Source organism: Labeo rohita, unplaced genomic scaffold (genome assembly GCF_022985175.1).
Source record: "Labeo rohita strain BAU-BD-2019 unplaced genomic scaffold, IGBB_LRoh.1.0 scaffold_559, whole genome shotgun sequence".
NCBI lineage: Eukaryota > Metazoa > Chordata > Actinopteri > Cypriniformes > Cyprinidae > Labeo > Labeo rohita.
This window is the reverse complement of record NW_026129482.1, coordinates 1-51,796: the sequence shown is the minus strand read 5'-3', so window position 1 is coordinate 51,796 and position 51,796 is coordinate 1. Positions and strand designations below refer to the sequence as shown.

At 36.3% G+C, this 51,796-nt stretch overlaps 2 protein-coding genes and 1 long non-coding RNA gene across 10 annotated transcripts; 2 read left to right on the top strand and 1 right to left on the bottom strand.

Moving 5' to 3' along the window:
• The first annotated feature begins 2,781 nt into the window (after window positions 1-2,781).
• Window positions 2,782-8,134, top strand: LOC127161143 (uncharacterized). The gene is made up of 3 exons (XR_007826957.1): window positions 2,782-3,275; window positions 3,446-3,481; window positions 3,587-8,134. It is a non-coding gene; the product is annotated as an uncharacterized LOC127161143 (long non-coding RNA).
• A 6,258-nt stretch (window positions 8,135-14,392) lies between these two features.
• Window positions 14,393-31,758, bottom strand: LOC127161141 (uncharacterized). 8 transcript variants are annotated; one of them, XR_007826951.1, is made up of 11 exons: window positions 29,176-31,758; window positions 29,011-29,089; window positions 28,799-28,875; window positions 28,583-28,659; window positions 25,477-27,012; window positions 24,201-24,260; window positions 23,130-24,105; window positions 19,337-19,898; window positions 17,141-17,195; window positions 16,663-16,755; window positions 14,393-15,811 (listed from the first exon to the last, which is right to left on the bottom strand). XR_007826951.1 is itself a non-coding variant. In XM_051103789.1 (8 exons), exons 4-8 carry the CDS (start codon window positions 23,229-23,231, stop codon window positions 15,371-15,373), a joined length of 747 nt encoding a protein of 248 aa, XP_050959746.1. In that variant the 5' UTR covers window positions 23,232-24,105; window positions 24,201-24,260; window positions 25,477-25,613; window positions 26,985-27,000; the 3' UTR covers window positions 14,393-15,370. The 8 variants fall into 8 exon arrangements, 1 of the variants encoding a protein (XP_050959746.1); XR_007826955.1 differs by having other exon boundaries at window positions 19,833-19,898; XR_007826954.1 differs by having other exon boundaries at window positions 19,843-19,898.
• A 126-nt stretch (window positions 31,759-31,884) lies between these two features.
• On the top strand, window positions 31,885-42,599 carry panx1a (pannexin 1a). The gene is made up of 6 exons (XM_051103790.1): window positions 31,885-32,430; window positions 36,692-36,816; window positions 39,921-40,117; window positions 40,371-40,869; window positions 41,464-41,620; window positions 41,856-42,599. The coding sequence occupies exons 1-6, from the start codon at window positions 32,247-32,249 to the stop codon at window positions 41,927-41,929; spliced, it is 1,236 nt and encodes a 411-aa protein (XP_050959747.1). The 5' UTR covers window positions 31,885-32,246; the 3' UTR covers window positions 41,930-42,599.
• The last annotated feature ends 9,197 nt before the right edge of the window (window positions 42,600-51,796 follow it).

Here is a 51,796-nt window from a genome sequence, read left to right as displayed (position 1 = left end):
AGTCTGCTACTGCTCCATGGCCCTGGTCCTCCAGTGTTTCACGGTCTACTACTGCTCCACGGCCCAGGCCCTCCAGTACTTCACAGTCTGCTACTGCTCCACGGCCCTGGTCCTCCAAAGTTCCACTGTCTGTCATTGCTCCACGGCCCGGGCCCTTCAGTGTTTCACGGTCTGCTATTGCTCCACAGCCCAGGACCTCCAGTGTTCCACTGTCTGCCACAGCTCCGCGGCCCAGGTCCTCCAGGGTTCCACTGCCTGCCACAGCTCCACGGCCCTGGTCCTCCGAGGTTCCACTGTCTGCCTCAGCTCCACAGTCCAGGTCCTCCAGTGCTTCACTGTCTGCCACTGCTCCATGGTCCAGGTCCTCCAGTGCTTCACTGTCTGTCCCTGCTCCACGATCCAGGTCCTCCAGTGCTTCACTGTCTGTCCCTGCTCCACGATCTAGGCCCACCTGCTCTACATGGACCTGGCCCTCCATCCCACCCCCTGTTTTGCCTCTGTTCCCCCACCCACCTGGACTGTTGTTTGAGCGCCAGGAGTCGCTCCTAGGGGGATTCTGTAACGCCAAGCCAGCAGAGGGAGCCCTCACCCCAGTACTGCCTGCATGCTCCCTCTGCTGCTTCTACTGTCACTTCCTGTTTGGCAGTATATAAGGACTCACCATGTGCTCTCACCTTTGCGAAGTATTGCCAGTTTAACCTGCCTTACCGAGCGTTTTCTATTACTCTGTTTGATTACCTGTTGCCGTCTTGCTCTGTCTCTGGATTATTGTATTTACGGATTTCCCCTATTGGATTGTTTGCCTGTTTGGACTGATTTCAAGGTTTGACCATTATCTGCCTTTTTTACTATCGCTCTCTGGATTACCCCTGTTGTTACGGTAGCTTTATTGGACTGTCTGCTCGGTATTTGACCCACTGCCTGCCTAACCTCTCTGCTGCTGGGATTACGTTTCATTGTGTATGTTTGCTGTTGTTTTAATAAACATCCGCTTTTGGATTCCACCTCTGCGTCTTCGTTACAGCAACAGGTAAAATTGCACAAGATACAACAAAACTGTCATGGTATGTTGTCAGGAACAACACGCAGAAGCGAGAATAAACATCAAATGTTTTTTTAATAAAAACACAAACACAAGGGATAATCCACAATTTAGGCTTGAGTTGACACACAAATATCATGAGTAGACCCACAAATGAACAAACAGGAACTTAAATACACAGGGTAATCAGGTAAACACAGGTGCATTGGATTAATCAATTAAACTAAACAAGAACAGTAGCAAGACCAAATTAGGTAAAACAGGAAATGAAACAGTGGCAACACATGTGATGTGATGTAGTTGTGTATTATTCAGAAATTGTGGAGAGCCTATACATCGGTCAAATTTCTTTAAAAATTATCTGGAGCTCAAGATGTGCTCGGGAGGTGCTTGTAAGGCACTCGGCTCGGCAAGTAATTCCACTCGTGAGCCACAAACAAAAAAGCGCACAATTTCTCTTAGTATGATACAATGCTTTGAAAGTGCATTGGTCTAAGAGTGTACATGGTGGTTAAGCACTTGCCAAAGAGGTATGTCTTCAGCTGCTTTTTTAAAGATGTGATGGTCTTAGGAGTTCAGGTGGAGGCTTGGAGCTCGTTCCACCAAAAAGAAACAAATCAAGTTCTGTGAAATAAATGTGTCACAGGTAGACTCCAATTAAAGTGCAGAAATATCTCAAAGATGATCTAAAGAAGTTGGTTGCACCAAAAGTACATTTCAAAAGTAAATGTCAAAATTCAGCACAACATGAGAAGAATCATTGTCCAGAACTGGAAATTCTGCTTTCCTTTATGGTCCATTTTATTATTTGCTTAAGTGTTAAAAAAAGGCAGCTATCTTACTGGCGAGAGTTGTTCCACTTTCTGTTGTAATGATAGTGTCCTTATTTGGAATGACAAAAATTACTTTTCAAATGCAAATATTCAAATTTACAAATATATACAACATACAATACTGTGCAAAAGTCTTAGGCCACTAGTATTTTCACCAGCTCATAAATGTTTTAAAGTAAGTTATTTTTATCTTTTGCTGTAGTGTGTCAGTAAAAAATATCGGTTTACATTTCCAAACATTCTGTTTGCCATTAATTGTAATAATCTAGTGAGATTTTTGTTTGCACAAGGAGTCTGACAACAGCCAGTGCTCCACACAGAGATCTGATCTCACCATCATCCAGTCTTCCTGGAATGACATGAAGAAACAGAAAAACTGAGACAGACTAAATCCAGAAGAACTGTGGCAACGTCTCCAAGATTCAAGTAACCTACCTGCAAAGCTACCTGAAAAACTCTGCACAAGTGCACATAGGGCAAAAGCTGCGTTAAACACAAAAGATGGTCACATCAAATGCTTATTTATTTTAATTAATAGAAGTTCGTTGATAAAGAAAATCTATTTATGACATTGTTTTTGACAGCATCCTCATATTATGTGCCTAACTGTCTAAAAATTTTAACAGTACTGTAGCTTTGTAGGTATAGGTCTCTTAAAGCATCTTGGAGATGTTGCCACAGTTCTTCTGGATTTAGTCTGTCTCCGTTTTTTCTGTTTCTTAAGACAGACTGGATTGAATGATGGAGAGATCACATCTCTGTTTGCACAAGGAGTGTGACAACAGCCTGTGCTCCACACAAAAATCTCACTGGATTATTATAATTAATGGCTAAATGAATGTTTAGAAATGTAAACTGATATTTCCTACTGACACACTACAGCAAAAGACCGACTTTAACTGACTTTGAACCATTTTTAGCTGATGAAAATACTAGTGGCCTAAGACTTTTGCACAGTACTGTACATTAAAGGCATAGGTCACGAAGAAATAAACCTGAATTCATTATTTGCTCATCCTGGTCTTTCACATGCATGACCTTCTTTCTTTTACATAACACAGAAGGAGAGCTTTTTAAAATAAATATCCTAGTTGTGCTTGATCATTTGAAAAAAAAATTGCAAAAAGGATGCAGATATAGATATATAAAATGTCCATCTTGCTAAATTAAGATGAATAAACAACACAAAACATTACACCTATAAACCTTCAAAAGTATGCATGTACTTTCTTTTCTGAGCTCTCTGTTGTGTTAAGAATAATTGGTCTCTCACTTAGGGATATTATTATGATTTTACTTTTTTAATATGATGAATGGCTGGCCTGGATAAACTGTTTTTTTTTTCTTTTTTGTATTTTATTCAGAGTCATCAAAGAGTGATGTCAATAATTCAGCCAGTGGTAAATAAACATTTATATTCACTATTGTGTTAAGAATAATTGTTGTGTTAAGAATAATTGGTCTCTTATTTAAGGATTTTATTATGCTTTTACTTTTTTTAAAATGATGAATGGCTGGCCTGGATAAACTGTTTTTTTTTTTTTTTTTTTTTTTGTATTTTATTCATCAGAGTCATCGAAGAGTGATGTCAAAAATTCAGCCAGTGGTAAACAAACATTTATGTTCACTACATTGTTTATGTTCTTTATAAAATCATGCGATGTTCATATACAATGTGTTTAAAATGATATCCTGTTGTTGTTTTTTTCAGCCTTCAGCCTTCTATCCACTGTGATGTTGTGTCCCCTTGGATTGGTCTTGTCACACTTTGTATCACACTGAAAAAAGATCAAGAAGTGACCATGAAAGTGCTGTGACGCTGATGCTCACTACTTAGTTACCTCATCTAGCATTCTCACTGTATAGCTGTTAGGGAAATGTTTTGAGGGAAACAGCTGTTGAACAAGTAAGACATAAAGATTAGTCTTTTGATTTTAGTAATGATCCATATAATTATTTCAGTTAGTGAAATCAAAGCTTAAAGAGGAATGTACTTTACTCCCCAACACTGCACGTTTATTATTTCTCTCCAGTCAGAAGTGAGCGTCTATATGTCCTAGAGCAGAACCCTTGAAGTGGGGACTTTGGAGGGAGCAGTGCTCTTATGTAAGGTTTGCCATTTGGAATGCACCTGATGAAGGGAACAATATAAAATGACATATTTTCTTCATCTTCACCTGGAATGTTACCATGATAACCATTAATCACCCCATTAGCTGGATACAATGGGAATCTCTTATTATTGCTGTAATTGTTGTAAATAAGTAACACAAAAACACTTTTTGGAATTTGCCTCAGATCTTGCCGTATGCACTAATGAGCTAATAGTTAAATCAGGTGTGTTAGATGAAGCAGACATACAAAATGTGAAGTGTTGAGGGTCTCTGGTACAGGTTTGGGCACCAGTGAAATAGTTGACAGAAATAATTGCTACAAGATGTTAAAAAAAAAAAAAAAAAAAAAAAAAAAAAAAAAAAAAACTGCTGAGGTGGGGTTATAAACACAATGTATCAGCTGTACCTATTGTAGATCTGTACTTTGTCAGATGCTGTCAATTCCCATGAATGCACTAATGGTGGCCACAACTGCATCTACCACTTTAGTTAGTATCTGAGTAAGAGTAAGTTGAGTAATTAGTGTGTGGATGAATTGTTCAATATTTTTTTTGTAATTTAAGATTGCTGTGTGATATTTCCAATTTTGATTTAAACTGTTTGCAATCTAAATTGTACACTCTTTTTCTAAAGAAATGCTACTGATTTGCACATTTTCAGCTGGATATAATAATAAAAAATAAATTAAAATAAAATAAAAAGCTGAGTTATGAATATTAGTAGTAGCATTCCCAGATAACAAAATACTATACTAAAAAATAGTTGATTCATCAGTGTTAATGGCATTGAATTAATATCGCTTTTGCACCCGCAATTAATGTTGAAAAAATGTTGAAATTTCAACAAACCGCCATTACTGTGATAAGTTCGTTATGCTCTTGATTCTTGCTTTCCAGACAATTCTCTTTTCTTGCTTACAGTGTAAACACCCAAGCTTTAAAAAAGAAAGCAATATTTTAAAATTAAGTTGGAGTAGATAACTCTTTGTGATGGGTGTCAAGCTGCAAAAAAGTTGAAAAACAATACTTAACAATATTGGTGGTTTCTCATTACATATGCAAATGTTCTATTTCACAAGTACAAAGATACTGTGGAAAAATAAAAATATTTAGACATCAACACTCATCATACAAACCTCAACAGTGGTGACAATCATCAAACTAATTCAGATAAACGGACCAATTGCAGTGTATGCTGGGAGTCATGAATTAGTTTTGTACTATGTTGATGCCCAGCATGCACTTCAGCATAACATTTTCTTTTGTTGATTGTCCCCCATGTTGAGTTGCATACACTGATTCTTGATGTTTAATTGATTCAGCAATTTAATGTTTTTGTTGGTAATTCATAGAAGTATGGTAGCAGTACCACTACTGTAATCTCACACTGTAGCATCACACATAAAAAAAACACAACAATGTATTTTAGCACTTTGTTACAAGTGACAAAGAGTCAAGAGCCCAAATAAAGCAATCACTGATCACAATAATGGTATTTTGTTGAAATGTCAACATTTTGTTAACATTAATTGCGAATGCAAATATGATTTTGATTCAATGCAATTAACATTGATTTTGTATGTACTGTACATGTCATATTGGTGTCACAACATGCATTTCACATGGGTGTGTACAAACATTTCCTATGCATTTGTTTGAGCATTTAGCACATGTGTGTGGTTACTTCACATTTGTGTACGAAAGTGTATCATGTACTGCAAGTGAAATTTGTTCAGGTGTGTTTGATTAGGGTTGGAGCTGAAATCTGCAGGAAAATGGATCTCACGGGCCAAAGTTGAGAATCCCTGCCTTTAGCTCGCCATTAGTAGGAAGAAAGCATTTACTATAATGGGTAGTGAGCGTTGGTCCTGGAGAGCCGCAGCCCTGCAGAGTTTTGCTTTAACCCTAATCAAACACACCTGAACAAGCTAATCAAGGTCTGAAGGGTTACTAGGAAGCTGCAGGCAGGTGCGTTTTTATTAGGGTTGGAGCTGAACTCTGCAGGGCTGCGGCTCTCAGGACTGGAGTTCACCACACCTGTACTATAACTTCAAAATATTTCTGAGGTGGAAGAATGTTGTTCCACAAACCATGGAAATGACTTTCCAAAAGCTGAATGCTATCCAACAATCCATGGGCCTACAATTTCTCAACTGTGAAAGATGAAAAAACAATATTGGCATCAAATAATAGCCCATATTCTGGCATTTTAGGAGGTTTTTGGTTTGGTAATTAAGATTTATGTGTTCAAAGTTATGTTATTTTTTTACATAGCCACATAAATAGAGCTTCAGAGACGGGCATATCCCACACTGTAAAAAAAAAAAAAAAAATGTAATTTTACGGAAAATAACTGATTTTTTCAGGTTGTTTTCTTTTATTTTGAATTGCAGTCAAAACTATGTAAAACTATCTTTAAATTAAAAACCTGGCTGTTATTTTAAGTATTATGACATTAATTACAAATCACAGTAATTCACATTTTTTATACTGAAAAACTACTGTATTTTTATACAGTATGTTTTCTGTTTTCTTAATTTACAAACAAATATTGTAAAATTACAAAAAAAAAATCTGTAATTAATACAATAACAAATCCGTTAGATGATAAAACGGTCAAATGACTGGCAGTAAAGTAAAATCTCCTTATTTAAATAAGCTGACAAACACTGTTATTTTACAGCTATTTCCTGAATTTAATGATCAAACACCTCGACTGTAAAACAAAAGACAAAAAACGGTCAAATGACTGGCAGCACAGGGTGCCAAACAAAAACCTTCAAATTAAAGTCAAATCTCTTTATATAAATAATTTAACAACACTCTTAATTTACAGGCATTTCCTAAATTATTACAAACAAACACCTTGACTGTAAAATTAACTCATTAACTAATTAATTAAGTACTTAAACATCACATGACTGACAGCAACAGAACATGAAACACTAACAGATCTCTCTAGATCTCAGCATCTAGTCTGACTTTATTTCTTTCATACAAAACTTCTTATTGAGAATTAACAGATGTTTATATGTTAATGTTTTTAGTGAAAATAAAAAGTTTGAAGTCACCATTGCGGAGATAAGCATTTGCTTTAGTTGTGTTCTTGATCCTTGACTGTATAAATTAAGGTTTTTTTCTGTTTTTAGGCACATGTGTTATAGCAAAAACTAGTATAGAAAAGCTGTTCAGATACAGTTGGTTGTTAACAGTCAGCAGTTTATTGATCATAGTAGCCTGACTCACTGAGCGTATCAAGAATGTCATTGTTGAGTATGTTGGCTTTAAGTTCTGCAGTTTTACAGTAGTTCTACAATATTACAACAACAATTTTTTTTTCTGTCTTATATATTTTTGAACAGCTAGGTTTTTTGACACACACAAACATCAAGGATCAGCACATGAATCTCAACAATGGTGACAATCAATAAAAAGCTTGTTTTGTGATTTTGTCAGTTGTCACCATTGTTGAGATTCATATCCAGATTCTTGATGTCTGTGACTCTACACTATCTTGTGTATATAGCTTTCTCATAAAGTGACTGACATGTGATTAACATGTTCTGATATGAGATTTCTGCTGATGACAAGGTCATGCATAGAACATAACCAATTTTGTTTGATTAGACACTTTCTTGCTGGTTTTCAATAACAAATGTGCTTTAGAAACGCACAGCTACAGCAACTAAGAGAAAAAAAAAACAGTTAAGAAAATCAAAAGCACAACTAAAGCAAATGTTTATCTTCACAATGATAAAATCAAGCTTCATTCCTTTCAATTAAACACCAACATCTAAACCTCAGTAAATTCTCAATAAGTTTTGTATGAAAGAAACAAAGTCAGACTAGTTTGTATTAAGCGAAGATGCAGCAATCTAGAGAGATCTGTTAGTGTTTAATATTCTTTTGGGATTTAAAGGGTTTCTGTTGTCCGATTTTAGTGGGTTACCATTGTGCTGAAGAGTAGAGCGTGTGCTTTAGTCCAGGAGAAGACAAGAAAGTGTTGCTGTTATGCTGCATGTCATTTTGTTTAAAGGCTGTAACTGTGTAGTTGTTGATGCAATGATAGTTAGTTTTTGTATGTGTGCTGTTGTTAGTTAGTGATTAACTGCAAAAAAAGCTTTGTTTCCCAAAGAATACCTATAAAATAACAGTTAAAAAGAAAAAATAAATATTTTAAAAATTTTGTATATTTGTCCTTAATTTTACAGTTTTTCTTTGGAAGCTGCTTCTGCTAGTCATTGACCGTTTTTTAAAAAAACGGTCTTTAACCATTATTTCCATTAATGGTAAACGTTTGGCACCCTGTGCTGCCATGCATTTCACTGTTTTTTTACGTTTAAATTTTTTACAGTGCAAATAAACAAAACCAAGATCTAACTACTTGGTTTAACACTACAATAACTAGCTAACTAACTAAATAATGCTTGCCTTCTTTCCTTCCCTTCCCATCCAGTCACCTTTTTATAGTGCTTTATACAATACAGAAAAACTGTAGAAGAACTTGTTCAGCTGACTGTGCAAAGATCAACTATGAAATTAGTTCAATTCAGCTATAAAGCAGCCCTGTAGAAAACAGTGATGTCATCATCCAGCTCAGTTCACTTCTTATACGATAGTGACTGTAGAGTCAATTCAGTTACAAAGCTGAATATAAGTCTTTCCAACTAAGCAAGCCAGACGTGACAAAGGCAAGGAACCCATCAGTGACAGAAATGGAGACTTCTTGGATAGTCTCCCTATCTATGTAAACACATGAGAAAAGTAAAACAGACACCCATTCCTTACAAACAGTGGTATGTACTCGGTTTACACTGATCAGCCACAACATTAAATCTACCGACAAGTGAAGTGAATACGATTTGTTGTATTATATAGACCACTTTTGAGTAGACGTCACAGTGATGTCACTTGCAGCTGCACACGCATAGTGGTTGCAGAAAAACACTGCTGACAAGTGAAGGTAAATAGGTAAAATCCATGGAGGAGAACAAAAAAATATTTTTCTGCCTTTTGATGTCAAAATCGGAATGCAAATAATTTAGAATAGAATACTGTAGTCAAAGACGCCATTTGAAACTAAACGCAGATGTTTAAATGGACATACTATGGATGAAAACTGATATAATTTCTCTACTTTTAAAGCATACATTTGATTTAAACAATTAGGTCTACATAATATTCACATATGCTGTTCATAGTTATATAACATGTTACATAACATTTTATTTTATTTTTTATCTCACAATTCAGACTTTTTTTTTCTCACAAATGCAAGTTTATATCTCCTAATTCGGACTTTATAACTCGATTTAACAAAACTAGTGAGTTTGTTAATTCTGAGGGGGGGGGAGCCAGAAGTGTGGGATAGAAACTCAGAGCCGAAGAAAAAGAGAGAATGACGAGTTGTTTTTCCTCTGTGGGATATAATCTCGGAATTGCGAAAATAAAGTCAGTATTTTGAAATGTAAAATGTCCATGGCTCCATAGACTGCTACTTGAACCGCCCTGTTGCGGAAATGTAAGACTATCCCACTATTGGTCACAATTAAACAAAGCTTATCGGCAATAAAGCATGTGATTGCGGTTCAAAGAATGTAAACCAATATTTACATAGTCTAATAGTACATTTATCTCTCTCTCACGTGTCCTGCAAAATCACATCTGTGCAGTAATAACCAGGTGATCACTCTATTCAAAGTATACTGAGGTAGAACTGATTGAATCTTACTCAAGTCAGGACATTCTAACAGAAACACTCCAGACTCTGTACAGAATTCAACACCTAGGAATTAAAGTCTTCTTTTTGTGTATTCCTGTGCATGTTGGGATTGTGGCAAATGAAATAGCGGATGAGCTTGCAAAAAAAAAAAAAAAAAAAAAACATTCTGCAATGAAGGGGTTAATATAAAAAGATAGTTAAGAAAAGACGGCAAGAATTATGGGCACAGGAACAAAAGGGAAGACATCTATATGAAATAATTAAAGAGGTAGAATGTGTGAGACAGGTTTGTGGCAAAAGAAGGGATGACACAATAATATTATGACTCTGTGTTGGGTACACTGCACTGAATCAGTAACACTTTACAATACGTGTGCACAAATATGCATTAATTCATGCTTAATTAATGCACAGATAATCACGAGTTAATGTATGATTCATGAAGAGCTTAACCATTTATTAATGATTACTACATCAGCAACTAAACATTCTATATGATTCATAGATTAAGTAATCGATACACTGTAAAATCGAATTAGTTGGGCTTACTTAAAAAAAGCATGCAAACCGATTGCCTTAAAAAAACTAAGTAAAGTGAAATAAGAATAGTATGTTGTAGTGACAAATGCTTAGTTAGTATAGTTTACTTACACGGGAGCTCTAGTAACTAAAAAAGAACTGTAGGGGGTACTTGATCATTTACTTTAGGCTTACACTTGACTTAGTATAGCTACTCACTGACTCCCAGAGTGCATTGCGGCATGAATAAATTATGCAATTGGTTTGTTTTACTGTTGTTGTTTTTATTTGCTAATTTTATTTACTGACTTGTGTCAGCAGTAACACAACAAAAAGAGAAAATAAAATAATATAATGGTTATTGTCACAATTAATAAAAATAAATAAAATTGAATTGTTACCATCGTTGTGATTCACGTGCTGAATGTTGAAGTTTGTGACTTGAGCACATTATCACAAATATTAAAGTACTGTCTCAACCCAATAAAGTTTCTCAAGGTGTTTATGAAGAACAATAAAATTGTAAAAGATCATCAATAAATATAAAAAAATACATTAGCTAAAGAATTGGAAAGATTTAGCTAATTGAAATAACAGAACTTGAAGGTTACCTTCTAAAAGCAACCTCCTTATTACTTTTCTTCCCTTGAAATCAAAAATTATGACTTCATGTTGCATTACTGCATCAATAGGAAGAAAATTATAATAAGAAAAACAAAGTTCCAAGTGCCCAACCAAACAGAACATTAATCACTATAATGGTAAGTAAAAAAAAAAATATATAATAATAATAATAATAATAATAATAAATAAAATAAGACACACCAACAACATTTTACGAAAATCAACATCAATTTATGAAGTCAGTTTATGTGATGTTCTCTCAAATATATAGTTGTACTGAAACAACATTCAAGATGACTTTGGGAAATGAGTGAATGTAACTAGTGAAAAATAACTGCAGATTAACAATTGCCACCTCAAAAAAAAAATTGCTTTTCTTCTTCTTCTGTTGTTATTTTGCAAATTAGCAACATATTAGTGCACTGCTGCCTCTCACTGGTTTATTAATGTCATTGGTTTCTTTGTGGCTACTTGAATATTTTAAGTAAGCGTCACTCAAAGTAGTAAGTAAACTGTTTTACTCGCTTGAAAGTAGCTGTAAATAAAACCTAGTAAGTATAGCAACTAAGTAAAGATAACTAATTATATCTAAGTAAGGTAAACTATTGGATTTTACAGTGTAAATTGTTATTAGTTAAATGTGTCATAATGTATTAATTCCCTAATAACTTATTTTATTAACTAATGATGTAAATTCATATGCTAATTACCAGTGGTCAAAGCTATGTACTTCAACTTCCAGTTGTCTGCTTTAAATACTCATTAGCTAATGATTTGCAAATGTATCATTATATTGTGACTTTACATGTTGAGGCACATGACTAACTAATTCTAAATCCATAACCACAATCACATATTACTTAACAGTTAGTTAACAGTTCTGTGCCTCAACAAGTAAAGTCATAACATAATGATATCTTTGCAAATCATTAGCTAATGATTAATTAAAGCAGACAACTGGAAGATGAAATGCGTGGCTTCAACCCATTGTGGTAATTAACACATGAATTTACACAGTTAATAGAATAAGTTACTGGGGAATTAATACATTATAACACATTTAACTAATAACAATTTATTGATTACTTAATATGAATCATATAGAATGTTCATTTGTTGCTGATGAAGTATTTATTAAGTTGGCTTGAGAAAGCCCACTTACTGATATGCTATTTTCTTCTGAGACTAAATCTGTCGACACTAACTCGTCCTAGAGTTCAGAGCCCAGATCTTCAGACTGATCTGAAGTTAGTTGCTGTATCTTTTCTAACTGATCGGACTTACGGTTTTCCTAAAAATGATGATTAAAATTGGGAAAAATCCCACAGACTTACATTGACGGAATGTTTGAATGAGCCAACACTATTCAAATTTCAACTGTCAAAACTCCCAGAATCCTTTGAGACTCAATCAAACTTCCCTTCTATGTACTGTATTTCTAATCCATTTAAACTCATTCAAACTCATTCAAACTCATCTATCTATGCCTAGCAACCAGAATCATGCTAGTAACTTGCTAATCATGCTAGCAAAATGCTTGTAACTTGCTAATCATGCTAGTAACATACTAGTAACTTGCTAATCATGCAAGCAACATGCTAACGACATGCTAATCATTCTACAATCATGCTAGCAACATGCTACTAACTTGCTAATCTTGCTAGAAACATGCTAGCAACTTGCTAATCATGCTAGAAACATGCTAGCAACTTGCTAGTCATGCTAGTAACTTGCTAATCATGGTAACAACATGCTAGTAGCTTGCTACTTATTTTAGCACCACGCTAGTAAAATGCTAGTAACTTGTTAATCATGCTAACAACATGCTAGTAACTTGCTAGTCATGCTAGAAGCATGCTAGTAACTTGCTAATCATGTTAGCAAAATGCTAGTAACTTGCTAATCATGCTAGCAAAATGCTTGTAACTTGCTAATCATGCTAGTAACATACTAGTAACTTGCCAATCATGCAAGCAACATGCTAGTAACTTGCTAATCATGCTAGTAACATGCTAACGACATGCTAATCATTCTACAATCATGCTAGCAACATGCTACTAACTTGCTAATCTTGCTAGAAACATGCTAGCAACTTGCTAATCATGCTAGAAACATGCTAGCAACTTGCTAGTCATGCTAGTAACTTGCTAATCATGGTAACAACATGCTAGTAGCTTGCTACTTATTTTAGCACCACGCTAGTAAAATGCTAGTAACTTGTTAATCATGCTAGAAACATGCTAGTAACTTGCTAATCATGCTAGTAACATACTAGTAACTTGCTAACCATGCAAGCAACATGCTAGTAACTTGCTAATCATGCTAGTAACATGCTAATCAATCATCTAGTAACATACTAGTAATCACGCTGCAAGCAAGATGGTACTAACTTGCTAATCATGCTAACATGCTAACGAAACATCACGCTAGCAAGATGGTACTAACTTGTTAATCTTGCTAGAAACATGCTAGCAACTTGTTAATCATGCTAGAAACATGCTAGCAACTTGCTAGTCATGCTAGTAACTTGTTAATCATGCTAACAACATGCTAGTAACTTGCTAGTCATGCTAGAAACATGCTAGTAACATGCTAGTAACATGCTGTTAACTTGCTAATCATGCTAACGGCATGCTAATCATGCTACAATCATGCTAGCAACATGCTACTAACTTGCTAGAAACATGCTAGCAACTTGCTAATCATGCTAGTAACTTGCTAATCATGTTAATAACATGCTAACAACATTCTATCTATCTATCTATCTATCTATCTATCTATCTATCTCTGACAGACTGTATTGCCTTCAAAACATCCAAACGTTAACCTTTTAAAACTACTTTAGAATTCAAACTATTTCAGGCTGAAAACCATCAAACTTAAAACTTTTTAAAACTTCTTAAACTTTATAAGCTTTTCAAACTTTTTAAAACTTTCTGTTCCGGCTTTCTCAAGCCAACTTAAAGTTTGTCTTGACAAACTTTTTTATCTAGTTAATAAATGGTTTAGTTCTGCATGAGTTATATATTAACTCCTGATTATCCCTGCATTAGTTAAGCATGAATTAATGCATGTTTGTGTAAAGTGTTACCCATATATACAGTGGGTACGGAAAGTATTCAGACCCCCTTAAATTTTACACTCTTTGTTATATTGCAGCCATTTGCTAAAATCATTTAAGTTCATTTTTTTTCCTCATTAATGTACACACAGCACCCCATATTGACAGAAAAACACAGAATTGTTGACATTTTTGCAGATTTATTAAAAAAGAAAAACTGAAATATCACATGGTCCTAAGTATTCAGACCCTTTGCTGCGACACTCATATATTTAACTCAGGTGCTGTCCATTTCTTCTGATCATCCTTGAGATGGTTCTACACCTTCATTTGAGTCCAGCTGTGTTTGATTATACTGATTGGACTTGATTAGGAAAGCCACACACCTGTCTATATAAGACCTTACAGTGCATGTCAGAGCAAATGAGAATCATGAGGTCAAAGGAACTGCACTGTAAACCCTAATAAGTTGAGAGTACTCAAATGATTTGAGGAAAGTGATTCCCTCAGTTCGTTTGAGTAATGGAAAATTGACAACTCGATTTATTGAGTTAACCAAATGTGGTCTCTTCATTGAATTAACTTAAATGTTTAAGTACAAATAACTTAAAAGGGCTAATAGACAAAACTTCCCAAATTTTCAGCTTATATATTCTTTACTTGTATTAAATAATTTATAAATCATTAAAACAAGTTGTTTTTTTCCCAAATCAACCACTTTATTAGGATTATACTGCATTTACATTTCATTGCTTATAACAGTAAGCCCACATTTTTAAAAGACATGAACAACAAAATCATGAGCTCATTTTAACAGCAAACTCCTATTTTCATCTGTAAGATCACATTCAGTAATTTTTAAGACATGAACAAAATCATAAGCTCACATTTTTAGAAAACCTGAACTCATTTTTAACAGAAAAGGTATTTTTAAATGCAAGCTCACATTTTTAAAAGATGCACAAACAACGAAATAGCAAATTTTTAACAGTAAACTCACATTTTTAAAAGACATGAACATAAGCTATTGTTTTAACGGTAAACTGTTTTTAGATGTAAACCTATTATTTATTATAACATTTTAAAAGACACATTAACAACCAAATGGTAAGCTTATTTTTATCTAGACATTTTGTCACATTTTTAGAAGAGACAAAACTGTAAACTCATATTTTTGGTTTGAGATTTTCCAGTTCCTTGTGTGTTATAAATACCATGGTATTAATCTGGACCTACCACAGTGTTTTGTATGGTAGGTTTGTTGTCATTCCACAGAATCATGCAACAAATTTGAGTGTCCTGTCATTAAATGTGAACAAACTACATTCTCTGCAAGTAAAAGGTTAGAGAAAAAGGAAAAAAGACAAGTTTCCACTTTGCTGGTAAAAGTCTTACTGACTGTTAACATTAAAATGTTTTTAATTTCCAATGTAAAGGTCTTTTTTTTTTTTAAATCTCAGCTGACAAGAAAAGCACAAAACAGAAAGAGACCCCCCCCATGCTGTATCTTAAGTGGGTTTTTTTCTTTTCTTTTTTTATGAAAATGCATGTGCTGATCTTGTTTATCCATTTTAATGGAACAGCTGGTTAGCCAAGGATTGTATCTTGTAGGCTGCAGGTCTTTCTGCCCCATGGAAAGGAGAATGCGTTGAATAAATTCAAATGTGTACTTCAGTGACTTTGGGTAATTTAAGTGTAACGCATAAATTAGTCCAAACAGAAGGCACATTGATTCAGGAAGGTCACGTAGATTGTCCATCACCACTTTTCCCTCAATTACTATCCCAAATGAGGAGAGAGGCAAATGCAGAGAGTTGAGAGGCTGAAGAGTAGTCCCATCTTCAACTATTACAATCCCCACTGGAACGTCAAGATTCGAGCTGCGATCATCGGACATCTAGTGAAGATAAATAAACATTATCAAATTAAAGTTAATTCACATGGTTGCAAGCTCATGTACATTTCAAACAGTGCAACTTAAAGTTAGGGACAGATCACCCAAAAATGAAAATTCTGTCATTACTCACCCTCATGTCGTTCCACACCCCTAACACCTTTGTTCATATTTCAAACTAGGGCTGCACGATTAATCGCTCGATGTTGTGAGGCGCGCTTAGTCAATGAAGCCGGTACTTTGATTAGTAGTAAAGCGCCATCACGTGCGTTCAGCTGGAGCGGCAAATAATACACAGAGCCGTAAAGCACTGACAACCCACGCCAAATCGTGCTCAAAATCGCATTCGATTATGAGCCCGATTTGGCGTAGCTTGTCAGTGATGTTTAGAGCAAAAAAATTAAAATTTACCACTTTATTTACAAAATAATATTATTCAAGGCCTGTTCACAGTTCAGATCTTGCAGGAACACAAAACACATGCACTGTGATACTCTTGTGTACACGCATTGCAGATTTGTATTTTTAATAGTTTGTTTTGTGGAAACAAAGCATGCGTGTTGCTTTATAAAATTTAGGTTACACCACTGGAGCCACATGTAAATATGTACTTTAAATGTCTTTCTTACCTTTTGTCCCTCTTGAATATTGTTAAAATATCTTCATGTGTGTTCCAAAGAGGAACATAAGTCTTACGGATGTGAATGACATGAGGGTGAGTAATCAATGACAAAATTCTCATTTTTGGGTGAAATAACCCATCCGATTAAAATGTATATAGTGAGTGACAGAGTGTGTGTGTGTGTTATATATATATATCTTTTTGAAATTTTTTTTCTACATGGAATACTTACCAAACATGTCTTGAAGAAAGCAGGGGAGTCATCTCCAAACACAAGAGGTAGTCCTTGGAGCACAAGAGTTCGGACCTCAGTTGGCTCTGACAACTTGTGTGGAGAAAAAATTTTAAATTATATTAAATCCAACCACTTGCTATTAATACATTGTTTCTTTTATTAAATTCATAATAGTATTTAAATCAAACTCAATTGTTGGAGAGATGGAGCCCTGCAGAGTTTAGATGCAACCCTAATTAAACACACCTGATCCAACTAACCAAGTCCTTCAGGCATAATTGAAAACTGCCTAGTACTTGTTGGAACAGGGTTGGAACAAAACTTTGCAGGGCTCCGGCCCTCCAGGCACTGAGTTTGACACCCCTGATTTATATAGTTAAGTGCATTTACTCAGAGATCAACTATGAAGTGATGGTTTAATATCAATTTACTTTTAAATTACATCTATAATAAATGATTGGGACTTCTAACTAACCTTTGTTTGCTTCAGAAGGTCCATCAAGAGCTGACCAGCAACTCCCTTTTTGGCTCTGAAAATGTCCAAGAGGCATGTACTATGTCGATCAAGGGACTCATAAAATTCCTTTTTCAGGTTCTTACCACAGGGTATATACAGAACTTCTTGAGTTGAATTTAATACCTTTTACTACCTTTTTTAATACCTTCAAAATTTTTTTTAATACCAGCGCGTCTTAGAGCTGTAACTGTAGTGGCGTAAATGAAATATCTTTCCAAATGGAATAACATACTGCATCACAATGTAACAAGGTCATTATAACTTAACATCAACACTGGACTCAAAAACTGCCCACAGATATAAGAATAGAAATAAAGACAGAAGAGGAAGGAGACATCTTCTTCATAGATCATTAGTCAGTAAGTCTGATGTGTGAGCAATCTAAAAAAGAGGTGGCGGTGCAGTAAGCACAGGTGTTATTAAAATAAATCAAGCTGATACATTTAAGTAAAGCAGAGGGATTAATCAAGATGTCACAATGGGCCTTTGTCCATAGTTTTAATCAATGTCAAAATGTAACAATTGCATTAGAGCTGAAGATCTTTGGCTTAATTTATATAATTGTACACGGGCTCGGGCTTGCGCGGTAAATGAGCGGTCATGTGATGCGTTTCGATTAGCGCGAGAAAGATGCGAAAATTGATGTTGAGGAGGTAAAACGGAGGCATGCCTCTGGTGATTACGTTTTGGCAAAATTTGCCAGATCAGTACTGTGCATCCCGGCCTGTCACAGCAGCAGTGAAAGGCCCACTGAGCAAACGAAACGACGTCATTTCAACGTCTTTGTCGGAATATAGACATGATCTGCACGTCGGGTGGACGTCTCATGTTTGTTGGGGGGTGTTCAGCGCTGCTGGACGAACCATCAGTGAGCGCAGGACCACACTGAAACTACAGTGGATTCAATCATTTTCCTCCACAAAAATATGTACCCTAATCTTGGTGAGTAAGGGTTTTTCAATTATAACAAAATATTAATTGAGTCTTAAATGCATAATGTAGACAGAGTATATAGGCTAATGTTGGCATTATTACAAATTATTACTGAAATTATTACATTTCAGCTGCTATTCACTCTCGCGTTGAGGCGGGATTGTGGAGAAAAGTAGCGAAGCAAATCCCGCGGAGCCTTTATCTTAATTTAGTTACTGCCAAAACCCCATCTTAATTTAGAACTTATCTTAATTTAATATAAGAAAGTCTTTTTTATTGGCGCGTTGGCTAAGTGTATGCCTATTTAGGCCCCGATCACACCGAACGCGTTTTTTAGTTCTAAAAACGCGAGGCGCACCGCACTGCCTTTTTCTGGTGACTTTTAAAAAAAGAGCAGTGCGTTGCGGTTTTATATGTTGCTAGGCAACCATCAAATAAGCCGTCCTGTCAATCTAATCAAAGGATTATAGCGCAAGCGCTATAAAATCTTTGGTTTTTAGCTGTTAAGTAAACTGTCATATCAGCAAAAAAGTTAAAACATACAGCTCCGGGTAACCCGCGATAGACACCAAAAGTTTCTCCTCCATCACTGCAGTCTCCGACTTTTTAAGCGTCGGTAAAACTTTCGTCACCAAAAGAGAAGGTCCGCCTCTCCATTCATTCGATTAGACAATGGAAAAAACCGCGATGACGTCGGGCGCTTTTCCGCGCAGAGTTGCTTTTTTTTCAATTTCAGGCGCTCAGAGCGCTCCGACAAAAACGCGAGGCGCAGCAGGCGGTTAAAACGCGAGGCGCCGGCGACGCATAAACAGCGCGCATAACGCTCACTGACCATAGAAAACAATTCAAAAAAGGCGCTTCTCGCTGCAAAAACGCGTTCGGTGTGATCGCGGCCTAGAGTGCTAAGATGTTACGATGTTCCAGAGGACTTATTTTATTTCTTTGTTCCAAGTTCCAAGTGGCTTATAGCCTACGTTAGTCATTAATAAATTATATTAAAACATGTATAATTGACTCATTCTTGACAAAAGGCAAAAGAGCAGTGTGCTTGCGCACATTTGAATAATGTTGGGCTGTAAACGGGTTCGGGCTTTTAAAAAGCTGTCAATCAAAATATACTTGTCGGGCCTAACTTTTAAGGCCGATTACAGCTCTAGTTGCTAGGTCTAAACCATAGGTCTAAACACCACAGCACCTCAGCTCGCAATGTCTGTCACGCACCTGTTGACGATGCTGCTAGGACTACTGCTGGCAGTGGTTTGCATCGGGAGAGCAGTCGATGTTGAAGTCGTTGATGCAGCCGTAGCGCAGAACATTGATATGGGAAGATGCTCGCTACGTCCGCGCATCCTAGCTTGGTGGCTATTTGATTCCATATGCGATTTGACGCCATTCTCCCCCACCCAGGTTACATTAATTTAATTACGGAACGGAAGCGAGCTCGCTTACATGTTTGGCAGCGAACTAGCCGGGCACCCAGTTTGTTTCAGCGGCGCCGGCGCGCGCGCGAACGAACACTACCTCACATGATATCGCTCAGGTCCTACTCTCAACATATACATTAATCCACGCAAATTTTAGAAGAAAGGCCTGCACTTAACACAAATTTAAATTTATCTAAAAAAATGGGCTCGAAAATTTAATACCTCGTCAAACGACGTTTATTACTTTTTAATACTTTTTAATGCCCTTAATTTTGGCTAATTTCATTTACTACCTTTTACTACCTTTTACAACCCCGCGGACACCCTGTACCAGCAATCCTGTTAAACTCCATGTAGATCTGAAAAAGAAAAATGTAAGAAGGGGCAGGTAATAGCATGCAGAAAAGATTTTTCAAAATAACATCAGATTTGTCCCAGTCGAAGTTGCACAAAATTTGTTGACCTAAAAGGAAAATTTTCATCAATTATTCACATTTAAAGGATTAGTTCACTTTCATAACAGTTTACAGATAATGCACTCACCCCCTTGTCATCCAAGATGTTCATGTCTTTCTTTCTTTGTGAAGAAATAGTTTTTTTGAGGAAAACATTTCAGGATTTCTCTCTATATAATGGCTATGTGTGGTGCCCAGAAGTTTGAACTTCCAAAATACAGTTTAAATGCAGCTTCAAAAGGCTCTAAATGATCCCAGCCGAGGAAGAAGCATCTTATCTGGTAAAACAATCAGTTATTTTCAAAACAAATTGACAATTTATATACTTTTTAACCTCAAATGCTCATCTTGTCTCGTCTCTGCGATGCGCATGCATAGTTTGTGATCCGGATCAATACAGTTAGGGTACGTTGAAAAACGCCCATCTCATTTTCTTTTCTAACTTCAAAAATCGCCCTACAATGCTGCAGAAGTACCGACACAGTGTTTACAAAGTAAACACACAAAGAAGCTCAAATGCCCTTTACCAAAAATGGTAAAACAGCATTGTAGGACGATTTTGACATTGAAGACATAAACGAAATGGGAGTTTTTCGACATACCCTAACCGTATTGACCCGGATCACAGACTACGCATGCGCATCGCAGAGACGAGACAAGATGAGCATTTGAGGTTAAAAAGTATATAAATTGTCAATTTGTTTTAAAAATAACTGATTGTTTCACCAGATAAGATGCTTCTTCCTCGGCTGGGATCGTTTAGAGCCTTTTGAAGCTGCATTTAAACTGCATTTTGGAAGTTCAAACTTCGGGGGCGCCATACTTATCCATTATATTGAGAGAAATCCTGAAATGTTTTCCTCAAAAAAAAAAAAAAAATTTCTTTACGACTGAGGAAATAAAGACATGAACATCTTGGATGACAAGGGGGTGAGTACATTTTCTGTAAATTATGAAAGTGAACTAATCCTTTAAAGTGATAGTTCAGTAAAAACAGAAATTTTGCTGTTGATTCAGTTATCAGTTAATCGAAGATGTGACTTTTTTTCTTTTTAACCGAAACTATGGTTTATTAAAGTTGATTCATAATGCAAGTCAATGGCAACCATTCCTTTTAGAGTCCAAGAAAAAAAAATGTAATAAATGATAACATTCATAGTTCCTGATACACTGGTGTCTTATGAAATGAAACGATCGGCCTATGCAAGAAAGTGAATATAAAACTTCAGGAATCTGTGAAAAGTCATTTTTTCATTTTTAGATGTGCATGTGAATGCAATCTTACCTTTTACACAGGTTGCAGCATCCAGGATAGTTGTAGGTACCATGTTGATGAACAAATCAAATGCAACCTGCCCCTTGGTTGTAAACAAACCAGATCCACGTCATTATATGCGTCAGGATGTATGCGCTTCAGACTGTCATGATGAGAGGGAGGATGCATTTGATATATTTTTCATCAAAATGGTACTTGTGATTATCCTGGAAGCGGCAACCTGTATATAAAAAAACAAAAAAAAAAACAAAAGCAAGATTACATTCACATGCGCGACCTCACATAAGGAACATTGACTTTTCACAGATTACTGAAGTTTTATGCATTATTATGATTGCATTCCAGACTGTTGTGAATGCGTTCAGAGCAGTTTGCAGAGGCTGTGGATTCAGTTTCTTGCATAGACTGATCGTTTAATTTCATAAGATACCAGTGTATCATCAGGAGCCACAAATATTAATTGTTAAAAGCGCTCAATTTTTGGTCAAAGCAATGGTTACCGTTGACTTGCATTATATGAATCCCCCCCAAAAAAGTTGCATGTAAAAAAAAAAAAAAAAATTCAAGATTCTACCATTTAAAAAAAAAACAAAAAAAAAAAAAAAAAAAAAAAAACAAAACCACGCACAACCTACCTACATCTTGGATGGCCTGAGGATGAGTTAATTAGCAACAAATATTCATTCTGTTAGCATTTTTATTGTATAGTGCAGACCTTAAAGGATTAATTCACTTTCAGAACAAAAATGTAAAAGTTACTCACCCCATTGTCATTCAAGATGTTCATGTCTTTCTTACTTCAGTCATAAAGAAATTGTTTTTTAAGGAAAACATTTTAGGAATTTTCACCATATAGTGGACTTCAATGGTGCCCCCTTTTTTAATGTTCAAAATGCAGTTTACATGCAGCTTCAAAGGGCTCGAAATGATCCCAGCCGAGAAAGAAGGGTCTTATCTAGCAAAACTAGCATTGTTTCCTTAAATTTACAATTTATATTCTTATTAACCTCAAATGCTCGTCTTGTCTCTGCGATGCATATGTCATGTAGTCTCTGTAATCCCGGTTAATACAGTTAGGGTATGTCGAAAAACTCCCATCTCATTTTCTTCTTCAACTTCAAAATTGTCCTACATCGCTGTTTTGCCTTTTTTGTTTGTTCACTTTGTAAACACTGGGTTGGTACTTCTGCAGCAATGTAGGACAATTTTGGAGTTGAAGAAAAAAATGAGATGGGAGTTTTTCGACATACCCTAACTGTATTGACCCGGATTACAGAGACTTCATGACATATGCATTGCAGAGACAAGACGAGCATTTGAGGTTAAAAAATATATAAATTGATAATTTGTTTAGAAAATAACTGATAGTTTCGCTAGATAAGACCCTTCTTCCTCAGCTGGGATCATTTCGAGCCCTTTGAAGCTGCATTTAAACTACATTTTGGACGTTAAAAAAAGGGGGCACCATTGAAGTCCACTATATGGACAAAATTCCTAAAATGTTTACCTCAAAAAACAATTTCTTTACGACTGAAGAAAGAAAGACATGAACATCTTGGATGACAACGGGTTGAGTTTATTATCTGTAAATTTTTATTCTGAAAGTGAACTAATACGAGCTTAGTTGTGTTTCTAAAATTTATTATTTCAGGTCTGCTGAAAAAGGAAAGACTTGCATATCACAGATAGCTTTAAAATGCTCAGTTTTCTTTTTTTCCTCTTTTCATTTCATTTTGTACTCACCTTAAGTAAAAATTAATTTAAGGGTTGGATTGTCATAACTATTCCTAAGCATTTTCATAAAAAGAGCAAAGCAAATTATTATATGTCATTAATAAAACAATGAAAAAGCAAATTACCTGTGTCTCACGGAACAGAGCTGGCCAGCGGTCAAGTACATCAGTGATTGCAGGCGCTGACACAACCATCTCTTTGCGCCTTAATGCAAACGTCAAGTCCATTTTTTGTGACAATACAGAAGCACTGGGTGTTCTCTTCTACATTTCTTCTTCCAGTTCTTTGCGAGCATTCTTAAGGCTGGCATCATCATGTCCTTCAGGATAGCTGGGTAGGAAATTTAGTTCGCATTTCTTGGGTTTTTTTATGTTTTTCCGTGATGGCTCTCCTTCTGGGTTGTTAGCACCACGTTTTCCTGCATTTACTGATACATCAGGAACACCCAACTTTCGCATCTTCGTTCTAAAATTCCCCATTTTAAATTTAAGGCTATTTTTCCAGCCCCCCCAGCCAGATCGTGAACCACTTTCCAACAGACATGGATGCTGTTTTACCAGGGCAGATGCTACTTGTTCATAATCCTTATCATCTGGATAGGCCTTAAAGGCAAAAATGCTTTCGGCCAATTTTTCAAGGATCTGATGTTTAAGGTCTCGAGACGGTTTGAGGAAAGTGCCATCTTTGAGGTATTTCAAGTTGCCCTGCCGCAGACGATATTCAACATCTACTGAAAAGCTAGGAATATCAAAGACATTTGGCCAGGGCTTCTGTCTTTCCTGAGGTGAAAGAATTTCTGTGTCTGCTGTGCTTGCAGAGTCATTAAACGTTTCCACCACATCAACTGGTGTAAGTTCGAGTACAGGAATTATTTTCACTGTTGCTCGGTCTTGAAGTGCTGAAATGTCCGTTAAATTGCAAAGTGCATTGTCAAAGTCTTTATCTTCATACTGAAGAGAAAAATTGAAAATCAACCTTTAAACTTTCTTTTAGTGATACAACCAAGTCATCAATAGAATCTGGTTTCTTTGCAAGGATGATCTTCCTTATATCTCCTTCACATAGGATAACCCTCAAGAGCATCTTCTCGTGAGAACCCATCTGGACAGCAAATGTGAACATGCCAATTAATAACATCAAAAATCAATAAAATTTCATTGCAACAAATTTAAATGTGTTGGCATGACTATAAATACCAAGTTTGGTCACTGTCTTCATAAAACTGCAATCCACTGGAACTGGATGTGATTGGACTACTGTGGAAGAGGTTTAAAAAAAAAATATATATATTACTTGGACTCAGCAAACATTAAAGCAATGCACTCAGCAAAAAATAAAACGTTTAGGTGTCACCATCATCCTGCCCTTAACAATGTAACCTGAAAGAGGAAAAACCTCATTAAGCTCTGACACCTTAACCACACAGAGAGTTGAGAAATGGTTGCTACAAAGTTCATATGACCGAAGATGCTCAGTGTACCATGCTGACATTTGTTTACAGACAAATAAAATCTCTGAGTTGACTGCTACAATCTGTGATATTTGCTTGAATTCTGGAAGACCAGAGCACGAACCAGCAGAGATCACCATTTCTGCACTGTATTTGATTCCCTCTACCATCACAGATGATGCAACAAGCACAGTATTCAGCTGAGGTGCCATTTGATGAAACTGCGGTTTAACAGGGTCAGGAAACGATGCAACCATTGCAGTTTTAACTTTCTCCATTTCAACCGAAGGCCTGAAAAATGAACTCGAATCAAGATAGTATGCCATCATTCTCTGATGTTTGACAGCCAATGTTAGTGCCACATTTTTGAAATTTTGAGATTCACGAATTACCTTTTTGAAAAATTTGTGCTTTCCTTCAAAGCGCATTGTCCAAACATCAGAGAGTGGGCCAAAGGCTTTAATCAGCTGGGGGTAATGTTCTATGAAATGATGTTTGGGTTTAAGTCTGAAATCAGGAAAGGTCGACTGCAACAATTCTCTGTGTTCTGTTATTTTGCAACCCAAGTCATGAATGGACTCATCTGTATGTTTCGGAGCAACTGCCAATTCAACTATGTCCTTAAGCAGCATCAAAATTTCCCATGAGCCCTCTCCCTCTGGGACATTATCACCAATGATAAGTGGTAGCAACCTAAGTAAAGTCCAATTTTCGTGGCCATTGCCGCCAATTGATCCTTTACTTGCGAAACCCTTTGGAATAGGCTGTGGTTGGTTCGTTTTGTCAGAAAAGGTGTAAGCAAAAGTCTTAATGGCACGGTTAACTGAATCAAGTGAGAAGTATTTCTTCTCGATCATGTCTGACAGGCAGAGACATAGTTCAACAGGCACAACACCTTCGAAAAGGTCATGCAAAATGTCCGGTGGGTAGCCACTCACTGCATGAAAATGCTGCAAAGCATCAGTTAGTGGGCAACTTCTTTTCACCCCATATAACTTACTTAAAGAGGGATCTTGTTTTACCTCCTCAATGTGCCTGTTGTGCATATTCTCAGTCCGTTGTTCAAAGTTTCTGGTGCCAACTTCAGTGTGCTGAGTCTCGTTTCTTGTGGCCATGCAAAAGCGGCAGAACCTCTCCACAGTAAAACTCTCGAAAAAACCTGCAAGAGAATGAGCAGCAACATTGTCAGCTGAAACATATAAGACAGTGCCTTTCACAGTAGCACCTAACTGATCAATGTACAACCCAGTTTGCTCTAGATGGACAAGGTCTTGCAGAAGTGGCTGCATAATTTTTTGGTAGCCATACTTCTTCACTGTGCTAGCACTGCAGAGAAGAGCAAGTTGAATGGAGTGAAGAGTTGACCTGTACTTCACAGCTATGTTTGCTAACACCCAGTACACTGCACACATTTTGTGTTTGCCTCTGGATGTACCCAATGGATTAGCCACCTCAAAATCATCAATATAAAGTCCAAGAGCAATTTTAAATTTGTCGCCATTGAGAGGACTATTTTCTTTAAAATAGTCACCATCACGATAAGAACTGTAGCTATTTGCTACACATTCTTGCACTGAAAGTGCTTTATCCAAAATGTCTTGCTTGTTGAGCATTGTTTGTAACACAGGCTGGATTGGTACATAAACATACGGTTTCTCTCCATCAGGAAGCATGTACTCCACAGGCATAACCACTGGAAATTCATTTAACACAAATGAGTTCCTTTTTTTGATTGTGGACAAACATCCACCTGGGTCGCAGCACCTTGAAAATGCATTGCTCTTAGAAACAGCATCTGCTACTTCTGTAACAAGGGAATCATCAACATCTGGATAGTGTTTCCTCAGGACACCTGAAATGGACTTATACACCATTGGGAAAGACAGCTTATGAATTTCAGTTAATTCTTGTATGATATCTTGAACAGAACTTGCTGGAATATGAAGAACGCTTTGCATCTTTAAAAAAATACCAGCTAAATTGTGCTCTAATTGACTCTCAAAATCAGAGGATACCTTATCTAACTGATCTTCATTTTCCTCAATTTCAATTTCATCCAAAGAAACGGGTTCGAGTTCATCATTGTCATTCTCCTCACTATTACCAGAAATAATTTCTGGCTTCATCATCCTCCTGTCATGTTCACTATGCGTCTTACTTTTATGCGAATTGAATGTTGCATAAACACGAGTCTGAAACGTGCAACCTCTGTAAGGACACTGGATGTTCTCATTTGCTTTTAAATGTCTACTACGCAAGTGTCTTAGAAAATCTGCTTCTGTGCAGGGTTCAGAAAACTCGCAGTGCTGACACTTAAATTCAAGTGGTGTTACTTTACTCGCATGTTCACGGTCTTCTTTAGCATGAATTTTAGAAAGATGCACTTGCAAATTACTGATGGACTGAAACGTGCAAAGACAGTCCTGGTGTGGGCATGGAAAAGGGACAATCTTTGTATGGCCTCCATGCTTCAGACGATAGTGTTTAAGAATTTCTCCTCTTTTCTCAGAACTAAAAATGCAGTATTTACAATTCCACATTTTCTTCTGTCAGGTCACCTATAACATAAAATTGACAAACGTAAGTACACTACATATTTACATGACAAAACAGAACAGTAAAGAAGAATTTTTAACTGAAACTGTGATCTTTGGTGATTCATATAATTCAAGTCAATGGTAACAGTCCCTTTGAGAGTCAAAAAAAAACCCAAAATAACATACAAGCAAAACAAAATTAATATTTGTGGCTCCTGATGATACATTGGTGTCTTATGAAATGAAACGATCAGTCTATGCAAGAAACTGAATCCACAGCCTCCGCAAACTATCCTGAATGCATTCACATCAGTCTTGAACGCATAATGTCAAAATAAATGTATAAAACTTTAGGAAACTGTGAAAAGTCATGACTATCCTGGATGCTGCAACCTGTGTAAAAAGTAAGATTATGTTCATATGCACCCATCAAATAGGAAACATTGACTTTTCAGATTGCCAACATTTCATATACAATAATGATCCAGACTGTTGTGAAACACCTGTGGATTGAAGGTATCAATCTTTTAAATACCGTTCAGTTTCTTGCATCGATTCATTTCATAAGACACCACTGTATCATCATGAGCCATAAATATAAAGAGTTTTGTTTGTATATATTTTGACTCTCAAAGGAATGGTTACCATTGACCTGCATTACATGAATCACCAAAGACCATATATATATTATATATATATATATATATATATATATATATATATATATAGCAGGGGAAATCCGTTGAAGTTTACTACACTTTAGAACATTCATTCACATATTTGCGCTAAGGAACCGCATACAGCGTCTTCACACACAGATGAAACTAGAGAAATGTGAAGTGTGACAAATGCATCTGTAAATAGATACGATTTAAAGTCACGTCTCCCACGCTTTAATGACATTCAAATGGAACATATATGCTTGCTTCGTTCGAAACGAGCTGATATGTTCCATTTGAAGCGGTGTGTGACGCTGTATGCCGTGGCGTAGCGCAAATATGTGAATAACGTTAAACGTTCCGAAGTGTAGTAAACTTCAACGGATTTCCCCTGCTGTGAACACTATGCAGGGACCATGTCAATCAGAACAGTTAATGCACGGAGCTCACTTCTAACGAGCTGCTTCTCTGACTCAGGTGTGTTAACTAAGAGAGACATGCAAAATATGCGGGTGGGGGATTAAAATTAACGAATTAATTCAACCTCGCATTGCTCTCCTCTTAAAACCTTTAGGCGGGAACAGGTCTGCGGTTTTTAGTAAACACGATTGGCCAAAGATATTCCTAAAACTACAACGTCTTCAAGTGGCAACACAATTTTACACCAAAAGAATAAAGTATATAATCTCACAAATAATACACAGGGACATATCAGTGAGCATGGGAGTAAATTATACTCGAAGTTAGAGCCACGGTAGCAGCATGTTTATTGTAAATTCTCAAAAACAGTGTATAAAACATTGGTTTGGTTTCTCACAGAAACTTCATATTAACCTAAACGCATTTAACGTTATACCTTGTCCATCCGTATGAAATAAAACCTTTTACAGACAATAAACCAAAACGTGCAGACGTGTTAAACATTAACTTACCAGTGTAATCCATGGGCCTTCATAACTACTCCATCCCTGTCACCGCCTGCTTCACCACCGCCTGCCTGCAAGTGCCGCTGGGGGAGGAAAACAGTTAGGCGGGAAATTCAAATGTTCTTACAGAAAATTAGAAACTCAGGTGTGTTTATAACTACAAAATAAAACCTTTTACAGACAATAAACCAAAATGTACAGGCGTGTTAAACATTAACTTACCAGCGTAATCCATGGGCCTTTATCACGACTCCATGCGTGTCCCCGCCTGCTTCATAATCGCCTGCCAGCAAGTGCAGCTGGGGGAAGAAACCAAAAAAATTAAACGGGAAATTAAAATGTTTTTACAGAAAGTTAGTAACTCAGGCGTGTTTATAACTACAAAATACTCCAAAAATAAAACGGCAACCAAGCGAATTTTACCATTAACCTACCTGTGTAACGTCACTCTAATGAATGTTTTAGGACGACTCTCTTCCCACCTGCTTTACCGCCAGCGTACTTGTGCTGCTACTAGGGTGAAAACGAAAAACGTAACATTAGAATAAGGTATAAATCAATTAAGAAAAATGTATATGAGCGTTTAAATCTCTACTTACTAATTTAACTTTTGTCTTTCTTCTGTCAGATGGTTTCTGCTAGTGCCTCTGTCCTGCTGCTGCTTCAGCAAAATTCAGCACAAGACAAAAAAAAAAAATCCCGCCTTGTGTCATAGTAATTTATATCGACCAATCAGCGCGGTTGTCAAAGCAGAATTTCAAGCGCGACCAATCATTTTAAACAGAGACATGGTGAAACGTTTAAATGAATTAAAATGTTGAGTTCAGATAACTTAAAATATTAATTAAAACGTTTTTGCTGCCAAATGAGTAAGTTAAACACACCTGTTTAAGTTTTGATGCCAAAACTTAGTACTTTAAGTAATGTCAAGTTACATTAACTTAATTTCTTTATTAATAACAACAGTGGGGTTTACAGTGTGCCTGAAGAGCTCAGAGACAGAATTGTGGCAAGGCACAGATCTGGCCAAGGTTGCAAAAAAATTTCTGCTGCACTTAAGGTTCCTAAGAGTACAGTGGCCTCCATAATCCTTAAATGGAAGACGTTTGTGACGACCAGAACCCTTCCTAGAGCTGGCCGTCCGGCCAAACTGAGCTATCGGGGGAGAAGAGCCTTGGTGAGAGAGGTAAAGAAGAACCCAAAGATCACTGTGGCTGAGCTCCAGAGATGCAGTCGGGAGATGGGAGAAAGTTGTAGAAAGTCAACCATCACTGCAGCCCTCCACCAGTCGGGGTTTTATGGCAGAGTGGCCCGACGGAAGCCTCTCCTCAGTGCAAGACACATGAAAGCCTGCATGGAGTTTGCTAAAAAACACCTGAAGTACTCCAAGATGGTGAGAAATAAGATTCTCTGGTCTGATGAGACCACGATAGAACTTTTTGGCCTTAATTCTAAGCGGTATGTGTGGAGAAAACCAGGCACTGCTCATCACCTGTCCAATACAGTCCCAACAGTGAAGCATGGTGGTGGCAGCATCATGCTGTGGGGGTGTTTTTCAGCTGCAGGGACAGGACGACTGGTTGCAATCGAGGGAAAGATGAATGCGGCCAAGTACAGGGATATCCTGGACGAAAACCTTCTCCAGAGTGCCCAGGACCTTAGACTGGGCCGAAGGTTTACCTTCCAACAAGACAGTGACCCTAAGCACACAGCTAAAATAAGGAAGGAGTGGCTTCACAACAACTCCGTGACTGTTTTTGAATGGCCCAGCCAGAGCCCTGACTTAAACCCAATTGAGCATCTCTGGAGAGACCTAAAAATGGCTGTCCACCAGTGTTTACCATCCAACCTGACAGAACTGGAGAGGATCTGCAAGGAGGAATGGCAGAGGATCCCCAAATCCAGGTGTGAAAAACGTGTTGCATCTTTCCCAAAAAGACTCATGGCTGTATTAGATCAAAAGGGTGCTTCTACTAAATACTGAGCAAAGGGTCTGAATACTTAGGACCATGTGATATTTCAGCTTTTCTTTTTTAATAAATCTGCAAAAATGTCAACAATTCTGTGTTTTTCTGTCAATATGGGGTGTTGTGTGTACATTAATGAGGAAAAAAATGAACGTAAATGATTTTAGCAAATGGCTGCAATATAACAAAGAGTGAAAAATTTAAGGGGGTCTGAATACTTTCCGTACCCACTGTACATATATGTTTATTTGCAAAAACAGATAACTCTTTTACATTTTCAAAAATCAAGTTCTTTTACTGTGTTATCATCAGAGATGTATAGTAACGAAGTAGAACTACTTCACTACTCTACTTAAGTACTAAAAGGCCGTATCTGTACTCTACTGGAGTATTGTTTTTTTCTCCTACTTCCACTTTTACTTCAGTACATATTTTCGATGAGTTTAATACTTTTACTCCAATAGATTTTTTATGTGCTGCATCGTTACTCGTTACAATTATAAAAATGTTGCGAATCATTCCAAACCCACATTATCACTGCCAGAGCAGTTGATGGCTCTGTCACAGGTTTGAATAAGCTGGCTCGTCACTGAGCGAATCAGACGATCAAAGAAGACAGCGCTGCCTGCCTGCATTGAGAGCACTTTAGTTAGGTACGCGCGGTTCATAACATGCTGCGATGTTCAGTTAACGTTAACTAGCTGGCTATCATAAAGGCTGTCACGCTGAATGGTATTTTTGACCCATCATATATATATATATATATATATATATAAATCGTAAACCATGTTTCTTTTCGTTCTGCTTAATCACGTGCCCATTATTATAGTGTAGTGTTTTATATGATGTCTTTTGACTGCTTTCTTTAATAACTACATAACACAATACTTGTACTTTTACTTTCGGTATTTGAGTAGTAAATTTTAAAATAAACTACTTGCAATACTTAAGTACAAAAAATGTTGAATACTTTAGTACTTCCACTTAAGTATGGTGCTTAAAGAGCACTTCAACTTCTACTCAAGTCACTTTTTTGATAGAGCACTTGTACTTTTACTCAAGTCTGGGTCTCTAGTACTTTATACATCTCTGGTTATCATGTTTTTATTGGTTGTATTTTTTTTCCTATTGAAAATAACTGCAGTTTGACTGAGTTTAAGTGCAATGCACAATGAAAGAAACATGATTATTGCAAATTGTTAAAGCTGGAGTTATCCGTTTTCGCAAATTAACTTTTCATCTATACACTCCACCCCAGTAGGTGGCGGAAATGCACCAAAGCTGGTTTTCCAACCGCCATTAAATCCAAAGAAGAAAAGAAGAAGTTTGCGGAGGCCGTCTGGTAAGGATCCAAAGAAGATCTCTGAAGGATCCCTGTTCCAGAACTCGTGTTTATCGTGATCCAGCAGAGCAGGTGGCGCTGTGCAGCTATTTAGTTGGTTCGGAGCCTGGTAGTAAAACTCACAGAAGAAGAAGAAAATGAAAACGAAGAAGAATGAAATGTTTGCGGAAATAGTGCCGTTGTTTGCGTATTTACATTTAAAGCCAAATACTGTATCTGTTCATTCCTAAAGCTTGTAATTATTAAGTGCAAATTGGGAGAATGAGTACTTTTTGAGCAGGGATCAGCTTTCTTTTTCAACCAGTCCAAAGTTCTATGAATGTTTGCGATCGGAGTTTGTAGATAATAAAAGAGGAAAGTCATGGCTATAGCGCACGCCGCCACAGAGTATGTGTTCACGGATTTCGTGCTGAAGGAGCCCGCATCAGAAAACAGGTACAAAGGCATCCGGTTAGAGACGGCGCTGGATAAGATGGTCACCTGTGTGGCGGTGGGTCTGCCGCTGCTGCTCATCTCTCTCGCCTTCGCTCAGGAAGTGTCTGTCGGTATGTGATTTTCTCACACACGTCATAGATAGATCATCAGAGATCATATGCGTAACAACCCTGTCTTGCTGATCTGTTAAGTTTCACTTAACAGAGATTATTTTCTATCTAATGAAGCTGCTCTGTGTATTGTTAAGAGCAGTAAAGGCATGCATGACTTGAACTGCATTTCTTACGTGCCATATTTGATTTGGGCGTTTTATACTGAGCTTTCGTTTAATGCAAAAATTTTTGTATAGCATATTCAATGGCAGATCAGTTTCCACTATAATTATATTGTACTCCAATGATATATATCCCACACCTGGAGGATTCTAAAAATCATGTGAGTGCGCAGAGGAAATGGACTAGTTTAACTTTAATTTTCAAAAAACTGAAGCAACTTTCAGGGTAAGTAACTATAGCAGCTATTCTCTGAACATAACCAGCTCTGAACAGATGTGCTCCTGTTGCTGCAGGTAAATATATATCTCAGCTACAGAGGTATTTGGAGTATGCATAGTCTTTTGGCTTCAGTAGGTGTGACCTGGTAATGCATTGGCTTAAATGGGCCCCTGGTAAAGGGAAATTTGTTGAGAAGGAAAAAAGTAAATAAATCTGGAGTTTACGGTTTACTTAAACGTAAGACTAGGAGATGATGCAGAAGTAGATCATGGCAAAGGTAGATCATACGCTTTCAGTAGCTAGGTAAAATAGACTATAATTATTCAAACAGATAACTTGTTTTTCATCTTAACGTAGTTGAGCTCACAGTAAAACAGGTTGAGCCACCACACACTAGACCTAATAAACATTTTTAGATTGCTGATGTGAATGATTCTGCATAAGTGTAATTAAACAGGCCTATCAGACATATGAAGGTACTGTTTTATTGTAAGAAAGTACTTTTGTTACCAGTGGTGGATAAAGTACCTGAACGCCATACTTAAGTAAAAGTACAGATATCTTACCAAAAAAAAAAAAAAAAAGACTTCGGCAGAAGTTGAAGTCATACATAAACATACCTAAGATTAAAAATAAAAGTACAAGTAAATGCAAAAATGTGGCTTTGCATGGTTAAATGACAGTGCTGTCATCACTTCGGGTGTATTCACTTTTGTTGCCAGCTGTTTTGACAATAATGGCTGTATGTTGAGTTGTTTTTAGGGGACAGTAAATGTTTTGGTACTCACGTGTTTATTTATTTATTTATTTATTTATTGCATTGGAGCACCAAAAAAAAAAAAAAAAAAAGAAAAGTCAAATCTGATACAATTCCACACAGAACCCAAAAAATGCACTGGACAACATTATTGGCACCCTTAACTTAATATTTGGTAGCACCCCCTTTAGAAAAAAAATAACTGAAATCAGTCGCTTCCTGTGACCATGAATGAGTTTCTTACACCTCTCTACTGAAATTCTGGACCATTCTTTTTTTGCAAACTGCTCAAGGTCTTTCTTTTATTTTTATTTTATTTTTTTTAAATATGCCTATATTGTATTTGCTTTACAGTTTTTTTTTTTGTTTGTTTGTTTTTTTTTGTTTTTTGTTCTCCATCTTTGATTTTGATTTTAATAAATTTAAAGAGCTTATTGAATTCAGCTCTCTTTTGTGTCTTCTTGTCCCGGAATGCTTTAAACTGTCTTGAATGGCAAGGCTTAAAACATGTGATAAACATTTGTTAACATTGCCTAGTTGTTGCATTAGCTGTCAAGAATAACTATCATGATTAACAATTTTTTAGATCTATTATTTCTTTTGGTCAATGTTAATAAATTATTTCAGTATTATTAAGTTGAATTGGTGATTTTTAAAAAATGCACGTGTAGAGTAAGATTTGTGAAAACGTAAATAAACTTACCAGCCTGATAGAAATATCCACAAGCAGAAAGACATATTTGTGAAGGCGTGTATCAGTTTGCACAGAACGTTTTGGGCGTACATTTACCTTCACCTTCTTACATGTTCTTTAATGTTATTTCATAATGCATTTAGCCAGTGTTAATGCATATAATTTAATGCTACATGATTTTATATAGATATCTGTGTAAAATATGTGCATATGTGTAGTTCATGCAGTGGTATTTCTATGTATTTTATATGACAGACCCTATAGTTTTGGATTTTTTGGTATTGCCGTTTATTACTGGAAAATTAAAGGCTGATTCATTTTTAAGATTGAGTAAAAGTAGGCTGTAGTTCTCGTGGATGAAGGTCCCCTCAAGAGGTAAAGCCCAGGGGCCCCTTAATGTGGCCCTGGGTGTGACAGGAGATTATGCTGTATGTTATTACATTAAGTGCATTACATAAAGCTATACCGAATTTAGTAGCATTTTATATTACAAAATGATCTCTTTTTTCCCCGTTTAAAACAAAGTTCTGCATTAAAAATTTCATAATATATATGTGCTACACCTCACACTTTTGTATAATAATTTTCATTTCACATCAAACAAGATAATCCTTGTTGACAATTTTGAAAAACAGTTCTGCAAGTGTGGCATGAAGATTAAAAATTTAAAAATGATTACATAACGGCTCTTAGGTGGTGATACACTAAGAATGTTATTTAAAAGACATGCCTTTTACACTGGGTTGAAAGTGGTAGGCATTATTTCTTCTAGATATTAATAACGTTGTGTACAGTTCTATAAATATTAGATGCTATCATGCAGTCATGAGAACAAACTTTATTGCTTCTTAAGTGTTAAGCAAGCACATTTGAGGTTTCATTTACCATATTTGATGTGCTCTATGTCATTAATGTTTTTATATGTATTAAAGCCTAAATTAAATCTCGTTATATAAAGAAATTGTTTACTTAATTGTACAGTTACACTACAAATAGGACACCTTAAACTGTAACCAAATAATTATTAGTGATGTGTGATAATAGTCAGCTAAACGGAGCTGCTGCTGCTTGTCAACATGGGATTTACTGTTGAAATTTTAATGTTACTTTTAAAAAAGAATACATTATTTTAAATTATGGATATCTGGAGTGGATAGCAAATTTATTTCATTCACCCCAGACCTTGCATTCGTTTTTTCATGTCACTCAGTGCCTGCTCAGAAATGTCCACTTGAAAGATGAGTGAGGTGTGGGAGCGTATTTACTGGTTTAAAAGAGGGAAACATTATGAATGAAAGGGAACAGAGGCTCTTCAGAAAAAAATTGTTGAGATATCTCTTTTTTTTTTTTGTTATCTTTGTATAATGCCTAATAAAATAGTGTTTATTGATGAATGATTTGTTAGGACAGGACAATATTTGTCTGAGATGCAACTATTTGAATATCTGGAATCTCTGGAATCTGTTGAGATTTCTTTTTTTTTTCTGTTATCTTTGTATAATGCCTAATAAAATAGTGTTTATCAGCGCAGCGCTGTTTTTTTTTTTTATTTACAGGAGTGACCAAGGTAAGCGCTGTGATTCTGCTTGTCTAAAAGCAACACCTAATCTCAGGGTGTGAATATGCTTTCTCATTCAGCACTTCTGCTGTTTTTGTTGCCGTCATTGTTGTAAATTTAAACGGTGTCATGGAAAATAAGAACAACTTGAATAGTAATGTATCTGGAATTATTTCACTGTTTGATTCATAGATTAAGTATTTCAAAATAATAACTGCAATGTAAAGGTTCAAAGTGAGTTGTACTCATATAGTGAGGCAGATGCTAAAAACACCACAAGCACAAATGTTTGAGTTTGTGTAGCAGACAAAACTGCACTGCTTGTTCACACAGAGAGAACCGTTGGGGCTGGAGCATATCAGCAACGACTTTATGTAAATTGGTCGGTTTGCATGGAGTCGACTGGAAAAATTCTGCCATCATTTACTCACACTCCTGTCGTTCTAAACCTGTAAAACTTTCGTTCATCTTCTGAGCACAAATTAAGATTTTTTTTTTTTTTTCACACGTCATGAAGTTCATCAACTAATTGTAAAAGTAATCCATATGAATTAAGCAGTTGTCTGAGACTCTGGCTTTATATGATGAACAGATTTAATTAAGGCTTTATGAATTTTGTTTTACAGCTCAAAGGAGTGATTAAACTGACAATAAATGTCTTTGTTTTCTACCTCTGTTGTTGTTATAATGCTGTATGACCTTTTATTTCCAGACCACAAAAAGGGAAATTTGAAACAATGTCTTGCTTGTGCTCATCTGTACAATAACAGTGAATAGCGACCAACTTCAAGCTTTAAAGATGCAAAAGTACTTTCTAATTTATTTTCTATCTAAAAAAAAAAAAAAAATCTGATTCTCTTTTCTCTAGGTACGCAGATTAGTTGTTTCTCCCCTACAAAGTTCTCATGGCGTCAGGCTGCTTATGTGGATTCGTACTGCTGGGCGGCAGTGCAAACACAGGACACAGGAGGCCTGCCACTATGGCTGCATAAGGTAAGCCCATAAAACATTTTCACACTTTTTACTGGTTTCTCCTTAGTATTGCAGTCCAAAGCTGTCACAATTACAAATAAAGAGTATTCCATTTTAACTGGGGAAAAAAATTCCAGTTTACACTTGTTGGGTAATCTGTGAAATTCTGATAAATCGGTTATTTAAAAGGACTCATTCTTTTAGGAACAAAGCAAGTCACATATTTTATAAATGGGTCATTAAATCATTCACTCAACTGATTTGTTCAAATCCTCAATTCATTCAGGAATGAAACACCACTGTTTGTTGTTTGGAGACATGCAACAGTTTTGCAGTGGGTTTGTTGAAACTGATTTGGTGAAGTAGGACGAAAACCGTATTATGTATCAAACATAATCACTTAATTGCGTTGCAAGCAATGTCTCATTACATGGAACAGCATTACACAGGGTTCCCACGGGTCCTAGAAATCCTTGAAAGTTTAAGAATCTGAAAAAAAAAAAGTCAAGGCCCTGAAAAGTTTTTGAAACTTTTTTTTAAATGTATTAAGGCTGAGATGACTCCATATTTAATATACACAGACTTTGTGACTCAGATAAGGTGCAGTTGCAGTTTATTTATTTGCTCTTGGCTGACATGTGGCATTGCTATGGCCTACTTGTGGCCCAGATCTGGCAAACAGGAGCAGTCCACCCAAGTGCCATCATTCCACGCTGCATGTGGGTCAGATCATCATTCCACATGTGCATGATGTGGGCCGGATCTGGGCTGACACTATGTTGCGATCTAGGATCTTGCAAAGTGACATAATGTAAACTTGCTCTCACTTGAAATGTGTCACCACATTAAGTCCTTGAATTTGAGGGTATTGGACCTGGAAAGTCCTTGAAAGGTCCTTGAATTTGAAGTTAACCAAGGTGTGGGAACCCTGATTACAATCCATTAAGGGATTTGATTAGGATACATAAGAGAGTGTGTTATATTATAGATTATTAAAAAAATAATCTAGTTTTGAGGTCATTAATGTGTGTCTTATTTTTTTAGAAATTGAAGGCATACAGTCATGGCCAAAAATATCAGCACCCTTGCAATTCTGTCAGAAAATGCAACCCTTCTCTCAGAAAATTGTTGCAGTTGCAAATATTTTGATGCTTACTTGTTTATTTATTTATTTTTTTTGTTTGCATTAGAACAACACAAAAAAAAAAAAACAGAAGAAAAATCAAATCTGATACAATTCCACACAGAACCCAAAAAATGCACTGGACAAAATTATTGGCACCCTTAACTTAATATTTGGTAGCACCCCCCTTTGGAAAAAAAAATAACTGAAATCAATCGCTTCCTGTAACCATGAATGAGTTTCTAACACCTTTCTACTGGAATTTTGGACCACTCTTCTTTTGCAAACTGCTCCAGGTCATTCAGATTTGAAGGATGCCTTCTCCCAACTGGATTCAGATCTGGACTCATTGCTGGCCATTTCAGAACTCTCCAGCACTTTGTTTGTAACCATTTCTGAGTGCTGGAAGACCCATGACCTCTGGTGGAGACGCAGCATTTTGACACTGGCCACTACGTTGCCCCCCAAAATTGTTTGGTAATCATGAGATTTCATGATACCGTTCACACAGTCAAGGCATCCAGTGCCAGAAGCAGCAAAGTAGGGTTGTCAAAAGGTACCGGGTTCGGTACCTTTTGACATGACTGTGATTGGCTACAATGATAAGTGCTTCATGCTCCTCACCGAGTGCTGACACATAAGCACAGCGGGAGCATTTGAAAGCTGCATCTGTCAGTGAATCCTTCTATATGCAGATGTATTAAGGATCCGCTGACACACGTGGCTTTCAAACGCTCCCGTTGTGCTTATGTGTGAGCGCTCGGTGAGGAGCGTGAAGCACTTATCCAATCAGAGCCATGTCTGTTGTAGCCAATCACAGTCATGTCTGTTGAGTGCGTGAAAATTATAGCCAATCAGCGATGTTTAAAAATTGGCTTAACAGCGCTCAAATGTGAGCGGGAAATGGACGTTTTTAAAATTTCAATACCGAAAGTACCGAACCCGGGACCTTTTGACAACTCTACAGCAAAGCATCCCCAAAACATCTTTGAACCTCCACCATGTTTGACTGTAGGGGCTGTGTTCTTTTCTTTTTCTGTAAACACTGCCATGATGTCCTTTACCAAAAAGCTCTACTTTTGTTCATAGTACGTTCTCCCAGAAGAATTGTGGTTTTGTCACATAAGTTTTGTCAAACTCCAGTCTTGCTTTTTTATGCCTTTGTGTCAGCAGTGGTGTCCTCCTGGGTCTCCTACCATAGCGTCCCTTTTCATTTAGATGGCGACGGATAGTGCGAGCTGACACTGTTGTACCCTGTGTCTGCAGATCGGCTTGAATTTGTTTGGAAGTTAATCAGGGTTCTTTGTCCACCATTCAGACAATCCTTCATTGTAATTTTTCATTAATTTTGCTCTTCCGTCCACGTCCGGGGAGTTTAGCTACAGTGCCATGGGCTGTAAACCTCTTGATGATATTGCACACAGTGGACACAGGAACATTAAGATCTCTGGAGATGGACTTGTAGCCTTGAGTTTGTCCATGTTTTTCCACAATTTTTTCTCTCAAATCCACAGACAACTCTTTACACTTCTTTCTTTTCTCCATGCTCAGTGTGGCACAACACAAAGGTAGAGTCAACTTTTCTCCATTTTAACTGGTTGCAAGTGTGATTACTATATTGCCCACACCTGTTTCTTGCCACAGGTGTGTCTAAATACAAATTACAGGAGCATCACATGCTTGAAAAGCAATTATTTCTTACAATTTTGACAAGGTGCCAATAATTTTGTCCAGTCCAGTTTTGAGTTCTGTATTAAATTTTATCAAGTTTGTCTTTTCTTCTTTGTTTTTTTGAGTTGTAGTGCAAATAAAAACAATAAGCGCATGAATACCAAAACATTTGCAATTGGAACAATTTTCTGAGAGAAGTGTTGCATTTTCTGACAGAATTGCAAGGGTGCCCATATTTTTGGCCATGACTGTAAATAAATGGAAAAAAATCATGTATGTATTGTAGGACAACTTAGCCCCTAAAATGCACTTATCTCCTTTTTCTCTGCAGTTCTTCCCATATGTCTTGTTGCTGGTGGCAATATCAGTTTACATGCCAACGTTGTATTGGCGGTTCACGGGAGCTCCTGTACTTTCTTCTGATCTGTCCTTTTTAATGGAAGAACTGGACCGTTCCTATAACAGAGCCATCAAACTGTCTAAATGCATGAAAGTGGATTCAGAGTCAGCCCACATGGGCTCACACAGGTAAACCTTTAGTTCTTCTTGACATACTTGTAGGGTGACTGGGTTTACTGAGCACACGGAGCTGTCACATGGTTTCACTCTGTGGGAATTACTGAAATGCACAAACTAACCTCCCATTCGTATGTTTCTATAAAAACAGCTTTTTTTCATAAACGTTTTTCTTTTCATCATCATCGTCTCATCAATCATAACAATTTCTATCACATGCCTATAACATTTAAAATCCTGTTATTCTTGCATGTCTTTTCTTTAGCTCTGTGAGAGATATCACCGAAAACTTTAAATATCCTTGGCTGGAAAAGTACCTGATGACCAAACGCTTTTCTCGAGGATTACTGATCCGATACCTCATCTGCCGCATCATCACTTCCTTGGCCCTCATGTTAGCCTGCATCTACCTTTGCTATTACATCCGCCTCTCTGTCACAGATGAATTTCAATGTGATATCCGAACCGGCGCTATTATCAACGACTCCTCAGTACCTCCGGCCATGCAGTGCAAGCTAGTTGCAGTGGGCATCTTTCAGCTCCTGAGCTACATCAATCTTTCTGCGTATTTGCTGCTGCTGCCATTGTGCTTTTACGCCATGTTGGTTCCGTTCAGAAGGACTATGGAGTTCTTGAAACCTTACGAGATGTTACCCACTATAGGGGTAATGCAGTTTGGGCGTGTGGCCTGGGATGATCAAGCACTATATCTGCTGTTTCTGGAGGAGAACCTCAGTGAGCTGAAGAGTTATAAGTGCCTAAAGGTGTGTTGATCAGGTTTTGTTGTTGCATAGACACTGGGAAAGAACCCCCTCAGACATTACCTACTTGCTGTGTAATTAAGGGTGCTTTCACACTTGGCCCGTCGTTTCCAAACCTGGCACCTGGTGAGTTGTATTAAAGGGATAGTTCACCCAAAAATGAAAATTTGAAGTTTGTCTGCTTACCCCCAGGGCATCCAAGATGTAGGTGACTTTGTTTCTTCAGTAGAACACAAACAAAGATTTTTAACTCAAACCGTTGCAGTCTGTCAGTCATATAGTGGCAGTCAATGGCCACCAAATCTTTGAGAGTAAAAAAAAACATACACAAACAAAACCAAATGAAACCCTGCGACTCGTGATGATATACTGAAGTCCTAAGAGACAAAACGATCAGTTTCAGTTTAGTATCAATGGTCAGAATGGCCGCTATGGCCATTCTAGTAGTTATAGAATTCCTGTAGTTCTAGTGTTAAGTCCATATTGATTACAATATTCAGGGAAACAAATATATTTTAAAGGCTGCCAAAAAAATGTATTGTAATAGACTGTGCTTTTAAGAGGTTGTTTTGTAATATGTGTGCTTTATGTATGCAGGTGTTGGAGTTGTTAGGAAAAGAGGAAGGTGAGCATTTTGACATCATACAGTTGTTGCAGACACTTGGACAGGTTAAAACAGATATGGTGGATGGCAGATTGCTGAGGAAGGACCGAAAAATCTCCAGCACCAACAATGGTGACACTGAAATGAAAGGTGTGGTGGTGTTTTTTTTTTTTTTTTTTTTTCCAATTTGCTCATCTTTCATCTATAAATAAATTCACAGATTAAGACTAGCATTGTCTCTGTGAAGAAGGGTAGCTCATGCTAGTGACAATGTTTTTTCTAAGATGTTCATATGTAAAATCAGGAAATTGTTGCATTGACGCATAAGATCACATAGATTTCTGACCCACTTGATATAAACAAATGTAAATTTGTGTTTCTCTAGAGATTTCTCCTCTGCTGCAGGATGGTGGCTTGAAAAATCATGAAGATAAGTTTGTGCGCCAGAGGGTGGTCTGAGTTGCCATTTGCAGGATACGGTGACAGCCTACATCACACTGAGGCTCCGAACATCTCAAACACATAGAGGAATACATTTTTGGGAAAATGGTGGAAAACAGCTGAAGTCTCGTCCTTTCATAAATGCATAACTAAGAACTGCAGTCAAATTTTGTTTTGGTGCTTCTTGTAGTGGGATTGGGGTATTATGACTTTAATTTTCCACATTCAGTTTTATAGTACCATTCATAGTAACATTTTCACTGCAGAAAATGTCTGGCTCGAACAGTTATCCTGTATCACTATACAACGGTCCTATACTTGACTTGGTAAAACTGACATATTTAGTTACATGTTCACATTGTGACTGACCCAAACAAAAGCTGCCTGTGAGCATTTCCTGATTCGCTCAGTCTGAAATATTGGGAAAATTGTAATAAACTGAAAGAAAATGTTAATCTGTGTATTTTTTATTTTTATTTTTTATTTTTTGAAATATAGATTGTGGGAAGAGATGAAAGAAAGAAATGGGATAATGCATAATCTGCTCTTTCTGCCAAGATTGATATTGTCAATTTGTTTCCCTTTCTGCGTTCGTGGTTTGTTTTTTTTTGTTTTGTTTTTTTAATACTTATGTGAATTATGTTTTGTGTCTGTTTCTTTTCTTTGAAAATAAAGGTCGATTTTTACACTAGTTGTGGAATTCTTGCCTCAAGTACAGGTGTTGCCATAAGTTACCTCACCTGTATGGAAAATGCAAAATATGAATAGTTTTAACAAAATAAGAGGGTTTATAAAAATTGCTGCTTGTTTTTACTGCCTTGAATAAGCTATTTCACATAGCATGTGTTTACATCCCCATCTGTTGGTTGTAATTTAAAATGGTGCTTGCTTGTTCCATGTAGTTCAGGGTAAGTGCAATAAATATACATACAGAATTTGACCCAGATAGCAAGAGAGCAAGTGAAAAATATTGAATCAATGTTAAACATAGTTGATTTATCATTGTTAATGGAACGGAAATGATACAATTTCAAAAACCACCATTATTGTGATCAGTGATTGCTTTAGTTGGGTCTTTTGACTCTTGTTTTTTCTTAAATTAATTTTTTTTTGTGCTTACAATAGTGTTTCCATATAAACACTCATGTTTCAACCGCAAGAGAAATTTTAAAGTGAAATTAAGAAAAAAAAATTGAGATGTAGTAATAAAGCTAAGAAATAATGTCAAAAATAATGTCTGGTTCTTGATATGTAATCGATTTCGGTTCACAGAAGTGTAATTGCTGTACTGCTGCTTTAATCTCACACTCCAGTATATTACTCACATATAAAATAACACACTTGTGAGCAATTATTTAAACAACCTCAGAATGATTACAGTCACCATCACCTGATGGAGCTTAGTTTTCATTGCCTAAACCAATGTAATGTTGCACATTATTACAAGTGACAATGAAAACCTTAAATTGGAAGGGTCTTATCTAGCGAAACCATAGGACAAAATATAAATTTGTATACTTTTTAAGCACAAAAGCTCGTGTAGCACAGGCTCTGGAATGCGCGTTCTTGAATGATTCGTTCATTTTGAACGGATATTTAATGTGACCCGCGAAGAACGAGTCGTCTCGGGGAGTGATTCGTTCAGTCGCGCATGCGCAACATCCTATTAGGTTCTGTAGTTCACCTGTTTCGAGTCTTCGGGTTTTTCGAGTCGTTCGTTCATCTTATGGGGCTGTCACGTGATGAACGAATGACTCGAACCCGAAAACTTGTCAGATAAGAGGTGAGGTGAGCTAATCATAGACTGAAGACCCAGGTAAACAACGAATGAATCATTTCTGTTTCTTATAGCATCTTATATAGTTTTGTCTTGTTTGTAGTGTGATCAACGTTTGTGTAAGCAGTAGATGTGTTAGGGAAGTAACACGTAACATTTTAATTACAATTTTTCATTTTGCTAAAATGAACGAAATGACTCGAAAAAACATTCGTTCATTTTGCTGAACGATACTCAAAGGTCCGAGTCGGTAAAATGATCCGAACTTCCCATCACTACTACGAATCACGTGTAAGTTCATCGTCTGTGTACTCCGGCTCAAAAAGGTAAAGAATGGCGAAAACGCCATCTTATTTTCTCCTACAACATCAGAATCGTCCGACATCGTTGTACCTTTTTGTTTGTAAAAAGCGTTTGACTTACTTGCACTTTGTTAGTCTTTGCACGTTCGCTTTGTAAACACTGGCTCTGTAGTTCCGCGTGACCTTTCGACGTAATAGTATGTAGTGTCGTGAACGCGCATCTCAGAGCCTGTGCTACGCCAGCATTTGTGCTTAAAAACAGTGGCGTACGGGACACCCCCGCAGCCCCCGCGGTGCGTGGGGGGCCCGGCCCTTTGGAGGGCCCCGTCGCAGGACATTCTAAAAGGCAGTGTTGCCAGACTCTGCAAAAGACGCGAGCCGTGATCACAAAGGTAGTGCAGTGGAGCGGGCTTAATGTTTTAAAAAAATAACAACAGGGGAAAATCAAATTTTCTCACATTTTTACTTGTCATAAACACTATAGGCATAAGGCATAGGCATAAGACAACCGCACCATAATCAGAGTGGATTTTTTTACACTTAAAGTGGCTTATGGATCCCCCACACATAACAGAAAAAAGCGTGCGCACAATAAAAATCGCTCCCTCCTTTTACTAAATCGTATGCTTACTAACGGGTTCGTTAATTTGATTCAACTAAATCCAGGTCACGATTTGGTAATGTCGTGTGCACGACTTAGTAAAATGAGGGAACGAATATAATAATACTAATAATAGTAATAATTATAATGAAGTAGGGGTTTTCTTTAGGCTACTCAAAAAGAAAAAAAAACACATAAAGAGAGTCTTGATCTGGTTGCGCTTAGTCATAGACAACTACAGCATCATCGTTTGGTTAAAGTTTTAAACAAAAGAAAAAGCTTTCAACGCTTTAAAGACATTAAAGTATTTTTTCAATATGTTTAAAAAGCTGCATACTTGTATCAAATTGAGGTTTGAGAGGAAAAACATACGTCGCATGACTGGCATCTAATTACATTCAGAAATAATGTAGGCTAAAATGCCGGTAGCCTAAATCAAAATGTTTACAAACATTATAAACACAAACAGGCTATTTTATTCCCTTCTCTCCACAACAAACTACCCACAACATTATCCTTCACAAAGACTACACTGTAAAAAATTTAAACGTAAAAAAACAGTGAAATGGATGGCAGCACAGGGTGCCAAACGTTTACCATTAATGGAAATAATGGCTAAAGACCGTTTTTTAAAAAACGGTCAATGACTGGCAGAAGCAGCTTCCAAAGAAAAACTGTAAAAATAAGGACAAATATCCTAATTTTTTTTTTCTTTTTTAATTGTTATTTCATAGGTATTCTCTGTGAAACAAAGCTTTTTTCCAGTTAATCACTAACAACAGCACACATACAAAAACTAACTATCATTGCGCCAACAACTACACAGTTACAGCCTTTAAACAAAATAACACGCAGCATAACAACAACATTTTCTTGTCTTCTCCTGGACTAAAGCACACGCTCTACTCTTCAGCACAATGGTAACCCACTAAAATCGGACAACAGAAACCCTTTAATTCCCAAAAGAATATTAAACACTAACAGATCTCTCTAGATGACAACATCTTCACTTAATACAAACCAGTCTGACTTTGTTTCTTTCATTCAAAACTTATGGAGAATTAACTGAGGTTTAGATGTTAATTGAAATGAATAAAGTTTGAAGTCACCGTTGTGGAGATAAGCATTTGCTTTAGTTGTGCTCTTGATTTTCTTAGTAGTTTTTTTTTTCTGGTTGCTTTAGCTGTGCATTTCTAAAGCACATATGTTATAGAAAAACCAGCAGGAAAGTGTCTAATCAGACAAAGTTCTATGTATGACCTTGTCATCACGCAGAGGCTAATAAACTGTTGATTGTTAACAACCAAATATAGCCAAACAGTTTTAACACATATGCCTAAAAACACAGAGTTACAGCAACCAGAGAAAACCTGAATTTTTGAAGTCAAGGATCAAGAGCACAACTAAAGCAAATGCTTATCTCCACAATGGTGACTTCAAACTTTATTATTTTCACTAAAAACATTAACATATAAACATCTGTTAATTCTCAATAAGAAGTTTTGTATGAAAGAAATAAAGTCAGACTAGATGCTGAGATCTAGAGAGATCTGTTAGTGTTTCATGTTCTGTTGCTGTCAGTCATGTGATGTTTAAGTACTTAATTAATTAGTTAATGAGTAAATTTTTTACAGTGAAGGTGTTTGTTTGTAATAATTTAGGAAATGCCTGTAAATTAACAGTGTTGTTAACTTATTTATATAAAGAGATTTGACTTTAATTTGAAGGTTTTTGTTTGGCACCCTGTGCTGCCAGTCATTTGACCGTTTTTTGTCTTTTGTTTTACAGTCAAAGTGTTTGATCATTAAATTCAGGAAATAGCTGTAAAATAACAGTGTTTGTCAGCTTATTTAAATAAGGAGATTTTACTTTACTGCCAGTCATTTGACCGTTTTATCATCTAACAGATTTGTTATTGTATTAATTACACTTTTTTTTTTTGTAATTTTACATTATTTGTTTGTAATTTAAGAAAACAGAAAACATACTGTATAAAATACAGTAGTTTTTAAGTATAAAAAATGTGAATTACTGTGATTTGTAATTAATGTCATAATACTTAAAATAACAGCCAAGTTTTTAATTTAGAGATAGTTTTACAGAGTTTTGACTGCAATTCAAAATAAAAGAAAACAGCCTGAAAAAATCATAGTTATTTTCCGTAAAATTACATTTTTTTTTACAGTGTATAACAGCACAGTGAGGCGCTGGTCACACTGAATGCACTATTTAAATTGAGCATTGTAACTTTTATGTTTCTTTAAATGTATTGTATTTTGATAATGAACAGGCTGCAATGTAGGAAAAATGTTGTGTGAGCGCTTAGGCGCCGGCGCGATCACACTACATTGTTTTCCCAACTGTTTAATTTATCCATGCTGGTTGGTCATACAAGCAAAATATCATTCATCACTGTAAGGCTTTGGCAATTGTTTTTTTCCTTTCGTTTTTTTAATCAGTTACTGATTTAAGTAGCCTATGTTTTTGTGCCCTGGTCCACTGCTGCGAATGTTTCAATGGCAAACGCTTTAGCGGTTCACTGACGACTTGTCACCAGATTTTGCCATTAAATTTACCCTTCGTTCTCAAAATTTAAAGTGATCAAGACATTTCTCCGTAGCACAATGTTACAAGAAAGACTGTCCAGTTTAGACCTTTAAGTATCGAGAATGCTCACGCTTGCAACATCGACATTAAGCTGCAAAGTCTTTGCACACCAAAACGCTCGGAGAGCGCAAAGGATTCGGTGGAGTTTTGCTTGTTTGCGATTGTCAGTTCATAAAAAGAATAAATAAGTTAATTACAAAAGTTGGTATATGGTTTATCAAAATGTAGCATTTATAGTTATTCCTTTAATCTGTTTTTCTCCTCTTTTTTTTAACTTCATTTTCTCACTAAAAAAACATGAATTTTGCTTTAAATTTCAGTCTGACTGAAAAGCAGTATCAAATACACACATAATATAAACTAAATGCTATTTAACAATAACGTCAAATGCATCATAAATAATATTTAATAATAACGTCAAATGCAATGATAATTCACCACATTCATAACTGATAAATCAGTTACCTAAAACAGAGGACTCAGGGACACAGTAAATTTTCATGCATGACATCACTGCTGGTGGGAGGGGTCCCAGCTCGTTCTTTGCGGGGGGCCTCTAAGATGTGCGGTACACCACTGCTTAAAAAGTATACAAATTTTTATTTTTCTAAAAAAGATGACTGACCGTTTCGCTAGATAAGACCCTTTCTCGGCTGGGATCGTTTAGAGTCTTCGGAGTCCTTTCAAAGCTGCATTTAAACTACATTTTGGAAGTTCAAGATCGGGGACACAACTGAAGTCCATTATATGAAGAAAAATCCTGAAATGCTTTCCTCAAAAACCATCATTTCTTTACGACTGAAGACAGAAAGACATGAACATCTTGGATGACAAGGGGGTGAGTAAATTGTTGTTCTGGAAGTGGACTTCTCCTTTAATACAATTAACAAATGACAAATCAATTTCTAAATTTTTTAAATGAAAATACTAAAAAAAAAGAAAAAAAACTGAGTTGCCCAAATTTGTCAACCCACCAACAGGTCAAAAATGGACAAACACAGTACTTATGTTGTTTGTATGTCAACCTGCTTTTGACAACATCATTCAGAAATTTACACCTGTATGTGTGTTGGGTTTTTAGACTGGAATTCAGTGAAATTGGAAAACTATGATTGCCAGCAGTTGTCTCTTTAAAAATGAGAAGAACTACCACTTGCACAAGATGGGCTGTTTGTGAAGATGTTCATGATTTGCTATATGTCTCTATCTGACCCGATGTATGATTTTGATTTTAAATACAGAGCAGGAAAAACTAACATCAATGCAGGGTTGTCATAGTTTTACGTAAAATAACTTATTTTTCCATCTTATTGTTTTCTTGTGTTGGAGTCAAAACTAATTCACATTTTTATGCAGAAAAATTACTGTACTAATACAGTACTTTTTCTGTTTTCTCAACTTACAAAAATGTATGTAAAATTGCAAAAATAATCTGTAATTAACACAATAACAAATTCAATTCAAGTTTTCAAATTCAATTCAAATTAATTTGTACAGCGATTTTCACGATACATATCGTTGCAAAGCAACTTTACACCAAATTAAAGTTTTTACAATATATTTAGTAGTAGTTTACTAGTGGTGACTATGTCAAGTTGATGTACATATGGCAGAGATGTACAGTAAAGATCAACTAGATAAAAAAGTTCGTCAAGACAAACTTTAAGTTGGCTTGAGAAAGCCGGAGCAGAAAGTTTTAGAAAGTTTGAAAAGTTAAAAAAAAGTTTAAGAAGTTTAATAAGTTTTAAAAAGTTTTAAGTTTGGATGGTTTTCAGTCTGAAATAGTTTGAAGTTTTAAAGTTTGAATTCAGTCTGTCAGATAGATAGATAGATAGATAGATAATTAACATGTTGTTAGTATGATTCTAACATTTTTAGCAAGTTACTAGCATGTTGTTAACATTTTTTTAACATGATTAACAAGTTACTAGCATGTTGCTAGTGTGTTTCTAGCATGGTTAACATGTTGCTAGCATGATTAACAAGTTGCTAGCATGTTGCTAGCACAATTAGCAAGTTACTAGCATGTTGCCAGCATGTTGCTAGCATGTTTCTAACATGATTAACAAAGTTGCTAGCATATTTCTAACATAATTAGCCAGTTGCTAGCATGTTTCTAGCATGATTAGCAAGTCGCTAGCATGTTTCTAGCATGATTAGCAAAATTGCTAGCATGTTTTTAGCATGATTGGTAAGTTGCTAGCATGTTTTTTGCATGATTAGCAAAGTTGCTAACATGTTTCTAGCATGATTAGCAAGTTGCTAGCATGTTTTTAGCATGATTAGCAAAGTTGCTAGCATGTTTCTAGCATGATCAGCAAGTTGCTAGCATGTTTCTAGCATGATTAGCAAAGTTGTTAGCATGTTTCTAGCATGATCAGCAAGTTGCTAGCATGTTTTTAGCATGATTAGCAAAGTTGCTAGCACGTTTCTAACATGATTAGGAAAGTTGCTAACATGTTTCTAGCATGATCAGCAAGTTGCTAGCACGTTTCTAGCATGATTAGCAAGTTGCTAGCACGTTTCTAGCATGATTAGCAAAGTTACTAACATGTTTCTAGCATGATCAGCAAGTTGCTAACATGTTTTAGCATGATTAGCAAGTTGTTAGCATGTTTCTAGCATGATTAGCAAAGTTACTAACATGTTTCTAGCATGATCAGCAAGTTGCTAACATGTTTTTAGCATGATTAGCAAGTTGTTAGCATGTTTCTAGCATGATCAGCAAGTTGCTAGCACGTTTCTAGCATGATTAGCAAAGTTGCTAGCATGTTTCTAGCATGATCAGCAAGTTGCTAGCATGTTTTTAACATGATTAGCAAAGTTGCTAGCACGTTTCTAGCATGATTAACAAAGTTGCTAGCATGTTTCTAGCATGATCAGCAAGTTGCTAGCACGTTTCTAGCATGATTAGCAAGTTGCTAGCACGTTTCTAGCATGATTAGCAAAGTTACTAACATGTTTCTAGCATAATCAGCAAGTTGCTAACATGTTTTTAGCATGATTAGCAAGTTGTTAGCATGTTTCTAGCATGATTAGCAAAGTTGTTAGCATGTTTCTAGCATGATTAGCAAGTTACTAGCATTATGGTTGCTAGGCGTAGATAGATAGTATTGGTTAGATAGATAGATAGATAGATAGATAGATAGATAGATAGATGAGTTTGAATGAGTTTAAATGGATTAGAAATACAGTACATAGAAGGGAAGTTTGATTGAGTCTCAAAGAATTCTGGGAGTTTTGACAGTTGGAATTTGAATAGTGTTGGCTCATTTGAACATTCCGTCAATGTAAGTCTATGGGATTTTTCCCAATTTTAATCGTCATTTTTAGGAAAACCGTAAGTCCGATCAGTTAGAAAAGATATAGCACACCCGGTCAGATCAGTTTGAAGATCTGGGCTGAGTTTGGAGTTTGTAGAGTTAAAGCTCTAGGACGAGTTAGTGTCAACAGATTTAGTCTCAGAAGAAGAAGAATAATAACTAGATAAAAAGTTTGTTAGCAAACTTTAAGTTGGCTTGAGAAAGCCTAGCCAGTAAGTTTTAAGTAGTTTTAAAAGCTTTTAGTTTAAAGAAAGTTTAAAGGTTTTCAGTTTGAAATAGTTTTAGTTTGATTGATAAAGATTGAAGATAGATAGGCTAGATAGATATAAATAAAGAAAAAAAGAAAAATTAGTTAGAAAGAAAAAGAAAGAAAGATTAGTTAGAAAGAAAGAAAGATTAGTTAGAAAGAAAGAAGAAAGATAAAAAGAAAGATTAGTTAGAAAGAAAGAAAAAAGAAAGATTAGTAAGAAAGAAAAGTAAGAAAGAAAGAAAAGTAAAAAAGAAAAAAGAAAGATTAGTAAGAAAGAAAAGTAAGAAAGAAAGAAAGGTAAGAAAAAAGAAAGATTAGTTAGATAGAAAGAAAAGTAAGCAAGAAAGAAAAGAAAGATTAGTTAGAAAGAAAGAAAAAGAAAAAAGAAAGATTAGCTAGAAAGAAAGAAGAAAGACTGGTTAGAAAGAAAGAAAGAAAAAAGAAAGATTAGTTAGAACGAAAGAAAAAAGAAAGATTTGTTAGAAAGGAAAGAAAGATTAGTTAGAAAGATTAGATTAGAAAGAAAGCATGTTGCTAGCATGATAGAAAGCAAGTCGCTAGCATGGTTTTAGCATGATTAGCAAGTCGCCAACATGATTCTAGCATGACTAGCAAGTCGCTAGCATGATTTTAGCAAGTCACTAGCATGATTTTAGCATTACTAGCAAGTCCCTAGCATGATTTTAGCATGATTAGCAAGTCGCTAGCATGATTTTAACATGACTAGCAAGTCGCTAACATAATTTTAGCAAGTCGTTAGTATGATTTTAGCATGACTAGCAAGTCGCTAGCATGATTTTAACATGACTAGCAAGTCACTAGCATGATTTTAGCATGACTAGCAAGTCGCTAGCATGATTTTAGGATGACTAGCAAATCATTAGCATGATTTTAACATGACTACCAAGTCACTAGCATGATTTAAGCATGACTAGCAAGTCGCTAGCATGATTTTAGGATGACTAGCAAATCATTAGCACGACTTTAGCATGACTAGCAAGTCGCTAACATGATTTTAGCATGAT

Bases quoted from the DNA above. Each gene is read 5' to 3' on its own strand.
- panx1a (XM_051103790.1), top strand. From the start codon at position 32,247: ATGGCTATAGCGCACGCCGCCACAGAGTATGTGTTCACGGATTTCGTG. The intron at 36,817-39,920 runs GTAAGCCCATAA...TTTTCTCTGCAG, and splicing joins TGCCACTATGGCTGCATAAG to TTCTTCCCATATGTCTTGTT. The intron at 40,870-41,463 runs GTGTGTTGATCA...TTATGTATGCAG, and splicing joins AGAGTTATAAGTGCCTAAAG to GTGTTGGAGTTGTTAGGAAA.
- LOC127161141 (XM_051103789.1), bottom strand. From the start codon at position 23,231: ATGGACTTGACGTTTGCATTAAGGCGCAAAGAGATGGTTGTGTCAGCG. The intron at 19,899-23,129 runs GTAATTTGCTTT...TTTCTTTTTCAG, and splicing joins CTCTGTTCCGTGAGACACAG to ATCTACATGGAGTTTAACAG. The intron at 15,812-16,662 runs GTAAGTATTCCA...TATCTTCACTAG, and splicing joins CTTTCTTCAAGACATGTTTG to ATGTCCGATGATCGCAGCTC.